This window comes from Nicotiana tabacum, chromosome 1 (assembly GCF_000715075.1).
Source record: "Nicotiana tabacum cultivar K326 chromosome 1, ASM71507v2, whole genome shotgun sequence".
Lineage (NCBI taxonomy): Eukaryota > Viridiplantae > Streptophyta > Magnoliopsida > Solanales > Solanaceae > Nicotiana > Nicotiana tabacum.
This window is the reverse complement of record NC_134080.1, coordinates 135,054,855-135,126,943: the sequence shown is the minus strand read 5'-3', so window position 1 is coordinate 135,126,943 and position 72,089 is coordinate 135,054,855. Positions and strand designations below refer to the sequence as shown.

At 36.8% G+C, this 72,089-nt stretch overlaps 2 protein-coding genes and 1 long non-coding RNA gene across 4 annotated transcripts; 1 reads left to right on the top strand and 2 right to left on the bottom strand.

The window, feature by feature from the left end:
• Positions 1 to 19,781: 19,781 nt before the first annotated feature.
• LOC107764464 (AIG2-like protein D) lies at positions 19,782 to 23,846 on the top strand. The gene is made up of 5 exons (XM_016583032.2): positions 19,782 to 20,229; positions 21,501 to 21,573; positions 22,265 to 22,357; positions 23,257 to 23,340; positions 23,439 to 23,846. Exons 1-5 carry the CDS (start codon positions 20,102 to 20,104, stop codon positions 23,529 to 23,531), a joined length of 471 nt encoding a protein of 156 aa, XP_016438518.1. The 5' UTR covers positions 19,782 to 20,101; the 3' UTR covers positions 23,532 to 23,846.
• Positions 23,847 to 24,406: 560 nt separating this feature from the next.
• LOC107764455 (L-arabinokinase) lies at positions 24,407 to 58,784 on the bottom strand. Of its 2 annotated transcripts, none has more exons than XM_016583021.2 (28): positions 58,471 to 58,784; positions 57,487 to 57,594; positions 57,342 to 57,410; positions 57,158 to 57,241; positions 56,621 to 56,697; positions 56,175 to 56,241; positions 55,904 to 55,961; positions 55,750 to 55,817; positions 55,594 to 55,656; positions 51,856 to 51,909; positions 51,674 to 51,776; positions 51,486 to 51,595; positions 51,200 to 51,376; positions 50,894 to 51,066; positions 50,630 to 50,798; positions 34,646 to 34,729; positions 33,778 to 33,903; positions 32,677 to 32,807; positions 32,517 to 32,598; positions 29,151 to 29,238; positions 28,041 to 28,084; positions 27,845 to 27,940; positions 27,688 to 27,764; positions 26,611 to 26,808; positions 25,960 to 26,125; positions 25,739 to 25,810; positions 24,991 to 25,194; positions 24,407 to 24,701 (listed from the first exon to the last, which is right to left on the bottom strand). In XM_016583021.2, exons 1-28 carry the CDS (start codon positions 58,558 to 58,560, stop codon positions 24,579 to 24,581), a joined length of 2,961 nt encoding a protein of 986 aa, XP_016438507.2. In that variant the 5' UTR covers positions 58,561 to 58,784; the 3' UTR covers positions 24,407 to 24,578. The 2 variants fall into 2 exon arrangements, with proteins under 2 accessions (XP_016438507.2, XP_075109625.1); XM_075253524.1 differs by having other exon boundaries at positions 57,342 to 57,400; positions 57,480 to 57,594; positions 58,471 to 58,763.
• Positions 58,785 to 66,219: 7,435 nt separating this feature from the next.
• LOC142182207 (uncharacterized) lies at positions 66,220 to 69,668 on the bottom strand. Its single transcript, XR_012711090.1, has 3 exons — positions 69,239 to 69,668; positions 67,640 to 67,708; positions 66,220 to 66,498 (listed from the first exon to the last, which is right to left on the bottom strand). It is a non-coding gene; the product is annotated as an uncharacterized LOC142182207 (long non-coding RNA).
• Between the last annotated feature and the right edge of the window lie 2,421 nt (positions 69,669 to 72,089).

Here is a 72,089-nt window from a genome sequence, read left to right as displayed (position 1 = left end):
TGGTCGGTGAGCGGGTATTGCTTCGAGTGTTGCCTATGAAGGGCGTGATGAGATTTGGGAAGAAGGGCAAGCTTAGCCCTAGGTTCATTGGCCCGTTTGAGATTATTGATCGAGTGGGAGAGATGGCTTACAGACTTGCGTTGTCGCCGAGCTTATCAGTCGTCCATCCAGTGTTTCATGTGTCCATGCTTTAGAAGTATCACGGCGATCCATCCACATGTTAGATTTCAGCACTGTCTAGTTGGACAAGGACTTATCTTATGAGGAGGAGCCGGTAGCTATTCTAGATCGGTAGGTTCGTTAGTTGAGATCGAAGAGGTTTCCCTCCGTTCATGTTTAGTGGAGAGGTCAGCCTGTTGAGGCATCGACCTAGGAGTCAAGTCCGATATACGGAGCCGTTATCTCCATCTTTTCCCCGACTCAGGTACTTCCTTCTTATGCTCGTTCGAGGACGAACAATTATTTTAGAGGTGGAGAATGTGATGACCCAAAAGGTCATCACTTGTTTTAAAAATAAATTATGCGTTCTGAGGCCTTAAAAACCTCATTTAGCATCACCTCGATTTGCGTGAATACGCTGGGCACGTAGCCGGAAAGCCATTATGTGAAAATATGTGAAAAATGATGAATTTTGACTTTAAAATGAATTTAAGTTGACTTCGGTCAACATTTTGGGTAAACGGACCCGGAGCCATGATTTGATGGTCCCGAAGGGTCCGTAGGAAAATATGGGACTTGGGCATATGCCCAGAATTGAATTCCGAGGTCCCAAGCCCGAGAAGTGAATTTTTAAAGAAAATTATTTTCTGAAATTATTTATGAGTTTTGAAAATGAAATGTGCTTTAAATTTGATGGTATCGGGCCCGTATTATGGTTTCGGAGCCCAGTACAGGTCTTATATGTTATTTAAGTCGAGTCTGTGAAATTTGGTAAGAATCGGACTTGTAATGACGTGAATCGGACCGTATTTGAGAAAAATGAAAAACTTAAAGTTCTTAAGTGATTTCATGAGTTTGATGCTAAATTCATAGTTGTTGATGTTATATTGGTGATTTGAATGCACGAGTAAGTCCGTAGGGTGTTTTTGAGGTAGTTTACATGTTTGGTTTGGAGCCCCAAGGGCTCGGGTGAGCTTCGGATAGGTCTCGGAAGGTTTTTGAACTTAGGAAAATTGCAGAAAACTGTTGTCTGCTGGTGTCCAGGTCCTTGTGCTATGCGATCGCATAGGAAGGTTCGCGATTGCATAGTGTAAATTTCAGGGGGTCCGTTTTATGCTATACGATCGCATAGGTCCTTCCGCGATCACGTAGAGTAAATTCTGGGAGGTCACCAATTGTTCTATACGATTGCATTGTTTCTTCCGCTATCGCACAAGCCTGGGAAGGGAATCATTTTCTTCTATGCGATCGCACTGCCATGTCTGTGATCGCAGTGACCAACCCCTCTTACCCTATGCGATCACATACCTTTTTCCGCAATCGCAGAGACCAATTTTGCCCAGTCATTTAAACAGAACAGAACACATACGGGATTAAACCAAAATTTCATAACTTCTTCTTCTAAACTCCAAATTGGGCGATTTTTGAAAAAGAATTTCACCACAAATTCATAGGTATGTAATCCTAGACTCATTTTCTTCAATTTCCATTAACACCCATTAGATTTCTAGGCTTAAATCATGTTCTTAAGGGTAGAAAATTAGGGATTTGGGTAGAGTTAAGGCTTTTTGTATAAATAGAATTTAGACCTCGTTTTGGGGTCGGATTTCGAAACTAATTACATATTCGGGCTCGTGGGTGAATGGGTGATCGGGTTTTGGTCCAAACCTCATATTTTGACCAAGCGGGCCCGAGGTCGACCTTTGACTTTTTGGAAAGAATGATAGGAAATCTATAAATAAGCATTTGGAATTGAATTGTTTAGCTTTTATTGATGCTATTAAGTCGATTAAGTCTAGATACAATTGATTTGGAGCCAAATTCAAAAGGAAAAGTGGTGTTTGAGGCTTGAGTTGGCTGTGCAAGTTCGAGGTAAGTGTTTGGTATAACCTTAGCTTGAGGGATTAGGAGTCGAGTCCTATTTGCCATGTGATATTTGTTGAGTACGACGTATAGGCATAGTGATGAGTATCTATACGTTGGTGTCGAGCATGCCTGTGAGTCTTATATTGCGATTATTATGACTTTGTTGTATTATTCACACCTTGATTGATAATTTCTATTGTTGGGCAAAGTTTGTGGAAGTAATTGTGACATTTGAACTTTGAGGAGCATTGACTCAAGTTGTATAATGAGGTGAAAGTATAAGTGATAATCGAATATTTTAGAGCATTGGCTCAAGTTGTGAAGTGAATGGTGAAGTAAAAGTGAAAAAGAGAAGAGAATCATTATTTTGCCTCCTTTGCCAGGATATTATTGCTTTTAACTGTTATCTCCCTTGTCGGGATGTTGATGTTCTTTCGATGTTGTTCTCTTGCCGGGATTTGATTGTTGAATTATTGTTCCCTTGCTGGGATTCTTATGGTAATTTCATTTGTCTCCTTGCCCTATTATTTGTGATTGTTGTTTGGGTGAGGAAGAGTGTTAAAGCACGAAGGGTGATGCCGTGTATTGTTTTGGTGAGAGAGTGTTAAAGCACAAAGTGTGATGCCGTGTATGATTTGTGAGGAAGAGTGTAAAGCACGAAGGGTGATACCGTACCGCACGATGTACAATTTCGTGCCAATTATATTGATTATATGGTGAGGACGAGAGTAAAAGCACGAAGGTTGATGTCGTGCACATTTTCATTACTTGATTGTTTTGGTGAGGACGAGAGTAAAAGCACGAAGGGTGATGCGTGCACTTGTTTGATTTCTGATTCTTGTTGTTAGTTGAGATTTGGCGTTCCTCTTATTTACCCACTGTTTTTCTATTCTTAATCGATGTTTCCCCGCAGCATGTTTCCCCTCCCATACTTGATAGTACATTACTGTTCATCTTCTCCGTTGTATATCGTTAAACTACTGGTAGTCTGTTCCTAGCCACATCACTACTTAGCCGAGGTTAGGCTAGGCACTTACCAGCATATGGGATCGGTTGTGCTGATACTACACTTTGCACTATGTGCAGATCCCGGAGCAGCAGCTTTTGGACCTTAGCTTGGGTGGCTGCCTTCAGTCCATTTGGAAATCCAAGGTAGTCATGCAGGCGTCCGCATGCCCTGGCGTCTCCCTCTATCCCTTTATCCCGTTTCCTTACTTATTTCAGAAACATTGCATCTTTTATCTTTCAGACTTTGTATGTAGTATTCATAGACCATCTGTGAAACTATGACACTAGTTCTGGGTAGTCGATGTTCAAACAGTTGTATTGGATTCATATTCAGATAGTTATTGCTTTTCTTCCGCTTATTGTAAATTCCGTTGTTTAAATGTTATGGCTTCATAATTGCTAAAGAATATAAAATGGGTAAAAAGGTAAATTGTTCAAATAGTCGGCTTGCCTAGCTCACATTAGTAGGTGTCATCACAACTCCCGAGGGTGGAAAAACCGGGTCTTGACACTAACCTTAAGACATGGTTAGACTTATGGACAACATTGTTTTCCTTTACTCATTTTTGTATTAGGATTAACTTGATAACATTGTAGGTCCTTACATTTGAAGATACTTTGTGAATCTGACCCTTTCACATGGTCAAACTCATGAGAATCTTGGCTCATTTAAAGCTGGAGCAGTAGCAGTTTAGGAAACTCCTCTTTTCATTTTGTTGTAATTTAGTTTAAGGCATTAATGTAGTTTATATTTTATACCCTATTTAATTTTGGGTTTTGTAATAAATTGGACTGGACTTTATAAATTTATAGACTAGTTAATGCAGCTCCAGTAGTTTATTTAGCTATGTTCTAAATGTAGATTAGTACGCTATGTTTAAAAAGGCAACATTTGGCTGCTGAGTTTTGTTCAGTTGTTTGTTATTGATTCCAGCAATTTTAAAGAGATTGTTCATCTATGTTTAAAAATGGTTTTGTTATTATTAAATACGTGATTAATAAGTTAAGACCTACCATGTTAGGCATCTTGTTTAAACCATATAAATGTTAGTGTAAAACATGTTGTGATTTCGGTATGCCTTTAGTATTTAAAACTCGATCTTTGAAGCATCTGGGCCTATTGATGGCCCAAATTGTAATTCTTAGTTAAAATCTAGACCTTTGTGAATTCAGATTCTCCTTTGGTCCTGCGCCTGGGTCCAATTTTGGAGCCCAATCGGTGGCATTGCTATTTCTCCTTATGCCGACTTAATAATATACTGGGCCTGTTAATTGGCCCAGTTCTTTGTCTAAAGTGATTATAGGCCTGTTCACATTTTCTTTGCCCATAATCATTGGTTTAAGTCCAAATTAGTTATAAATGAGAATATACTAGGGCTTATTTAAGTAATCCTTTAAATAGTTTGAGGCGTGCTATTTTCCATTAAATAATCTATGGCCCTCATATGAATATTAACCTAGTATTGAAATAATCCTAAATAATCAGAGTTTGCTTTAGGCCCGATTTAGATTAGTATTGCGATTATGTATACGTTCGCGTAACATAATTGCGAATTTAATTCTAAAAGTAACTCGAGGGATGCGTTCGTACAACTTCAACCAAACTTTTCTTAATAAAATAAACAAAGCGTTATTAATTGTGGACATGTTCGCGTGACATGATTTTGACGCGCCAAAAGAAAAGAGTATACGTACGCGTAACTCAATTCTTTAATTACGAATAAATCAAGCAATTAAAAGCGGTAAAAAGTTAAATGCACGTAGGTCCTAAAAATACGTAATTAAACAAATTTAAGCCAAGTATAAATTGCTAAGCGACCGTGCTAGAACCACGGAACCCGGGAATGCCTAACACCTTCTCCCGGGTTAACAAAATTCCTTATCTAGAATTCTGGTTCGCAGACCTTTAAAAAATAAAATTTTCCTCAATTTGGGATTTTAAAATAAATCGGTGACTTGGGACACCATTTAAAGTATTCTAAGTGGCGACTCTGATAAATAAATAAAATTCCATTTCGATTAATGTCACTTTAATTGGAAAAACTCCCTTATATCCCCTTCGGGTGGTGTAAAAATGAGGTGTAAAAAGTCGAATTTGGGCACTTTCATGGGTTGGTGGATCACCTTGCCCGTCAAGCGTTTCAAAGAATTGCATAACAGGCATAGTTTGTGAGAAAGAATGCGGTGTGCTTAAGATATAAAGCCTCAGATCTACTATCACGGCACGATGTGGTTTTCACACATAAACCAGCCATAACCCTGATCCTATGTGAGGATATGATCTTGTTTGGTTTGATTTCGAGGGCTTGCTTGTAAATTTTTCAAGTCTGCGTGCGATGTGGTAAGGTGAAGCTACCACGAATGGGTAATAGAGCAAAGACCGAGTTTAGATCTAAAGGAAACTAATACTTTGGCTAGAAAATTCCCACAGACGGCGCCAAATTTTTTGACCAAAATATCTTCAAATCTTTTGGTAAATTAATGTGAATAATAAAAAGAAGGATAATTTCTAGCAAAAAATAATTAACTCTAGATAAGAAAATGATAAGCCAAAAGAACCAAATGGCTGGACTCAAGGATTTATTATGAATATGTTTGACACCTTTGATATACAATGGAGTAAGATACTCAACGGCATCAATTCATAGTATAAAGTAAAGTAAAGGAAGAAAAGAAAGGAGTTTACCGACTTGTAAACTAAACTTATCTTCATTTATGGAACGATAATGGTTACAAACGAACGCATGGTTCTGAGCTCTCCCCCATTTACAAAGTAGGCTCTTAGGTTTCTCCATTTTATGAGTGATAATATTTGAGATCTTAGAGCCCCCTTTTCACCATTCTCTCATCTAGTATTTTAAGATATTTTCACTTACCCAACGCTTTTCAACCAGGGTACCTCAGTCTTTTGACCATACTTTAGATTAACCCTCTGAAGCACCATATTATTTACTTCGCCGTGTAGGCCTTCCGAGTGCACGTCCTCGGTCATGGCCGAGGTACGCTTAAATACTCCTTTTGCTTTCCTGATCCTTCTGTCGCCCCTTTTCGTGAGGAATTCCTCTTGATCAGATTTCGACCCATACATACTCGACCTCGCCTTCGTCCTTCGTTGAAACCAAATCGATAATGTGGTGGCCTCCAAAGACTTTCTTAATATCGATCATATAAGTATGGTAAGTTTTGGCCCATACAATCATCTGATCAACTGGAAAGATAAGAGGGAAAAACATAATTTATGGATAATGAATCAGCGACAATGACATGTCCAACCTCTAATGTTGGGCCTTTTCACTAGGACATCTTGCGAGCTACACTTTCCCAACTGAGGATACGCCGATGACCTTATGGTAGGCAATGCATTTTTTCATGAGATTTTGTTGTTTAACAATGGAGAGAATGACACAGTTACCGACAAAAACAAAATTATTTATCTTTGTCTAACCATTTATTTTTCTACCCATAAACTAATTACATTTTCTATCTATAGTAGTTTTTGTGGGGAATTTTTTCTTTATTCTCCATTTTTTTTTCTATGCTTCTTTTCTTTCTTTTTTTTTCCTTTTTTTCTTTTCTCCTTTTCGTTTTTCTCGTTTTCTTTTTTTTTCTTTTTTCATTTTCTAATTTCATTTAACTTCTTTTTTTATATTCTTTTTCTCTTCATAATCTAATTTCATTTGTTGTTTTCATTATTTTTTATTATTCTTATTTTTATACTATTATTAAAGAAAAATCAAATTATGTACCAATTAAATGTAGCTAATACAATCAAAATATATTAACTAACATATGATACCAGTATAGTATATAGTTATACCAATAGGGTTGTACGCAAAGAGTAAAAAAAAATTAATTCAATTATTAAACTGAAATAATATAAGTTGTCAATAAAAATTTCAAAAAATTCTTGAAAGGATCTAATTGTAAGAGTATACCGTTACATTATATGGAATAATATATTTTTATTTTATTTTTTTGCATTTTCAATTTACCCCTCACGCTGGGTAAAAGCTTAAAGCAAATTAAAAGGGAAAAGGCAAGTGAATTTACGGGTAATAAGTATCCTATGATGGTATATTATATACTATTACAGTATATAGTTACAGTATATTGCATATTATTACAGTATACTATAATAATATATTGTATACTATAATAGTATATTGTTGCAGTATAACTATATACTCCTATAGTATATTGTATACTATAGCGGTATATTGTTAGGTAACTGTGTTCTTCTTCGATTATTACAATATAATGTTGCAGTATATTGTAAACTATAATAGTATGCTGTTAAACATAACTATATACTCCTACAGTATATTCTATACCATAGCGGTATACTATTGGGTAGTTGTGTTCTTCTTTGATTTTCAGCTGAAAATTTCGATCTCAATCACCTCAAATCAGCTCCAAATGCTACCAAATTTTAGTATGAACTTCTAGAAGGTACTATAAGCAATATTTAATAGCACCCACTTTGAATCAAACAAGAAATCTTCAAAAATAAAATTAAGCTTCAAGCCCAACAATGGTGGATATTCAAATACACATAAAAATTTAGATCTGGGAAGCTTACTCGAAGATACTATAAACAATATTTTGTAGCATCCACATCGAATCAAACAATAAATCTTCAAAATATAATTTCAAATTCTGGAGCTTCAAGCTCAACAATGGTGGGTCTTCATACACACATAAAAATCATAAGAAGAGAAGGTAGAGCAATAGCTTGGATTGACCCTCTTAATGAAGATCGATCTGGCAGAGGAGAAGTAGATCCATTTAAGTCCACTACCAAGTTAGCTTGCAAAAATGAAGTCAGTTGTTTTAACATTCTCTACTTCAAATGCAAAGGTAAATAGGTGTGGGCCGGGTTAATAGTCTTGGTTGCATAGGTGGGAAAAGTAAATAGTTTAGGTTTGGATATTTAAGGGTAAATAGTTTGGCTTAATAGGTATAAAATGAGATTTTCTCTTAACAATGGGCAAAATATAAAATTGATCGAAACTACTTATTAACGTATTTGCATTATTAATCCCTGTGTTATAATTTGCTTAATTATTTCATATGTAATGCATCTTTTGGTACTATCTTGGTACATACACATATCTTTAAGGCCAAATACATAACCAACTCCCTAAACTTGACACCTAATTTCATTTAGACACTTTAACATACTCTTGTTCCTATTAGACACTCCAACACTCACAAAAGTGTATCTATTGAACACTTAGAGCATGTTTGGAAAGTCACTTAGGAAATGAATTTGGGTGTAATTGGGTGTAATTATACAATTTGGCATGTTTGTTTGGCCAAGTAATTACTTGATCACCATAGAATTGGGTGTAATTGCAGGGGTGTAATTACACTCTCCAATTCTCAAGGGGAAGTGAGAATTGGTGGTAATTATACTGTGTAATTACAAGGTTGCTTTTTAGTTTCTTTCCTTTTTGTTTTTATTTTATTTTATTTTTTATAACTTTTTATTCTATTATTTTTTTAATTTTTTTTACTTTTTAATTATTTTGAAATTTTAAAATATATTTTTCTTTGTACATTATTTATCTTTTATTTCTCTATCTTTACTTCTTGTGATTCCATGTGTAATTGTCTATATTTAATTTTTTATTTATTTTATTATTCTATTTTTTGAAACTACACCTCCTAATATTACAAATAATGAATCATTAACAAACCTGTCATATAATGAGTGATGCAATTAAAGTGAAATTTTCTTGTTGAATGTGGTTATAAAGTTATTATGTTTCTCAATCTTAAGTTGTAGTGGAACTTACTATTATTATGTTGGAATATGACATATGTTAAACTTCTTCTTCTTTTTTTGAATTTTGAGATTGTGTTATATTCATGGTTCCAATTTACTTGTTTTAGAAGTATTGACTAACGTTGCATGTTGTTCATTTTTTAGTTAGAATTGATAAATTAGTTTGGTCAAACATTTGAATAATGTTATGACATTATATTTATAAATATTAATTTATTTTATCAAACATGAATTCCATGATATTTTTATAAAACGTATATTTTTAGTTTTTGTAAGTATCTATATAAATTTGAGATATATATATATAATATTAGTTATAAATATATGATTACTAATTAACGCATATTCACGAAAACATATACATCTTAAATATCAAATATAATATTATTTATACATATAAAAAATTATAGGCATATGTTTGTTATATTAATTTTTAAGTTTTGATAATTGCTTCATTTAAAAAATAAATCTAACTGTGTAATTACACTTGTACTACCAAACAGTAAACTTGAAATTACACTGTAATTACACTAGGACAAACAAATAGATCGTCGTAATTACAAAGTTGTATAATTACTAGGCTATGTAATTACTACCCAAGTAATTACACCAATTCCAGTTACTTGGTGGCTTTCCAAACATACCATTAGTCACAATTTATCTTCAAAACGAAGCGCCTAGCCACCAAGCACGCTGACATGAACAACATGACCAATAAATAGGCAACACGTGTAAATAAAAAGAAATTAAAAGACCTTCAAAGACAAAAAAAATTATATTCTTAATGATCCCTTTCCCCTTTCGTTGTCTTCCTCATGTTCAGGTGAGAGAGGGTAGAATTGGTCAGCCACGACTTACCGGAAAGTTTCGGCAACCAAAGATATTTGCGTACTTTTTCCTTCTTGCTTTTATCTTCTTCTTTTTTTTGGAAGGGGATTTGGAAGACTATAAGAAAGAATCTAGCTAGAACCCATCTTGGTGTAATAAAATATAAAAAATAAAGAAACAGATTAGATTACTCTTCAGTTTTTGTTATATGTTCTCTGATGGAGTATACGATTTCAAATACATATCCAAATGTTCTTAACTTGCAGGGACCAATCTATATGTAATGTTTGAGAAGGCTGAGGTTTGAGTGTCGGAGAAGATGAAGAAAATGATTTGGGAAAGTAAGGAATTAGGGTAAATAGAGAAAGGCACGTGCACACTAGACAGACACATGTTAAGTGGATCGGACGGCCACCATTACAAGTTAGCTGATAGAAATGAAGGGCCCAGATTAATCCTTGTGTAACAGATTGGGCCTCAATCTGTTATAACCAATTGGGCTGGAATTAGGAGTTAGTTTTTTACCGGTATTTTCCTATTTCCCTCTCTTTCTCTCTCTACCTTCTCTCTTCTTCTACAGCCTAATCCTTTTCTAATTCGTGAATCTCCATTATAGGTTCAAGTGAAGATCTTCAATGGATTCACATTCTGCTTGTCATTGAGAGTTACTAATGTTGTAGTTGAGAATTATCATTGTATTCATTTAGCAATCAATAAAACTCCATTGTTGCCCATTTCTATTTCTCTTCTACCTTTCAATTGAGTACATTACAAATTGATATCAGAGTAATTCCTGGCCCCATTATTTAAAAAAATGACGATCGCTGAAACTAGAGCCAAGTCTATGGAGGAAAATGTTAAAAAACTAGAAATCCAGCTACAGAGTTACATGGAGAAGACAGAGCTGAAATCGGAAGCCACATATGCCAAAATAGATGAGTTGGCAAGGAAGCTTGATGTGCTAGTGGAGAAGTTAATTCCGAATCAAGCAGGTATTCTAGGAAGTGCTCCTTCTGGGAGCCATTTTCGCGAAACTTCTGAAGGCAAACATAAGAGTGAACACAGGGGAGAGCCACTTACTCCTGACCTTAGGGAGAGAAGCTATCATCACAACTCCAATTCAAGAGTGAAGTTTCCATATTTCGATGGAGCAGGAGCAGCAGATCCATGTTCATGGTTGAGGAGGTGTGAGCGATACTTCCATTACAATCACATCACTGATCAAGTGCAAAAACTGGAGGAGGCAGTTCTTCATCTTCAAGGTAGGGCTGAAGCTTGGTATTTTTCCTTTCAAATAAGCAGAGGAAAAGTTATATAGCGAGAGTTTTATGAGGAGTTATGCAAAAGATTTCAAGATGCTGAAAATAGTAAATTTAACCTCATAGGAGAATTTAAAAAAATTGAGCAGAAGGGTAGTGTTAATGACTACTTAGAGAGGTTTGAGGATTTGAAGGCTTGGGTGTTGATTAGGAGCCCCACAATCCCTGAAGATTTCTTTCTAGAATTTTTTGTAGAAGGTCTAAAGGAGGAAATAAGGCATACAGTCAAAATGCTCAATCCCTTTACTCTAAGTCAAGTAGTAGAAAAGGCTAGACACCAGGAAAAAGTCATAGATTCTTGGGCTAAGAAAGGGAAAATGATAGGGGGAAGGAGTTTGATGCCCACCAATATCAGTGGACCAAGTTCAGCTAATAATCATAGAAATGTAGGATTTCCAAATCAGGGTAACAAACTATTTGAAACCAGAAGAGCTCAAGGATAGTGTTATAAATGTGGGGAGAAATATCACCCTGGTCATCAATGTAAGAATAAACAGCTAAATGCAATGTCTGGGACTATGGAACCTTTTGAAGATGTGGTTCAACCAGAAATTAAAGTCATGGGAGAGGAGTTCTTAGAAGTACAGGAAGGGGAAACGATGGATGAAGCCATTAGCTTGAATGCTCTTTCAGGTACTGAAATGCCAAACACCATTAGGCCCAAGGGAGAGTCTAAGAAGAACACCATGACAATCCTACATGATTCGGGGAGCACTCATAGCTTCCTGGATTTAGAGACAGCAAGGAAAATGGGGTGTGTTATCAAAGAAACTGTCCCTATGAGAGTGACAGTAGCCAATGGGAACCATTTGTGCACTTTGTACACTTGTCCCAAATTCAAGTGGAAAATATAAGGAATAGAGTTTGAGGATTCACTAAGATTACTGAAACTTGGGGGTAATGACATGATTTTGGGGGGAGATTGGATGAAAGGACACAATCCTATCCTATTGGACTTCATAGAATACAAAGTCCAGGTTACACACAAGGGGAAAAGGGTGGAACTTAGGGGCATTTATCACCAATGGGAACTAAAGAGCATGACTGCTACTGGGGTGAAGCATTTACTCAAGAAGGGTCAGGCAATATGGGCTCACTTGTTCACTATATCAGCAGCAGAAGCACAGGTAGAGGAAAATATACCTGCAGTTATCCAACAAGTACTGAAGGAGTTTCCAGATGTCTTTTCTGAGCCCAAGACATTGCCACCAAGGAGGAACCATGACCACTTCATCCCTCTGAAAGCAGAAACAAATCTAGTTAGCATCAGACCTTACAGGTACAATTTCTTTCAGAAGAATGAAATAGAAAAACAAGTAAATGAAATGCTTCAGAATGGAATTATTCAACCTAGCCATTCACCATTTTCTTCACCTGTTTTACTAGTAAAAAAGAACGATGGTAGTTAGAGATTTTGTATTGATTATAGAGCCCTTAACCAAATGACTGTAAAAGACAAGTTCCCAATTCCCTGGTAGATGACTTAATGGATGAATTACATGGTTCATGCATATATTCTAAGATAGACCTTAGAGCTAGCTACCATCAAATTAGAATGGGGTACAATGACATATATAAAACTGCATTTAGAACACATTTGGGGCAATATGAGTTTAAGGTTATGCCCTTTGGGCTAACAAATGCACCAGCTACATTCCAGTCCCTCATGAATCATATGTTTCAAGCTCATTTAAGAAAGTTTGTTCTAGTCTTCTTTGATGACATTTTAGTCTACAGTGCATCAATGGAGGATCATGTGCTTCATCTTAGGAAGGTGTTGAGTATATTGAGGAAAGAACAGTTGTTTGCTAAGCGGTCCAAATGTTCCTTTGGTCAGCCTAAGGTAGAATACCTAGGGCACATTATATCTGGAGAAGGGGTCTCTACTGATCCCTCAAAAATTGAGGCTATGGCCAATTGGCCAACACCAAAATCTATTAAGGCTCTAAGGGGTTTTCTAGGATTGACAGGTTATTACAGAAGGTTTATTAAGTCTTATTGGGTTATCAGCAGACCATTGACCAACCTGTTAAAAAAGAATGGGTTCCATTGAGATGCTGATTTTGAAGCAGCTTTTCAAGCACTTAAGAAGGCAATGACTACTGCTCCTATGTTAGCCTTGGCTGATTTTAATAAACAATTTGTGGTGGAAACTAATGCATGTTCTAGTGGAATGGGGGCAGTACTAATGCAGCAAGGGAGGCCTATAGCTTTTTTCAGTAAAGCATTGGCACCTAGGCACATGGGGATGTCTACTTATGAGAAGGAGTATATGGTTGTTTTGTCAGCTGTAGATAAGTTGGGACATTACTTGTAGGGAGGCCATTTCATCATAAGAACTCACCATCAGAGTCTTAAATATCTACTTGAGCAAAGAGTTACTACTGCACTCCAACAGAAAGGGTTGGCCAAACTAATGGGGTTGGATTATGAGGTGCAATACAAGAAAGGTGCAGAGAACAAGGTAGCTGATGCCTTGTCAAGGAAAAAAGAAGAAGACCCTACTCTTAATGATATCACTGCAGCAGACCCTACTTGGATGAAGAGATTGAGTTAAGCTATGAACAGGATTCCCAAGCTCTACAATTGATTGCTGAACTTATCACTGCACCTAATAGCAGGCCTAATTTTTCACTATCTCAGGGCATCTTGAGGCATGATCACAGAATTTATGTGGGAAAAGGCTTTGATCTAAGGGTTAGGATTTTCGAGGCTTTACACTTATCTCCCTTTGGGGGGAACTCTGGCAAACAAGGTACTTATAAGAGAATAAGGATGACATTCTATTGGCCTAACCTGAAGATAGAGGTATTCAAATGGGTCTCAGAATGTGATATTTGTCAAAGGGTAAAAACTGAAAATACCTACCAAACTGGTCTATTGCAACCCTTGCCTATTCCTGACCTTTCTTGGCAAGACATTGCCATGGATTTTGTGGAGGGTCTACCAGCCTCAAATCACAAGAATACTGTCCTAGTTGTTGTGGACAGGTTAACAAAGTATGGTCATTTCCTAGCTCTAAGTCATCCTTATACAGCACATGATGTGGCAGATTTATTCCTGAAGGAAGTTTACAAGCTGCATGGTTTACCTAAAACCATTATCACTGACAGAGATGTTATTTTCACCAGCCAGTTTTGGCAAAGCCTGTTTAAATCATTGGGAACTAAACTACACATGTCTACTTCCTACCACCCACAAACTGATGGTCAGACTGAAAGACTGAACAAGTGTTTGGAGTCCTATTTGAGAGCCATGGTGTTCACTAATCAGAAGCAGTGGTTTAAGCGGCTTCCCCTGGTAGAGTGGTGGTATAACACCAACTATTATAATGCCCTGAAATCAACACCTCTTCAGGCCCTCTATGGGTTTCCACCTCTACAAGTTTCTCTAGGGTCTCTCCCTTACCCAACTACTCCCTTCATTCCAATTTATGTGAACCTGTTTGACTGGACACGAAGTTTAAGAAAAAATGAAGACTTTTGGAATTTGTGGTCCTAAACAAATCTAAATGGGGACCAGAGTATTTGTGTGGTTATAAAAGCTTCTCATTAAGGGTAGAATTGTAACTTTAAGCTAAATTGTTACCAAATTTAGAAAGGGTTCATTCTTTTTGGAACGGACCAAAAAGGAAATAGGTTCACATAAACTGGAACAGAGGGAGTAATACACAGGCTGGGGCATGTATTGCTCAGAGGCAGACCATATTGCAGCATCTAAAAGAGAATCTCACACAGGCACAGGCCCGGATGAAATTCTATGCAGATCATGCAAGAACAGACAGACATTTTGAAGTGAGGGACTATGTTTATCTCAAACTAGGGGTGTTCAAAAAAATCGAAAAACCGATCCAAACCGAAAATCAAACCAAACCGAGAAAAAAACCGATATTTTTTTGGTTTAACTTGGTTTGGTTTCTAATTTTAAAAAACCGACAAAGTTGGTTTGGATTTGGTTTTATACAAAAAAAAACGAAAAAAAAACGAACCAAACCGATCATATAGATACCTATTTTATATATATATATATATATATATATATATATATATATATATATATATATATATGTTATGTTATACATAAAGTGTAGCTAATATTTTACAGTCTTGGGTCTAACCTTTGAAATATTACTTTAACTACAATGGGCCCAAGTCAATTTGGCCTGTTAAGGTCTTTAATTTCTTTGGGTTTATTTGCTTTTCTTTCACCCCTTCATAACAGATACGCAGCGCAGCTTCAAGGCCAACTCTCCTCTCTCTCCCTCTAAAATTCTTGATATTGTACAGGAGAACAAGAGTAGACTGTAGACGCTAGAGGTTTCTCGATCTCGTTGCTCCAAATTATATGGAGTCCAACAGCAGTTCTGTTGAAAGGAAAGAGTCGTCTCAGGTTAGTTCAAGCAGCCCTCAAACTTACTTTCAAAGTTCTAGCAAAAAGAAGTCCAATATCTTAAAGTTAGGATCTGATAATTTTAGCTAGAACTTCTGTTAATTCCAATAGTAAAGTTTGCATTTTTACCTACAAATGAACCAAACCCAATAAAGAAAATCAAACATACAATAGAAAGTGATACCAAAATCCAACCAAAATAATCAAACAGATAAGTGGTTTTAATATCATAGTTTCATATTTTGAAGAGCAACATCATTTTGAAAATTCTTTTTTTTTCAAATTTCAACTAATTTATGTTCAAACGTTAGCTAAGTATTTTTGAATCATTTCTGTAGTTCTTTTTGTTCTTGACCACTATTTGCTTGTTTCGTCTCTCTTAGCAGATGGAAATACAACCTCCGGAAGTCGAGGTTCAGGAAATTCCTCATCTTGAAGGAAATAGTACTCCAGTTGTTCATACAAGTGTTCCTACTCCTCCTAAAAAGCATAAAAGGGCAGCACCTTCTGAAAATGATTCTGGCCTTGGGAGGGAAACATCAGACATTTGGAAATACTTTACCAAATTCATTGATAAAGATGGTAAGCATAAGTCAAAATGTAGTTTCTGTACTAAAATTTTTGCTTCCGATACTAAGAAAAATGGGACTACTACATTATGGAACCATTTGTATGTTGTTTGTAAGAAATCCCCTTTTAGATTCATAGACAGAACACAACTGACACTCAGGTCTTTCCCAATTAAAGGAAGCGGACAAGGAGGTAATGTTGGTACATGTAAACTAGAAAGAGTTATGTATAATGTCAATGAAGTAAAAAGGGCTATTGCTGAATTTGTGATCATTGATGAACAACCATTTAAAGTCGTCGAGGGGGAAGGTTTTAAAAGATTAATGTCAATTGTTGTGCCTAATTTTGAGTTACCCTCTCGTTTGACTGTTGCTAGGCAATGTTTAAAAATTTATCATGAGGAAAAAGAAAAGCTTAAAAAACAGATTCAAAATCAGCATGTATGCCTCACTAGTGATACATGGACATCTCTCCAAAACCTAACTTACATGGTTATAACCGTCCACTGGATTGATGATAATTGGAACTTGCAAAAAAAATTCTGAACTTTTTTCAAGTTCCAGATCATAAAGGTGAAACAATTGCAAAGGGTATTGAGGTTTGTTTGTTAGATTGGGGAATTGAAAATCTATTCACTATGACCCTAGATAATGCAACTGCTAATGATGCAGCAATTAGACACTTGAAAGGGAGGATTGAGGATTGGAAAGGAATTGTCTTGGAAAATGACTTTCTACATGTTAGATGCAATGCTCACATTTTGAATTTAATTGTAAAAGAAGGATTAAGTAATTATATTGAGTCTATTTCTCGAGTCAGAAATGTTGTGAAGTATGTCAAGTCCTCTTCTGCAAGATTAGCTTCCTTTAAATCAATTGTTGAAAAGGTAAAGATTGATAGCCATGGCCTTTTGAGTTTAGATGTTGAAACCAGGTGGAACTCAACTTATATGATGTTAAGTACAACTATAAAATTTGAGAAGGCCTTTTCAAGATTGTATATTGATGATCACAAGTACCAAAAATATTGTCTAGATATGATTGGAAAAATATCGCACTCAAGTGCGGATGATTGGAAGAAGGTAAAAATTTTTACAAAGTTTCTTGACATTTTCTACCAGATGACTTTGAAATTTTCAGGAACTTTATATGTTACTTCAAATTCTTTCTTCCATGAGCTTTTTAATCTTCTTAACTTTATTGCCAAAAATTCTCAAGGTGATGATCTAGTTCTGGTTGATATGGTTGTTAAGATGAAACTCAAGTTTGATAAATATTGGGGTGATTTTGGTAATATGAATATGTTATTATTTGTCGCTGTTGTGTTGGATCCTCGGTATAAGATGAGGTATGTGAAGTTTATATTTGCTAAATCTTATGGTTCTGTTGTGGGAAATTTGAGATCAGAGAAAGTCATGGATACTCTATCTCGCTTGTATAATTGCTATAAAGATTCTTATGCTGAAAATTCTGATGAGATTTTGGGAGGTCAAGTTAGTATGATGAGTGAAGGTGATACTGGAGAGATATGGCAATCACAATGGGAAAAATATTTGCAAGAGCAAGATAATGAAGGAAGTAAGACTGATCTTGAGAGGTATTTGGCAGATGATTTGGAGTTGGCCAAAGATTTTAATATCTTGTCTTGGTGGAAAGATGCAAGTAAAAGGTATCCAATTGTTTCTAGGATTGCAAGAGATGTTCTTGCAATTCCTATTTCTACTGTTGCATCTGAATCGGCTTTTAGTACTGGTGGGAGGATTCTTGATTCCTACCGAAGTTCTTTATCACCAAAGACAGTAGAAGCTCTAATTTGCACTCAACAATGGATCAGGTCAACTCCCAAAGAATTCAACATTGAAGATATTTAGAAGAAATCCATAAACTTGAACTAGTTGAAAAAGGTAATTTTATACATTTAACTCATTATGAATATATTTATATTTGTGAATTACTTAATGCTTAATATTTTCATTTTTTTATCTTTCAGAATATCCCGACAATGGTTTGAGCATTGATTAGATCTGATGATGCAACTGGCTTCAATCATATTCTTGTTACTATTTTACTTTATGAAAAACTATTTTTTGATGTAATGAAGTTTTATTTCATTTTCAGGAATGTGTTTGTTTTTAGTGACTGTGTGGTGGAAAAACTTAACTGTTTTTGGTTCATAAATTGGAGAAACGACTGGATTTCTTATCATGGGATAAAATTGAGTAGTGAGTGACAGAATTTTGGATTTTTTGGGAAGTTTTACTGTATTCTTTTCTATAGTTTGGGAGTTTATCTCTAAAATGAACATAAGTTGTCTTTACTCTCTCCTCTTTCTCCTAACAGAATAAGTGAAAAGTAACAATGGTAGACATGCTTGTCTATTTTTTCTATGTTTCAACATTAGATTCTCATGAAATTTTTTATACCTTAAAAAAACCGACAAAACGAAAAACCGATAAAAAATTGATAAAAACCGAAACCGAAAAATTTCTATTAATTTGATTTGGTTTGGTTTTACAATTTGAATAACCGACTTAATTGGTTTGGTTTTTTTTAGGTAACAACCGACCCAAACCGAACCATGAACACCCCTATCTCAAACTACAGCCTTACAGACAGTCATCAGTAGCTATCAGAAAAAACTTGAAATTGAGTGCTCGATTTTATGGACCCTATAAAGTTCTACAACGTATAGGAGCAGTAGCTTACCGGATTGAACACCCTCTAGGCTCACAGATTCACCCGGTGTTCCACATTTTTCAGTTGAAGAGAAGAATAGGCCCAGCAATCACCCCTCAGATGCAGCCTCCAACTTGTGACGTTGATGGACGAGTCAGGATCCAGCCGATTGCTATTCTTCAGAGGAAAATGGTGAAGGTCAATAATGGAGTTGGGGTTAAGGTTCTGGTTCAATGGGCTAATCTAAACCCTAATGAAGCCACATGGGAGGATTGGGGGTACATGCGAAGCCAATTTCCTGAGTGTTCGTAGCTCAGTATCGACCTTGAGGACAAAGTCTGTTTCATGGGAGGGGTATTGTAATGTTTGAGAAGGCTGAGGTTTGAGTGTCGGAGAAGATGAAGAAAATGATTTAGGAAAGTAAGGAATTAGGGTAAATAGAGAAAGGCACGTGCACACTAGACATGCACATGTTAAGTGGATCAGACGGCCACCATTACAAGTTAGCTGATAGAAATGAAGGGCCCAGATTAATCCTTGTGTAACAGATTGGGCCTCAATCTGTTACAACCAATTGGGCTGGAATTAGGAGTTAGTTTTTGACCGGTATTTTCCTATTTCCCTCTCTTTCTCTCTCTACTTTCTTTCTCTACCTTCTCTCTTCTTCTATAGCCTAATCCTTTTCTAATTCGTGAATCTCCATTACAGGTTCAAGTGAAGATCTTCAATGGAGTCACATTCTGCTTGTCATTGAGAGTTACTAATGTTGTAGTTGAGAATTATCATTGTATTCATTTAGCAATCAATAAAACTCCATTGTTGCCCATTTCTATTTCTATTCTACTTTTCAATTGAGTACATTACACTATATTTTCCAGTTTTTTTTGTAAAAGAGATTTAAGATACACTCATCGAATCAATGCATACAAATTTATGAAAAATCACTGAAAAATACAGTAAATCAGTAGAATGAAAATGGAGGATGGGGATGAGGACAGAAGCTCAGCCGTCTGAGAGGGAGTTCTGTGAAGAAGAAGAAGAAAGAGGAATAAGAAAGAAAAAAAAATTAACTTTCAAAACTTTTCACGCGCCCAACTCCAAAGTGAGAGTCACTTTTGTGCCACATGTGCATGAGGTGCTCAATAGATATAATTTTTTTTTGGAGTTGGAGTGTCTAATAGGAACAAGAGTATGCCTAAATGAAATTGGGCGTCAAGTTTAGGGGCTGGTTATGTATTTGGCCTATCTTTAATAGCACTACCAATCGCAATGTTAGAAGTAATAATCTTGAAACCAAAGAACCAGTCCAGCAACAATCACCCCACCCCGACCCTCTCAGAAAAAGAAAAAAAATCAAACTTCTATCTACGTTCTAGATTCAAACCAAAGTCAAACATTGTGGGAATCAGAAACCTCCCATTCGTAAGGAGAACATAGTTGTGCATAAAACAACAGTCCATTAAACAAATTTGATTCCCTGGAAAGGGGAGGAGCCGCTAATGGCGTCTGCCACTAATCCTCAATCAGTGTTCAATGTTTTCGTCTACGGCAGTCTTTTAGCTGACGACGTCGTTCGTGCCCTCCTCAAACGGGTCCCACCTTCTTGTCCTGCCATTCTCCACAACTTGTTAGTGTTCTACAATCATCAATAGATGTGGCATGTTGCCTTTTATTTTTATATACCCTTTTAGCTTATGATTGAAATATTGATGCTGAAATTGTTTTTTAGTGGATATTTGGGATTAGCTTTTCTTAAGAAATTAAAACCTAATAGAGTGAAAAACATAGGAGTATGGGATGAAGTTTATATGCTTCAGATATGGATAGTGCTAGTTTTGAGATGAATTAAATGGAAGATTGTGATTTTAAATTTTTAATGTTAATTTCATCTGTCTCAGAATCACAGTTTCATTCTGCTTCGTATTATGTGAACTGTGTCATACTTTAAGATAGCGCTGGCTACACGTGTATGTTCTTAGTTGCGATTCTTGAACATGTTGTGGATTTCAACGATTATTACGTACATCGTTTTTTGTTCTTTTATGGGAGTTCGTAAACACTTATAGCGTAGCTTTTCAAATGCTAGTTACTGGGATTTTGGATTTTTCAATTTTAATTTTTGTGTATGTATGTTAATGTCCTATTTGCCCGTTGCTTTCGTTGTTTCTTTAATTAATAGGGGTCGTTTGGTAGGGTGCATAAGAATAATGCTGAATATGGTGTATTAGTAATGCTGATATTAGTTATGTTTGCATTAGTTATGCTGGTATTAGTTATGCTGACATATTTCTTATTCATTGTTTGGTTTTGATGTATTAAAGCATTACACAATTTCTTAAAGAATTGCTTGTTTACAAAAATACCATCAAAACCGGTCTATCACTCTAAAACTTTTTAAAAGAAACATATGTTAGAGAAATATTTTTATATGAAAAAGTTTTAAAAAATTATTTGATTTGTCTACCTATATTGTAATATAGAACTAAATATTTATTTATAAAAAAGGAAATATGCTAAGTATTTATTTATTTACTAGAGATATAATTTTATTTCTCACTATTTGAATTATTTAAACTTGCATTAATATAATAACTAGCATATTTTAATCCAGCATAAATTTTGAAGGACAATTTTGTCTTTAACTAAGCTAATGCATGCGTTAAAACTCATTGCATTGCTAATACCATGGTTTTCAATGCATTAGTTATGCATAGGATAATACCAAATAAGATGTATAACTAATGTTTGCATAACTAATGTATAAGTTCAAAATGTCTACCAAACAAGGTATTATTAATACACAAAGCTAATGCAAGCATTATTTTATCTAATGCATCCTACATAGAGTGAGAGATTTTTCTAATATCTTGTAGGACTGATTCTGTTGCTTTGCTTCAGCCATAGGTTTAGCATCAGAGGGTGTGTTTATCCTGCCATTCTACCTGTAGAAAACAAGAAAGTTAATGGCAAGGTTTGTTTGACATTCTCCACTTATTGTCCTACAGAATTAGCGATGTATATTGGTACATACTTTGTCATACGGGCAAGCTGTTCCAGATATGCTAAATCACTGAATTATCTTCTTAAAGTTACCTCCAAGCATCTTAGCTATTCAACTATCATGTTAACATAATCTGATGCATGACTTGCAAAAAAAATCTATTACAAAGGTTCCAGTCATAACCTGGGAAATCAATGGTTTGATAGTTGTAACAATTTCAACTGAGGTTAACGAAAGTGAATTGATTGATTGCTATTGGGGAAATTTAAGCTTAGCAAAAGCGAGTTCACTCTGGAAATGAACTATGGGACACAACTTTCTTCATAGTTCTCTTGTTAAAAGTGGAATCATCGTCAGCCTGTTGATTTAGCTCTCTTAATAACGTTGTGTATAAGCATTATTTGCATCAAGTGACTAGCTGCTTAAGGTCACTCAAGTATAGCTTATACATCCAAGTCCATTAAAATTGAAGATTTGACGAGTGACCGCCATTATAGAGGTCCAGGGACTCCAGACCAATGCATGTACTATGCAATTAAAAAGTAGAAGAAAGAATGACTGCTGCCTGCAATCCTTTGTTATTGAGACCTCAACGAAAAAATATGAAATCCGACCATCTTACTGATCTTCTGAATGATATGTTTGTTTTGACAAAATGTAGGTTCTTTCAGGCATCACTGTTCCTGAATTGGATATCTTGGATAAATTTGAGGACGTTGAGTACGAAAGGAGAACTGTTGATGTATCCCTGACGGTATTGATACACAAAGTTCCAGAGTTTCTGTAGTCCTTTATTTGCATTCTTGTTATTGCAGTAACACATCGCCAGAGCATTATGAGACTTTTGTAGAGCTTAAAATTTTCTTAAACTCTTTTCTCAAAATGATTTTTATGGAAAAAATAAATAAAACAATTACTCAAAAAGTTTTTCCCAAATGTTGTCCAAATGGCTCCTAAATTTTTGGGTTTAATGGAACAACCAAGCTATTCAATTGATGGGTGCTTTTTGGAGCTAAATGTAGATGCTTGAGGTCCTAACACCTAGAACAAATACCATGCTCTTTACTGTCCCTTGAAGTGCTCACCAGCACCCCATCAAGTAGTGTTTTTGCTACAGAGTTTTCATTGACAGTAGGCTGTCAATTTCTTTTGTTTTGGATATAAGTGTTAAAGATCATCGCATGCGTTTTTTATGAGTCACAATTGTATAATTTCCTATTCGAAATCTCAGAATGGTTGAGCGCCCTTTGAGTAGTTCTACCTCATCCATGTCATCTTTTTGTTTCTAAAATTTTCTTGGTTGACTAGGAGGCAGAAAACCTAATGTGCAGGTCTTCTATTTATTAACCATTGATGATACAACTTCATAGGTATGATGATCATCTAGTCATAGTGATATCTTTGCCATTGCTTTTTAGTTGTTATTAAGAACGCTATGGTTGGCAACTTGGCATAAATGTACTGAAGTGGGTTTGCTTCATCCAGCTTTCCCGCCTATGTCAGATGCTGTTGGCACTTCTGGATCTTTGCTCGTCAGTTTTAATTCCAATGTCTAGTTTCACTTTGGCACAACACTAGTGAGGCGCATGGATTTCAGTTTTCCAATTATAATGTACTTATCTGGTTCACTATAGATGTCTTTGCTTTTTGCAGGACAGCTCCGATACATTACTGGTGGAAGCATATATTTGGGCTGACCAGAGTGACCCGAATTTGTACGGTGAATGGAACTTTGAGGTAATCGGAAATCTTGTATCAGTAGCTTCTTTTCTTAACCAAGATTTTGTAAAAGCTAGCCCTTATACTTTTATGTTCTTATGGAAATGCTTCGAAAGGAATGGGAACAGTTGCACAAGAAAAGCTTCCTGAAAATGACAATGGAGTTTGTGGAAGAACTGGAGCAGCCTAATCAAAGTGGCAGCACATGAATCCTACTAAGTCCACGGTTTGATGTTTGTCATGAACCTGGAGTGCCCACGGACAACCCCCAAAAAAGAAAGAAACGTCTGGATAATTAAGCTTAGAAACAGGAAATCAATTTGGACAGGACAACTACTTTTAGTCTATTGCTTCTGTTGTACTACAAGTAGCGTTTTCCATTGCCCTTTCCTTTTGATTGTGGGGTAAGGGGTGATAGCCCTTTGTCATATGTATGTAGAAATTTCAAAAGTTATCCGTGCCTGTACACAATTCTATAGTAATAAACATGTGATTGATCGCATGTAGCATTTCTCCTGTTCTAATTATTGGCTTTTCTAACTTGTCATTTGCTTTCTTTTCTTTGGTTAATCTTAAATATATTACCCAGCCTTGATGTAATTTTGAATGAGATCAGTTTGAATCATTCTACATAATTGAGTTTCTTTCTCTCTTTTCCCCTCTCTAGTTTGAAGCAGTAGCAACAATCATCAACACTAACAAGGCAATACGAAAACCAAAGCGAAAGAAACAAGTAATAATAAAAACTCCAAGCATAAGAAAATACAACTTCTGCTTCTAGGAAGAATTTACAATGTATAGCTTGTTTCAAACAACAGAAAAACAAAACTGCTTCTGCAGTTGCTTTAGCTTTCATTTCATGGTGAAAACAGAAACCCCTCAAGTCTTATATTTAAAAAAAGAAGAGGTGGATTTTATTTTTTGAAAAAGAAGTGCTTTATCTTTCCGAAAGTTGGCCAATTAGGCTATAAGATTTAACTTTGAGGTAAAAGAGAAAAAAGCTACAGAAAAAGTTAGAAAAGTAAAGAATTCCAATTTGTTCAAGGTCAGATTATAAAAATTTACAATTACTTCTGAGGGATCATTTTATCACCATATTTGCATTTTATTGAAGATGATAGAAATTCATGTCATATATGTGAAAGTCCAGAATAGAAGTTTTAATATAGTCAAACTTTCACAGTGATTTTGCTACAAGCGACTTGTATTCTCTTATATGATTTTACTAATGGTGTTGAAATCTAATAATGCAGAATCTAATTCTGCTTTGGAGGGTTGCGACGGCGAATTCTTAGATAGCCAAACTTGCCAGCCCCAGGAGATGAGCCCTCAAAAAGAATGGGCAAATATCCTGTTGCCGCTTTGTATCTGCGCTGTATCTGCACATTCAAAAGAGTTGGAAACAGCCTCATTATTCTGCTAAATCCATGGGAAAAAAATGAAAATATATAGTACTTCTTTTCATAGAATACATTTTTGCGATCCAACTATCCTTTACCACAAGTGTTCTATACCTAAAAATGCCCATACTGGAACAAACATGAAAATTATATACTTCTTTTCAATTGGGGAAATAGTGCAGGTGTGATCCAAAATATGGATTAATTGTTAGTGCAATTTGGAACACAACATAGGAGAACGACAGCCTTTAAACGAGAGGGACATTACCTCGAGAATTTGTTCACTGCTCTTAAGTGAATTCCTACCAATTACACATACAGTTCCACCAGAACCCCCGCCGGTAATTTTAGCACCATACAATGTCCCTTCTCCAGATTTTGATGCCTTACTGTGCTGCATTTCTTGCACTAGTTGGACGAGCCTATTTGTTCCATCCGAACCTAGTCCACAATCACTGTAACTGTAGTGGCACTGCAAAATAAAGTGCAATAGTAAGAAATAAATTTACAATAGATACGTCTGATTAGTACAAAAAATCTGAGCTTTTGAGAACATCTTCGCCCCATTTTAAAATTGGGACTATTAATAAACAGGGAAGTCTTTCTATATCATAAATAAACCAAAAAAAAAGTTGTGTTCTGAACAAGCTTTTTGTATTAGATTCAATTTGTCGGCTTATTTGAGGATCTGGGGTTCTCGAGAGATTAAGGCTATAAGATTGTCGCCAAGAATAACTTCAAGCAATCCTTAAATGAGACTCTTATTAATCAGAGAGATTAATCTTTCTTACATTGAGAAACGTGATTCGTGAGATTTAGCCTTTGTTACATTGAGAAAATGTCTAGCTTTAATGGTATACTATGCTTCAACATTGTGCTGGTTACTAATTTTTCCTTCGAAATTGCTTCTTTTCGAAACTACAAGGCGAAAAGCAGTAGTAGAGAAAAGCTACTTCTTGCCATTCCCTGTTGAAACTGGAGTACTGAAACTCACAAAGGGAAATACATCGAGATACCTGATACAATAATTCTCCAAGAGCATTCAGTTGATCATCTGAAGTCGCAGATGTTAGCAGTGCTTTAAAGGCCTGTCATCAATTTTTCAAATCATCACTCAGATACCATCTAAAGACATTCAATTAGAAGAAATAAATAGTAAAACTGTAGATTAGGATATAACGGAGAAAATTAGTTTTAAATATGCGAACTAAAAATTGATCACTTCAAGAAAACAAACCTTCACACGGAAGTTCTCGTAAATAGGGTGTCTGGCAGCTGCTCTGACCCCATAATTACGCGCCTTGTCAATTGTCGTTACCGGGTCACGGTGGTCAGTGTACTTTTCAGCAAATGACTCACCAAGTATAGATTCAGGAAGCATCTTGGCGTACATAGCCTCGTATCTACAATAGCAATACCATTTATGAATTATTACAACCATAGATACGATTGTAACAGCCACAACCAAGCCAAGCAGGCTTGCCCCAATATGTGACGTTCTTATTGTTATTTGTGTCAATAATCTATCTTTTCTTTTTCACCATAGTTGAAGGCTGAACTAATTCATTGCTGAGGTCAGAGGAAAAAAGTTATTTGAAATTTATAGTTATGTTTGGACATAAATATAATTTTGGGTTGTTTTTGAAGTTTTGTGAGTAAAAATTTTGAAAAACAAACTTTCTGAAGTTTTTTAAATTTTCAAAAAATTTCAAAATACATTTTCAAGAACGAACAATCGCCGATTACAGAAAAAAGTGAAAAAAACCCAACAGCGCAGAGGAAAACAGGGAGAAGAGGAGAGATCACATGCATTGATAGAGAAAGAAGCAATAACAATCAGAATGAAAATGAAAAAATGCTCTACTTAATCTTCATGTCATGCTTTTACCTATGAGGTGAAAGGTTGCATAAGTAATCTAATGAAGCTTCAGCTTCAAGTAATTCGACACCATCTTCCTCTGATTCATCAGGGTGATTGCCGTTGGTAGACAAGGACTGTGACAATAGCTTTGATGCAATAGACTTTACAATTTCTCGGCCCATAAAGGCACCAATCCTCACTGATCCATAATCTGCACCTCCAACACTGCACAGCGGACGGAGAAGGAGAAGAGCGTATATTTATGTTTTGTACATCAACACAACATAAAGTGACTCAAATGAATAAAAATCAATGAAGCTTAAGATAGAGTTACTAACTAGTCATTACATTTAGTATCTATATGTTCTCTTGTAGCTATTCTTGAAGCAGAACAGATTTTCCTCAAAATTTTTACCATCAAAAGCAGCCATAGTGAAGATTTGTTTTTCTTTTCCTACTAATTTTATGTTATGCTTATGTGACTTGCATTTGGACTGATTCAGTATTCTGAAGGCACTCCTAAAGATGTAAAAGTTTTCTAGAGCTGTGGCAGCTTGATGATTCAATTTTCTCAAATATAAAAAAGAGATAATAATGTACTGTGAGATTGAGAGAGTTGGTATCCTCTGGAGGAATTGCTTATTTTATTTTTCTTTCCTTTCTACTATAATTCTCATATCAGTTCAAATCCAGTTGTTTCATCATCTTTTCCCTCTTATTGTTCACAGATGCAGCATTTTCCTAATGTTTTGACGACAAAGTTGGACTAACTGGTCTTCTATTCTCCAACTGATTTGGTTTTCTTTCTGAAACTTAATGACTATCACCCATCTCAATCATGATAATCATGAAGAGCTTTAACCAAAACAGATACACGGAACCAATTTTGGGGAGTTCAGAAATTTTGACAATAAAGTTGAATGGAGCATGCATCTTTCTTTAACGCAAGTGATCTGCATGAGCTCAAATTAAATCAGCTTCTGCAGAAAAGTTCAAAGCACGTAAGCTGGTCATCCATTAACTCAGATCCCTGAAGCTAGATAAACAGGGTTATTTTTCTTCTAAACAGGAAAAATAAGGTACAGAAAATATTAGAACTGATACCTGTGCCTTATTCCTGAATCAATCCCCCATACTCTTATATGACCCGGAATATCCACTAGACCTAGCACCTCGGCGGGCTGCAATAAATGGGAACAATCTTAGTCATTTTCGCTAAACATCAATGCAGTTAAATTTTGTCCAATTATTGGGACAGTACCTGACAAACCATTGCAAGAAGTTTGTTGGCTTCACCACATGCAGAAGTCATCTGATCCATTACACCACATGGCGCTCCAACTACATGATTTTCTACCTATTATTGAAAGACTGCCAAATCAAATGCTGAACTACTATTGAACGTCAAACATTTGGAAGATAAAAATCATCCATTGGAAGCCCTAGAGAAATAATACCTTTTGGCACAGTAAGGCAAGCTCCCTCGGGCTAATATTCAACCCTGAAAAGCAAGATTACGGTGCATTATCAAGAAAGCCTTCAAATTGCTGAGGATCAGTTAAACTGAGCTTATACATAGTTGGACCAAAGAAAACCTTATTCTTTTTTTGGACGAAACCTTAATTGAAAGGCATGCATAAAGCAAAGACTAATACAGTACTAGTCACACCTTTTCCTAATGATAGTTTTTTCCCTGGTTATTGTGCGTGCTGGTGGTGCGGTTAGAGATCCATTACCAAACTCATGATATTTTGTCATGAAACTCGGAAGGCAGTGGCACATAAATCTGAAGGGGCAAACTAGATTTAACTAATTTTCTTTTCCAGGTTGTTCAAATTTTGATGACTAAGTTCATGACTCTGTACGTTTCGCTTGAAATAATTGGTTGGACCATTCTTTAAAGCTTAAACTGCAACTCTAGTCCTTAGGACCATTATTTGATTTGTATTTACTTCAATTTTCTTCTCTCTTCATTTACTTTCATGTTAAATTTTATTGACAACTACACCCCTTGGTCGGTATAAAATTTTGAACTGATGAAGATTTAAGAGAGAGCCCATCATAAGTTCCAAGGAAAATCTAAAAGGCTATGTCTACAGAATAAATTTTAAGGCAAATGAAAGAAACAAGGAATTAGTTATTCAGAATCAAGCATAAGGAAAGAAATTTCGGAGCAAAATCATCAGCATAAACATGTCATTAGTGCTGTGAGAAATAAAAAAAACGGGAGAAAGAATTGAGATAAGGCATCTCCCTCTCTCTCTCGCTGCTTTCATTTTCCAACTTTCCTCCTACTTTCATTATAATTTTCTTATTTTGCTTTTAGAGCAAGGGGGAGGGGGTGAGTGCGATGGGGTTTCTGTTAAATGGATATACACCAGTTAGCTACACATAACAGTGAAGATTGCTCAGAGACCAGCCATGCGTGTGTGCGCGCGCTTACCTAGTACAAGTTAGTATTGCTATGGTCAAGTTTATATGTTTCATCTCGACAAAAAAGTACATATCTAATTATAACATTTGCATAGTTATACAAATTGAAGTGTACAGGTGGAAAGAGTAACTACCATGAGCAGCAGCAATGGCAGACATGCTAGCAACCTCCACAGATGCAGAGGATGACACACCTTTTCCTTCTGGCACCGCAGAAGAAACCTGCAAGTCATCATAGATTATTTCCACCTTGCTTGTTCAAGTTGGTGCAATTTGAAAACTTCAAATTTGATAATAGAAACTGATAATAGAAACACCAAATATTTTAACCATAATTCTATGGGATAATTTCAGAGACCTTTCCCCGGGTTTCATTTCATAACACTAACCTTCCTTGTGGTTTACGATATTACACTTACCTCCCTTATTTGATTTTTATGTAACAATTTTTATCTATTATCACTAATAAAAAAAAGTTATAATCTGATTAATGTGCCCTTCTGTAATATTGAGCTCTTCTACTTATTAATTTATTTTATGAATCTCTTCTTTAACAAATCTTTAAGAATAAGAAACCTAATTCCTTAGGTAATCTTATGAAGCCCAACACAGGAATTCAAAAGAGATCCAACTACACCCCCTAGATAGGCTCTTCTACAAATAAGTGACTGGACATTTCAGGTTGTCTTCTTACTCGGAAAACCTTTAAGGGTTGCTATGAATTACTTCAATCGCTGCCGGAAAGGTATGTGCAGTAGGGCAAGCAACTTCGGCAGTAATCAGCTTGATTCATACGTCCCTTAAGCACTTTCTAAATTTTTAATGGCATTCCCGCAGTGGGTACAAACTTCAAAAGGCAGTTTAAATACTGCGCAATTGGCCATAGATAGGAGACGAAGCCATACTATGAAAGTCTTGGAGAGGGTGGTGGAGCTGAGGTTGAGGAGGATGGTGGATATTTCTGAAAACCAGTTCGGATTTATGCCAGGACATTCGACTACGAAAGCTATTTATCCTGTTAGGAGGTTGATGGAGCAGTTTAGGGGGGGGGGGGGGTGGATTACACATGGTGTTCATCGACTGAGAGAAGCCTTACGATAAAGTGTCAAGGGAGGTTTTGTGGAGATGATTGGAGGCTAGTGGTGTTCCTGTTGCTTACATTAGGGCTATTAAGGACATGTATGATGGAGCTAAGACTCGAGAGAGGATTGTGGGAGGGGACTCGGAACACTTCCGAGTTATGATGGGGTTGCATCAGGGGTCATCCCTCAGTCCATTTCTATTTGCCTTGGCGATCGACGCGTTGACGCGCCACATACAAGGAGAGGTGTCATGGTGCATGTTATTTGCAGATGACATTGCTATGATTGACGAGACACGAGGCGATGTTAATGGGAGGTTAGAGATTTGGAAGCAGACCCTGGAGTCTAAAGGTTTCAAGTTGAGTAGGATCAAGACAGAATACTTGGAGTGCAAGTTCAGTGGGACGACTCAGGTTGTGGACGAAGAAGTGAGGCTTAATACTCAAGTCATCCCTAGGAGAGAGTTTTAAACACCTTGGGTCAGTTATATGAAGGAATGGAAAGATCGGCGAGGATGTTACACATCATATTGGGGCAGGATGGATGAAATGGAGGCTCGCTTCAGGTGTTTTGTGTGATAAGAATGTGCCACCTAAACTTAAAGGTAAGTTTTATAGAGCGGTGGTCAGACCGACTATGTTAGATGGGGTGGAGTGTTGCCAGTCAAAAACTCCCATGTCCAAAAGATGAAGGTGGTTGAAATGAGGATGTTGAGATGGATGTGCGGGCATACCAGGCTAGATAGAATTAGAAATGAAGTTATTCGGGACAAGGTGAGCGTGGTCCTGTGGAGGACAAGATGCGGGAGGCGAGACTTAGATGGTTCGAGCATGTGAAGAGGAAAGACACAGATGCACCGGTGAGGAGGTGTGAGGGGTTGACCTTGGAGAGCCTAAGGAGAGGTAGAGGTCGGCCGAAGAAGTATTAGGCAGAGGTGATTAGGAAAGATATGGCGTTTCGCCTCATTGAGGACATGACCATGGATAGGAAGCCGTGGAGGTTGAGAATAAGGGTAAAGGGTTAGGATAAGTCGCCTATTATATGAGTTAGCTTTATTTATATATTTTCGTATTCCTCGACTTCTGTGATTACTTGTCGTTGCTTTCGTTCCGGCCTTCTGATTACAATACTCAGTTTAGTTCAGTATCTTTGTATTTTTGCTTCGATTTTCAAATTGGTGTGCTTGCTGCTGCACTTCCTTTTATCTTTCCTACGCCGAGGGTCTTTCGGAAACAGCCTCTCTGCCTTCTTGAAGGTAGGGTAAGGTCTGCGTACATACTGCCCTCCCAGACCCCACTTTTGGGACTACATTAGGTCTGCTGCTGTTGTTGTATTGGCCATAGATAGGAGACGACATGACTACAAGTTACGGCTGCCGGAGAAGTCTAAGAATTCTTTTATGATTTTTCCCTTTAAATTTATAAAAAAGGCACTTGGCAGTCCTGAAAATTATTTAAAACGTGGAGCTAGATGTTTATTAAATTAAAACCCATTTCTTTTTCTTTGAATTCTTAAAATAATATGTTTACAAAATTAATTAAATAAAACATTATAATGGAAATGGAAAATTAGTCCGGATATAATATTTTTGTGTATCGTTCCAATTTTATTGGATGTCCCCGAAGGGACATCTGATATAATATTTTACATTAATTAATCAGGATAAAATCTTTTTACATTACTGATAAATAGGTTAAAGAATTGTTACAACAAAATTAAAATAAGGTGAACCACAAGGGAGGTTAGTGTTACGAAGCGGAACCTAAGGGTAGGTCTCCTATATTATCTCCAACTCTATTGTGCAACAAAATAATTACGTCTTGAGACAGAGAGTATATTATTTGCCTCAATTTATGTTATCCTGGACATAAAGGTGTAGGACTGTCAGCATTATCCACGTAAAAGGGAATGAAAAGGAACAAACTGCCTAAGTTAGTAACTAGGGTGGTCGACCAACCTATACATCGCCAAGGGCTATGACAACAGAAAGTTTGATAGGTCAGAAAAACATATTGTGTGAAATTGTGAGATTATTAACATGAGTGGATATTATGGAGTGGTATAATTTTTTAATTACCAGAAAGTTCAACTAGAAAAAAGTTTAATTTTAGAATGAATTAATATTCACATGAAATGGAGACAAGTACATAAGCGGCACATACTATTGTAACGAGGTGATAGGAAAAATCAAACAAACATTATACTACATTAAAAGGAATACAACGAGTAAACCGAGGTAAATAGATTGTATCACCATTGAATGGCAGTGCATAGAGGAGAAACATATAACTGTCACCTGTTATTTCAGTTAGTCAAGTAATAGATGGAAAACAAACAATGTCCTGCTAGTAAGCAAGAAAAACAAAACCAGATTAAACAAAAAGACAGCAAGGCAATGAGTAATGGAGTTGGACTGACCAGCAAACTAATACTATTCTCAAAGCGTATGCCAAGCTCCTTCATCAAAACTAGAACTGTGCCGGCAACATATGCTGCCCACCTAAAATTGGATTGAAGTTAGTACAACATTAAGATAGACATTCAAGTAGGAAAAACGCAGAATAGGAGAATGCAAAACCTTTGAGAAGGATCTCGGGCAAAATACTGCCTCGATTTCTCATAAGTTATGGGTTCATCCCCTTCCAAGAAATCTGATAAGTCCATATCAAACGTTGGACCACGATTGCTCAATTCTGACCCATATGACACCTGTTGCGGCAGAAATTGGTAAAGCTTCAAGAGAATGATAATGATTGCAGTCAAAACAGCTACACTCGTAAAGTTATAGAGTTAACAAAAGGGCTCTCAAAAGTGATCTGATATTCCTACTGAGAACTTGAAACAGCTTGTTTGCTACCCAATCCCACATAGAAACAGGCAAAAACTATCACTTCTACCAAATCTGTATCACATTTCCAAAAAAATAAAAATAAAGACATAATTTCTTCATGTGTGACGGTAAGCGGTGAGAAATTCTAGTACCACTTTAAAATTGCACATATGACTTGGTCCCTTCAATTGAAGTTAAAATAAACGAGAAAATCTAACTGCAACAAGTCTCCTCAAAACTAATCTATACTATATTAAAAGCACGAAGGCCCTTAGCAAAATGTCGTTCGTCTTTTTTACCCCTTTAAAATAAAGTTCACACTGGACAAAATAATCATTGTCATCTTATTATTTTCCTAATTTTTAGGACTTTTAAATTAACTAAAATTTTAACTATTAAAACTTTCTTTATTTGAATTATGTAAGAACTACTAATATTTAGGAGTATAAATCTTTCCATAACTACAATATCCTTAATATACTAACTACAATATCCTTAATATACTGCAGAAGAAGGAACCATAATGGACGTTCATGACTTCTTTGAACGTCCTTGTTTTCATAAAACAAAGATTATTTTTGAGAGAAATATAATTATTTCGAATTCTTTTTTTCTTATAATATCGAAAAATTAAAATTAGACAATCAAATTGGGATGAAAAAAGTAACAAATAGTATAATAAAGAAAGGTTAATAATATTGACCACCGAAATTAGCCACCAAGCATCTTTTTGTCAATATTGTATGTTTTTTAAAAAATTTACCCATTGAGATAGCGTACACGCACAACGCGCGTATCATAAGACTAGTCTATACTTAAAAGAAGTAACCAATAGTAAGAAATTTATACAATTTGAAGCACAGGGGTAGGGCCTTGTCCTTTGGCTTGCTGCCGAGCCAAAGCATGTTTCCACAGCCTCTGTTTGCTGGGGTGAATCTTTTGAACAGCAACATGGCAGGCTTCCCTAATTGGCATCTGCAGGACGTTTTGCAGCAATCCGAGAAGTGAGAGCAACAACAATAAGTGAACAACGAAAGTTTTACTCTTTAAAGTTCAGTGAACTACCCTTAACCATTAGCCTTTTCAGCAAGCATACATATCATGTATAAGTGCCTAGCAAAGCTTAAATAAGTACGTATATGGAAAAAGTAATGAGATAACATTAAATAGACAACAGCTAGGCAAACAAAGAAAATTGGAATGTCGGAGTTGTGGAGTAACAAGGTCGAAGAAATTAAGACACTGAGGATTAATAGGTACATTTAACATATTTGTATTAAGATAACAGACAGATGCATAGTACATAGACAGCAGTAGACCATTTTTGGCATGTGTTATGCAAAAAATTTGTTAAATATTGTATATGACACAAAAGAGAAAAGTAATAGTACTGAAGTAGAATGTCCTATTACTACAAATGGAAGCAACAATATAACTAACATTTAAAAGGCTGGTTTTGAATTATATTCGGAATGCAAAAAGGGCGTTAAGGGAGCAACTAAGTCGCCAATGAAATAGCAACCACACACAAATGCAAAGCTGAATTACACAACCTAAAAGAAAGCTTAGCTATTGGCTCATTTCTGAGACCATGAATAGAAGCTAAAAACTAGACCCTAGCCCTCAGACAAGTTTGGAATGTCTTGAGACCAGTTAGTCTAATAAAAATTAATAGGCATCATAATGCAAAGATTTAAAAGAAGTAATCGTAGGATACCTGTAACACAAGGCTTCCAGAATAGTCAGCAATTCCACCCATGACGTCTAGCCTTCCCGGTGCTCTTGCCACAAAAATGTCTTCCTATATATAGAAATTTTAGTCGAGTAAGCCAAGTATGACAGAAATCTTCAACAAGATTAGGAAAGTCGCCTTTAAAGATTGAAAAGAAATAAAAGGTAAAAATGAATGAGGTACTTCAAATTCTGAAGAGAACACCCTATATCATGAACGCTTGTATATCAGTGTTAACAAGACCCTCTCTCCCCATAAATATGTGTTGAAACAAACTTCGAGATTCTAGAGATGAAGCAACTTTAGTGAACCAAGGATGCATCAGTATTAAAAGGAATCTACTAGTGACACTACACCAAATTACATTAGCTTATTTATTCTCCAAATAACAAGAATGAAACATGATACTCTCAATAAAATCATTTTCAACTTCCTGATGTAGAGATTATACTGTCACTATCTTTCTGTTAAAAGTAAATTCTTTTCTACCAATAATAGACAATCTTATCTTTTACTTAGAGATGAGATTTATTAGTCCTATATTTTTAGTTAAGAGAAAAGGGTTCAACTAGTTTCAAGAGTTCTAAATTTGGAAGTCCCTATCCTACAACTAGGACTTTCATGTATTTTGTTTGAGGACTTGGATAAAATTTGGAGGAATTGATTTGGTATTGAAACTTTATCCTTCTTTGTATCCCTTCTGCCTACTCCCTTCTCCCATATTTCCCCATTCTCTGTCTCTTCAGTTAGTAGTCTGGACTCTGGAAAGGTTCCTTATTCAAGGGATGCAAATAAACCATTATATGATGCTGCGTGGATCAGCAATGATGAGATTCATATTAGTAATTTGGATCTTTCAAGAGTTACACTGCCAAATTGACTTCTTGGAGTACAGTTTCCCCAACTGAGGGAGAATGAAGTAGCTCGAAGGAGACAGAATTGTCACTATCTTGAATTTTTTAATCTTTTTACAAAAAAAGTCTTCTTTATTAGTTAAATAAAAAAGGGCAGCCCAGTGCACTAAGCTCCCGGTATGCGCGGGGTCCGGGAAAGGGGACCACAGGGTCTATTGCACGTAGCCTTACCCTACATTTCTGCAAGAGGCTATTTCCACGGCTCGAACCCGTGACCAGATGGCAGCAACTTTACCAGTTGGTTTTATCTTTTTGGTTATAGATAGAGATGTACTAGTTTTAAAAGTTCTAAAGTACTAGTTTTAAAAGTTCTAAGTTTAGAATTCCCCACCCTATAAACAAGACTCTCATGTATTTTGTTTAAGGACTTGAATAAGTTTGTATTTAGGGGTGTGCATTCGAATCGATTTATCGATATCGATTTCGATTTCGAAATTTTCCTTATCGAGTTATCGATTTCAATTTTGTCCTCTTCGGTTATCGGTTTATCGATAAACCGATAAGATATACTAAAAAGACAAATATACCCTTGTTAGAGATAGCTATATAATTGTCCCACATTGGAATTGTCATGGGCTGCTTTCCAGACATGCCCCATGACCCCTTGGCCGCGCCCCATGGCGGCCTAGCAAGCCTCACAATGCCTAGCGCCATGGTCGGCCCCGTGGTCTTGGCTGCGCCAAGTGACAAGCGCGCATGTGCCTCTGTCGCCCCACCGATGCCTCTCGCCAGCGCCCAAGGGCTGGCCAATGACAACAGCGCCGCGCGCCCTGACAATGCCGCGCGCGCAGATCCTGATGCCTCGCCAGCGCCCAGCTGCAGGCCCATTCCAGCAGCGCCTCGCGCACAGACCCTGATGCCAAGCACCAGTGCCCAGCCTCAGGCCAGCACATCAAGTGTCGCGCGCGCCCACAGCAACGCGCGCGCAGACCCGCAAGACAAAGATGCTGCCATCGGACTTAGTTTTTCCTTGTAATAATCTAAGTCCTTTTCATTGTAATCATAGACTAGTTTTCATCATTTTCATTTCAGTGTGCTTCTACAGCTTTATTAGGACTAGTCTTGTCATGTTGGTTTATTTTTTTAAGCATTATTAAGGGGGACCAAACAATCAAACATTTCAATCAGCATTTTCTGGTGTCTCTCCCCCTCGACACCACATCATTGTAATCATCATTTTCATTCAGCGATAAAATCATCATCATCATTCAAAACCCAATTCTCTCTCAGCTTCCGCAATTTGCTTACGACATTGGTTTTCCCGCACGGCACTGACAATCTAGTCTAGCGTGCGGCGAGGACCTCATTGGCGGACAGCAACCGCACTGACATCGGTTGCTTAGCCTTACGTTGCCCTTCCAAAGATCATCAGGAAGGCGTTGCGTAACAGTTGGTATCAGAGCCTAGGCTCGACATCGGACGAGGGAAAACATTTGCCATCATCACCATTTCTGACCATGGTGAATCATGGGGAGCGTCTAGCATCCCTAGAAGAGACGGTTGACCGATTACGACCCATCGTAGAAACGGTGCCTGATCAAAGCAACAACCTAGTGCAAAGGTTGGACGACCTGGACCGCCGAATGCGGCAGGCCGAAAATGACATTGCAAACATCAGTCGTGACTCCGACGAGGACCGACAAACGGCAGCCATTGAAACTGCCAATATTCATGGCAAATTTGAGGACCTCCAACAGGAGCGTGCCGACGATTTAGCCCATCAGCAACATGAGGCAGACAGACTAACTGCCATGCAGCAAACCATAAACGACTTGACTGACAAGCTCAACGTTGTCAATGCTGCCTTACAGAGCCTACTTCGAGAAGGCGATCATCACATCAAGGGTGCAGCAAACCTCGCCCCCATTCCACAAAAGCTTAAGATACCGGAGCCAAAGCCATACGACGGATCCCGGGATGCTAAAGAAGTGGAAAACTTCATCTTCGACATCGAACAATACTTCGATGCCGTGGGCCATTTGGAGGAATCCAAAAAGGTAGCGACTGCTGCCATGTATCTTCAGGGCGATGCCAAACTTTGGTGGCAGGTCAAACACGAAGCCATCAAGGCCGGTGAAGATACTCTTCAGACATGGGACGAATTGAAGGTAGCCATACGCCTGCAGTTCTTTCCCGAAAATGTGGAATACAACGCAAGGAGAAAGCTACGGGACCTCCGCCACACCAGATCAGTGAGGGAGTACGTGCGCGAATTCTCCGCACTCATGCTAAACATACGCGACATGGGGGACAAAGACAAACTCTTCGCATTCATAGAAGGTTTGAAACCTCATGCCCGTATGGAACTACAGCGACAACGGGTAGACACCCTGCCCAAGGCCATTCAAGCTGCAGAATGCCTTGGCGACTATCATTTGGGAACTCAGAACGACAGGCCCCAGCCGTCTGTCCGAGGGGGATTCAACGGGCACCATCCCAGCAATGGTGGCCCAAGCAAAAGTGGGGGAGATCGGAGTGCATCCAAAACTAAGACTCCTCCCTCCAACAGCAACAGTGCTGCATCCATCAACAACAATCAGGGGAGAAAGCCTCCCTCAGAATGCCGTCATTGCGGCGGGGCACATTGGAACAATGAATGCCCAAACATCAAGGTCAATGCTCATCAGACGGTCGAGGGTGAGTTAGACACATCAGACTCATCAGACGACGACCAGGTAGGCGCCTTCAATGCAATTGTTGGCTCTATCCCTCATGCCTTAGCGGGGACCAGTGCATCTCCTCCTAAGAAAACATCAGTCCCGATCACCAGGAAAGGGAAAGAAAAGATGGACGAAGGACCTCCTAAACAAGCGAGGACCCTAATGTTCGTCGAATTGAAAGTGAACGGCAAGCCCCTTCACGCCTTGATAGACACGGGTGCCACCCACAACTACTTGTCATCAACACAAGTAGAGCGCCTAGGTCTTGTTGTACAAAAGAGCAAAGGCCGCGTCAAGGCTATCAACTCACCACCTCAGACATTGGGTGGAACAGCTACAAATGTCCCAGTGAAACTTGGCCCATACAAAGGAAGCATCGACCTGCGCATCGCAATCATAGATGACTTCGACATCATAGTGGGTTTGGATTTCATGAGGCAAACCAACACCATTCCAGTACCATTTGCCAACATGCTCCTGATGATGGGAGAAAACGGGGCCAAGCCCTGCACCATACCATGCTTTCCCATAAAGATGGCCGCTGAAAACATCTCGGCCATGCAGTTGGAGAAGGTAGTCAACAGACATGAACCCCAAGTTCAGGCTACCCTTCGCAGCAACAATCAGCCATCATGTCATCGGCCTCAAAAGACTGGTGACGCTCATCATCGTGTGAAGACTTGTTCAGCCATGCCACAAGGACAAGTCGGATCACTCATCACAGCCGGGACCCTCGCAGCCATTACATGTCCCTCAGAGACCATGGGAAAGTGTTTCCCTCAGATTCATCACGGGATTGCCCCAAGTTGGCAATCTTGCATCCATCATGGTTGTCATAGATCAGTTCTCAGACTATGCAACTTTCATAGCAGCCCCGCAAAACATCTCAGCAGAAGATACAGCTCGACTCTTCTTCTCGCACATTGTCAAACATTGGGGCCTGCCCAAAAACATTGTTAGTAGGCGCGACTCACGCTTTACTAGCAACTTCTGGACCCATCTCTTCAGGTGCTTTGGGTCAACATTGAGTCACAACACAGACATCCATCCACCATCGGATGGCCAGACAGACCGGTTCGATGATATGCTGGAGGAATATCTCCGCAACTTTGCAACCGGATCCCAGAAGCATTGGGTGAAGCTCCTGGATGCTGCTCAACTGTGTTTCAATTCTCAAAAGAGCCATCATACAAACAAGAGCCCTTTTGAAATTGTTACCGGACAGCAACCGCTTCTCCCGCAGACGGTGAATGCCTCAACCATGCCGAAATCTCCTCGAGCTGCCAACTTCTCGAGCGAATGGGAGCGCAACATGGAGATAGTGCGGAGCTATCTCATCAGGGCCCAAGAGCGGGCAAAATGGTTCACCGAACAACAGCGTTGCTTTTCCCAACATCAACCAGGGGATAAAGTAATGCTACGCGTCCCAAAGCAGTACTTGTTTGCAGAAAGGACCCATGACCCTCGCCTGCAACAAAAATACATCGGGCCCTTGTCCATTGAAAAACGCATTGGGGAGTCCACATACCAGGTGAAAACTCCATCCTGGTGGAAGATCCATCCAGTCTTCCATGTCAGCCGCATGAAATCATTGCTTCGCTACAACAGCAAGCTCACAGAACAGAGGGGCGCAGACCTCCCATCCAACAACCATCAGAATCATCATCATCATCATCATCATAAGGCTCCGAGGACGGCGCCAACTCAGGTGGGGGAGAATGTCATGGGCTGCTTTCCAGACATGCCCCATGACCCCTTGGCCGCGCCCCATGGCGGCCTAGCAAGCCTCACAATGCCTAGCGCCATGGTCGGCCCCGTGGTCTTGGCTGCGCCAAGTGACAAGCGCGCATGTGCCTCTGTCGCCCCACCGATGCCTCTCGCCAGCGCCCAAGGGCTGGCCAATGACAACAGCGCCGCGCGCCCTGACAATGCCGCGCGCGCAGATCCTGATGCCTCGCCAGCGCCCAGCTGCAGGCCCATTCCAGCAGCGCCTCGCGCACAGACCCTGATGCCAAGCACCAGTGCCCAGCCTCAGGCCAGCACATCAAGTGTCGCGCGCGCCCACAGCAACGCGCGCGCAGACCCGCAAGACAAAGATGCTGCCATCGGACTTAGTTTTTCCTTGTAATAATCTAAGTCCTTTTCATTGTAATCATAGACTAGTTTTCATCATTTTCATTTCAGTGTGCTTCTACAGCTTTATTAGGACTAGTCTTGTCATGTTGGTTTATTTTTTTTAAGCATTATTAAGGGGGACCAAACAATCAAACATTTCAATCAGCATTTTCTGGTGTCTCTCCCCCTCGACACCACATCATTGTAATCATCATTTTCATTCAGCAATAAAATCATCATCATCATTCAAAACCCAATTCTCTCTCAGCTTCCGCAATTTGCTTACGACATTGGTTTTCCCGCACGGCACTGACAATCTAGTCTAGCGTGCGGCGAGGACCTCATTGGCGGACAGCAACCGCACTGACATCGGTTGCTTAGCCTTACGTTGCCCTTCCAAAGATCATCAGGAAGGCGTTGCGTAACAGAATATGAGTAGTATCCCCTTTGTATAGAGTAACTATAAATAGCACCTCTTGTATTGCATCACATACAATATCAATATATCATATTTTCTCCCGTGCCTTCTCACATGGTATCAGAGCTATCGTGAGAGATTTATCGCTGTGCATAAATTCCAGCGATTCCGGGAAGTAAAATCAGTCACCGGAACCCTTTTTTTCCGGCAACTTTCAAAGTTGTTTTGCGTCTGCTTTGTCTCGGTCAGTGTTGTGCACAAAATCCAACACTACCACAAGAGTAGTCATTGTCCGGCGACCAAATCCCAGTGAAAATCTCCGGCGGTACTGTAGCTGTCCAAAGAAAATTTTCCGGCGAAGTTCCAACGTTGCGTAGGCCACCTTCCGGCCATTTTTTGGCGACGACTCTTCAGGACAGATTGTTTCCCTTGCAATTCCGAGCTTACCCATCCAGGTTACACCAAATTCCGACCACTTTTTTATTTTTCCGACGTGAATAGTGATTTCAAAAAGTTGACTTCCGGCCATTTTTTGAAAAAGTTCCTTCAGAACAGTTGGGTCTTCTGGTAATTCCGATCCTACCCCTACTGTTTTTATTTCATTCCGACCACTTTGAATATTTTCCGGCTGCAACAGTAACTTTCCAACTGCTACAGTAGTTTACTATTCTGGTTCAGTGTTCCTTACTCTATTTTCAGTGGATTACAGTTGATTATTTCTCTTATTTGGTAATAATTTACAAGATGTCTTTGGGAATTGATGTTTTTGGGTCTAAAAGCATGAGTTCTGGAAACTCTAATGTTATGATTACCTCGGAACCTTTAATGGGAGGTTCAAACTACTTAGCTTGGGCTTCATCTGTCGAGTTGTGGTGTAAAGGTCAAGGTGTGCAAGATCATCTAATTAAACAGTCTAGCGAAGGAGATGAAAAGGCGATAGCGCTTTGGGCAAAAATTGATGCTCAATTATGTAGCATCTTGTGGCGTTCTATTGATTCTAAGTTGATGCCTTTGTTTCGGCCATTCCAGACATGTTATTTGGTTTGGGCAAAGGCTCGTACATTATACACTAATGATATATCTCGCTTCTATGATGTGATATCACGGATGACAAACTTAAAGAAGCAAGAATTAGATATGTCTACTTACTTGGGTCAGGTACAGGCAGTCATGGAGGAATTTGAGACATTGATGTCAGTTTCTGCTAGTGTGTCAAAACAACAAGAGCAGCGACAGAAAATGTTTCTAGTTCTTACACTCGCTGGACTTCCTCATGATCTTGATTCAGCACGAGACCAGATTTTGGCGAGTCCGACTGTCCCTACAGTTGATGAATTATTCTCTCGATTACTTCGCCTTGCTGCAGCACCAAGTCACCCAGTGATTTCATCACAGATACTTGATTCCTCTATTATTGCATCCCAGACAGTGGATGTTCGGGCATCTCAAGCTATGGAGAATAGACGAGGAGGCGGTCGTTTTGGGAGATCTAGACCCAAGTGTTCTTATTGTCACAAACTTGGACACACTCGCGAAATGTGTTATTCCTTAAATGGTCGTCCACCCAAAAATGCCTACGTTGCTCAGAGCGAGACTACAGGTAACCAGGGCTTTTCTGTATCTAAAGAAGAATATAATGAGCTCCTTCAGTATCGAGCAAGTAAGCAAACATCTCCACAAGTAGCCTCAGTTGCCCAGACTGACACTCCTATTGCTGGTAATTCTTTTGCTTGTGTTTCCCAGTCTAGTACTCTTGGACCATGAGTCATGGACTCAGGCGCTTCTGATCATATCTCTGGTAATAAATCACTTTTGTCGAATATTGTATATTCACAGTCTCTTCCTACTGTTACTTTAGCCAATGGATGTCAAACCAAGGCACAAGGAGTTGGACAAGCCAACCCATTGTCTTCTATCACCCTAGATTCCGTTCTTTATGTTCCTGGTTGTCCTTTTAGTCTTGCATCTGTTAGTCGCTTGACTCGTGCCCTCAATTGTGGTATATATTTTATTGATGATTCTTTTATTATGCAGGACCGTAGTACGGGACAGACAATTGGTACAGGTCGTGAATCAGAAGGTCTTTACTACCTTAACTCGCTCAGTCCTTCCACAACATGTCTAGTTACAGATCCTCCAGATCTAATCCACAGACGTTTAGGACATTCGAGTTTATCCAAACTTCAAAAGTTGGTGCCTAGTTTATCCAGTTTGTCTAGATTAGATTGTGAGTCGTGTCAGCTTGGGAAACGTACCCGAGCTTCCTTTACGCGTAGTGTTGAGAGTCATGCAAAGTCTGTTTTCTCCTTGGTTCATTCTGATATATGGGGTCCTAGTAGAGTCAGTTCAACCTTGGGATTTCGTTATTTTGTTAGCTTTATTGATGATTACTCAAGATGTACTTGGTTTTTCTTAATGAAAGATCGTTCTGAGTTATTCTCTATATTCCAGAGTTTTTGTGCTGAAATCAAAAACCAATTTGGTGTCTCTATCCGCATTTTTCGCAGTGATAATGCCTTAGAATATGTATCTTCTCAGTTTCAGCAGTTTATGTCTTCTCATGGAATTATTCATCAGACATCTTGTCCTTATACCCCTCAGCAAAATGGGGTTGCAGAAAGAAAGAATAGGCACCTTATTGAGACTGCTCGCACACTTCTAATTGAGTCTCGTGTTCCGCTGCGTTTTTGGGGCGATGCAGTTCTCACAGCTTGTTATTTGATTAATAGGATGCCTTCATCTCCCATCAAGGGTCAGATTCCACATTCAATATTGTTTCCCCAGTCAGCCTTATACCCTCTTCCACCTCGGGTTTTTGGGAGCACATGTTTTGTTCATAACTTAGCCCCGGGGAAAGATAAGTTAGCTCCTCGTGCTCTCAAGTGTGTCTTCCTTGGTTATTCTCGTGTTCAGAAGGGATATCGTTGTTATTCACCTGATCTTCATAGGTACCTTATGTCAGCTGACGTCACATTTTTCGAGTCTAAACCTTTCTTCACAACTGATGTCACTTCTGCTGACCACCATGACATATCTGAGGTCTTACCTATACCGACTTTTGAGGAGTTTAGTAATCCTCCTCCACCTTCAACCACAAAGGTTTCACCCATACCAACTTTTGAGGAGTCCAGTGTTATCCCTCCTAGTTCCCAGCCACAGGAACACCACTCTTGACTTATCATCGTCGTTCGCGCCCTACATCAGGCCCATCTGGTTCTCGTCCTGCACCTGACACGGCTCCTACTGCGGATCCTGCTCCTAGTACACCGATTGCACTTCGAAAAGGTATACGGACCACACTAAACCCTAATCCTCATTATGTTGGTTTGAGTTATCATCGTCTATCATCTCCCCATTATGCTTTTATATCTTCATTGTCCTCGGTTTCCATCCCTAAGTCTACAAGTGAAGCATTGTCTCATCCAGGATGGCGACAGGCTATGAGTGACGAGATGTCTGCTTTACATACAAGTGGTACATGGGAGCTTGTTCCTCTTCCTTCAGGTAAATCTACCGTTGGTTGTCGTTGGGTTTATGCAGTCAAAGTTGGTCCCGATGGCCAGATTGATCGACTTAAGGCACGTCTTGTTGCCAAAGGATACACTCAAATATTTGGGCTAGATTACAGTGATACCTTCTCTCCAGTGGCTAAAGTGGCATCAGTTCGCCTTTTTCTATCCATGGTTGCAGTTCGTCATTGGCCCCTCTATCAGTTGGACATTAAGAATGTCTTTCTTCATGGTGATCTTGAGGATGAGGTTTATATGGAGCAACCACCTAGTTTTATTGCTCAGGGGAGTCTCGTGGCCTTGTATGTCGCTTGCGTCGGTCACTTTATGGTCTAAAGCAGTCTCCTCGAGCCTGGTTTGGTAAGTTCAGCACGGTTATCCAGGAGTTTGGCATGACTCGTAGTGAAGCTGATCACTCTGTGTTTTATTGCCACTCTGCTTCAAGTCTATGTATTTATCTGGTAGTCTATGTTGATGATATTGTTATTACGGGCAATGATCAGGATGGTATTACTAATCTAAAGCAGCATCTCTTCCAGCACTTTCAAACTAAGGATCTAGGCAGATTGAAGTACTTTCTAGGTATTGAGGTTGCTCAATCTAGCTCAGGTATTGTTATTTCTCAAAGGAAATATGTGTTAGACATTCTTGAGGAAACAGGGATGACAGGTTGCAGACCTGTTGACACGCCGATGGATCCGAATTCTAAACTTCTGCCTGGACAGGGGAGCCGCTTAGCGATCCTGCAAGCTATAGGCGGCTGGTTGGTAAATTAAATTATCTCACAGTGACTAGGCCCGACATTTCTTATCCTGTGAGTGTTGTAAGTCAGTTTATGAATTCTCCCTGTGATAGTCATTGGGATGCAGTTGTCCGCATTATCCGGTATATAAAATCGGCTCCATGTAAAGGATTACTGTTTGAGGATCGAGGTCATGAGCAGATCGTTGGGTACTCGGATGCTGATTGGGCAGGATCACCTTCTGATAGACGTTCTACGTCTGGATATTGTGTATTAGTAGGAGGAAATTTGGTGTCCTGGAAAAGTAAGAAACAAAATGTAGTTGCTCGGTCTAGTGCAGAAGCAGAATACTGAGCAATGGCTATGGCAACATGTGAACTAGTCTGGACCAAACAATTGCTCAAGGAGTTGAAATTTGGTGAAATCAGTCGGATGGAACTTGTGTGCGATAATCAAGCTGCACTTCATATTGCATCAAATCCGGTGTTTCATGAGAGAACTAAACACATTGAGATTGATTGTCACTTCGTCAGAGAAAAGATACTCTCAGGAGATATTACTACGAAGTTTGTGAGATCGAATGATCAACTTGCAGATATTTTCACCAAGTCCCTCACTAGTCCTCGCATTAATTATATATGTAACAAGCTCGGTACATATGATTTATATGCTCCAGTTTGAGGGGGAGTGTTAGAGATAGCTATGTAATTATCCCACATTGGAATAGGAGTAGTATCCCCTTTGTATAGAGTAGCTATAAATAGCACCTCTTGTATTGCATCACATACAATATCAATATATCATATTTTCTCCCGTGCCTTCTCACAACCCTTATTCTATAATACTACCCTTTCCTTCACTTAAGTCCCTAACGGGCTAACCCTATTATTTCCTCCCTTCTTCAGCGCCGCTTTCTCTTCAGTCTTCAGCGTTTTCTTTCAAAGTACAAACCTAGCTGTGTTCTATCGCCACTCGCCACTGTCAAACCGAGATCTGTTCTGTCGGAAAGTTAGTCGCCGTTGATTATCGTCGTTTCCGGTACTCCTAATTTCTTTCTTCAACTTTTTCTTTTCTCTTCTATTTGAAGGAATGCTTTTTGTGTAAATCTTTCTGTTTCGTTATTATTGGTAGTAAAGAGTCTAATCTGTTTCGTTATCTTTCGTTATCTGTTTCGTTCGTTATTATCTTTCATTATCTGTTTCGTTAACTTTCTGTGTAAATCTTTGCATTGTGAATGCCATTTACCAACTTAATATAAACGTATCAATCACAAGGCAGTTAGTGTCTAGCTGTCTAGGCATTAGTCAGTAATTAGTTAGACACATCTACTTATTGTAAATATATATAATTTTAGGATTTTCCAACTGTGTATAGCTCGAGCAAAACAACACAAGCTACAAGGCTACAACCGAGCTACATCAGTTCCTATCCTCAAAAAAATTCATTGCGACATTTAGTCGAGCAATATCAGGTAATACAGGGTAGTATTATCAGTTATATTAAAACAACAAATAGATGATACCATTCATTCCCCATAATAACCACATGATTCAAGTCCTACCCCGAAAAAAAAGATTAACACCAAATGCCAAAAATCGACGCAAAGCTCTGCTTTCTTGGTTTTACACACACCAAAAAAAATGAATCATACAATGTGAGTTTAAAAGGGACCATGTCTTGGCCAGGTTAATGAATCTGATAAAGATTCCAGCGTAGGGTGAGACAACTGTTAAAAGTAGTATGTATTTTTAAGCTGCCCTGAATCTTTAGTTTGGAATGTATTCATGTATGTTGACCGCAAGTATGTGTAAATGAACTGAAGCTATTTTTTCCTAGTAATTTGATAAGGAACTTATTTAAATTGATTTCTTTCCAGCCATAATTTTTAGGTTAAGAGCGAGGAGTGCTTACTTCGTCTTGCTTTGCACTTTTGCTTCATTCAACTCGTTTAAGACTGTAAGTTACATTCTTCATTCACTTCATATGGCTGAAAATGATAAATTTGATCAAGTGGTTGATGAAAGTAGAGGTTCTGAGCCTACTGCTGCAACTACTCACTCGACAGTTACAAAACAAAGGAAAAAACGATCTCGAGCATGGGATTTTTTTGAAGAAAAAGTTGATGCTAAAGGAAATAATAAATATGCACGTAGATTTTGTGGACAAGAATATTTTGAGACAAAAGGCAAAAGTACGACACACATGAATAGTCATATCAGTAAATGTCCAAGGAATCCTTATAAAGTTGAAAAAGGTCAAAAACTATTACCATATCAAACAGTACCGGGGGTAATAAAGGTGATCTTATTCCATCGAAATCTGATCAAGAAGAGTGTAGGATGGCTTTGTGTCGTATGTTGATTGTTGATGAACTTCCATTTAGTTTTGTTGAGAAGGAAGGCTTTAGAAACTTTATGAAAGTGGCCCAACCTTGTTTTCATATTCCTTCCCGTACTACTGTTACACGGGATTGTTTTGCTCTTTTTAATGTGGAAAAAAATAAATTAATGGAGTTTCTTGAAGGAACAAGTCAAAGAGTAAGTCTTACCACTGATACATGGACTTCTATTCAAAAAATTAACTATATGTGCATCACAGCCCATTGGATTGATAGTAAATGGATTATGTATAAAAGAATTATTAACTTTTCTCCAATTACTAGTCATAAAGGTGAAGATATGGCAAGGTGTATTATTGATTATTTGTGTGAGTGGGGTTTGCAAAAGATTCACTGTCACAGTTGACAATGCTAGTTCAAATGATGTGACCGTGGAGAAGTTGTCCGACAAATTAGATGATTGGGGAACCAATTCCATGAATGGTCAACACCTTCACATGAGATGCATGGCTCATATTGCAAATCTTATTGTGAAAGATGGTTTAAAAGAGTCAGATACATTAGACAGTCTCCTGCTAGGTTGAGGAAGTTTCAGGAATGTTGTGAAAGTGAAAATATTGTCAAGTCGTCTTTATGCTTAGATGTTCCTACAAGGTGGAATTCCACCTACTTGATGTTGAGCAGGGCTATTGAATATGAGCGTGCAATTAAAGAATATTTTGATCGTGATACCGGCTTTGTCACGTTATCTTATGTTTGATGCTATTTCAGATGGAAAGCTTGTAGGTATGCTTACAAGAACTGATTGGGATGACGTAAAGAGAATTGCACAATTTCTTGAAATATTTTATAATCTCACTTTGAAGGTGTCCGGATCACTTTATGTAACATCAAATGCCCATTTTCTTGAAATTGATCAAGTTGTTGTTTACTTAAATCGATTAATAACAATTGAAGATGAACTTTTGAGTGAGATGGCATCAAGTATGTGGAAAAAAATTGAAAAGTATCGGGGTGAACCAACAAAAATGAACAAAATGATTTTCATTGCTTGTGTTTTGGATCCTCGCTACAAGTTTACTACTGTTAGTTTTGTACTTAAGAAGATGTTTGGAGATGAAGGGACAATTATTGAAAAGAGGTTCATACTTATATGAGTTCATTGTTTAATGAGTATGTCTCTAAGTCGGTTTCAAAAGATACTGGTGGTAAAGTTTCTACCTCTTTGCCAAGCTCTTCATTCAGCACAATGGAAACTTCAACTCCTAGTTTAGGTGAACTTTTAGATGAAATAAGGAAACATAAAGCTGCAAGTGGAGGTGTAGATTCTAAAACAGAATTGGAAAAGTATCTTGCAGAAGATCCTGAAAATGAAAGACCAGACTTTGATATCTTGGCTCAGTGGAAGATGAACTCACCTAGATTTCCTATTCTTGCTAAGATGGCTCGAGATGTGCTTGTTATTCCTATTTCAAGTGTGGCATCCGAAAGTGCATTTAGTACTAGAGGGCGTATTCTTGACCAATTTAGGAGTTCATTAACTCCTAAATTGGTTGAAACTCTAGTGTGCCTTCAAGATTAGCTTCGGAGTGAATCGCTTCCTGTAAATGTTGAGGAGGATTTAAATTTTCTCGAGACACTCGAGGAAGGTATGTATATTTTAATTAATTTTATTGTATTGCTTAAGATAGTTAAATAATATATTAATTGCTTGACTTGTTAATATATATTCTTATTAGATTTTACTAATCTTGGCAAAGAAGCTTCCACCGACGATGTTTGCTAGAGTTTGTTAGCTGCTATGTAAGTTCTCCATTTTAAATAATATACTTGTAAAAGAATGTGATGTATTACAAAGTTCTTAATATTTTTCTCTTTAACAACTTGAGGGTTGATTATTGATTTGCTGCCCATTTGCAGATGGACTCAATGGCTCTTCTTCAGCTGCTTCCATGTGTTCGAGTATAGTCTTATTAAAGACAAGGCCTGATGACAATGCTTCCCAGATTATGAATTCAGTTTATGACATAAACTAACTTTCTCAAGGATTGCCACATGTGTCTTTGTCATTGCTGTCCTTTTTGTGTATTTGTGGATGCAGTTATCTTATTCCTTGGACAATATTGTCCTCAACATTGTCCTCTGTGGCTTAATTGAAACAATACACAATACTTGGTTCATTTCTGTCACTTTCTTTGGGTTTTTAAGGAACTAATTAATGTTTCTACTACTTTTATTTTATACTATTGGAAGTTGCATTCATCACGCAGCCTTGGAAGTTGCTTGTGTCCATGTATTATTCAAGTGATGCACATTATTTCTTCTCCATTGCCTTCTTGTCAAGGCAGTTTTCTACTCATCCTTGTAGGTCTACTTACCATATAAACTTTGGCCTAATTATACATTTTAGTCAGGTACCTTTTTTTCTTTGATGTAGAAACGGGTATTTTTCTTTATTTGCGTATTCTTCTGTAGTCATCATAACGATATACTTTCCGTTGAATCCCGCAAATTGTCTTATTGGTGTAATCGATAACCGAATCGATAAGCCCCAAAAATCGATAAATCGAAATCGAAACCTTATTGAAACGATAACGATAAGCATATATACAAATCGATAATCGATAAGTAATTATCGATAAGGGTCAAAATCGAATCGATAAATCGAATGCACACCCCTAATTGTATTAATTGATTTGGTATTGCAATTTCCAATCCCTCTTTAACAGCCTGCTTCCTCCACCCCTCTCCCATATTTCTCTCTTCGTCTTTCTCCTATTCTTCTCTCTCACTCATTCTCTCTTCTTCCTCTTCCCTTCTCTCTCTCTCATTCTCTTCCTTTTTCTATTTCTTTGTCTCTCTTTTTCTCTTTTCTCTCTCTTAAACTTCTATTATCTCTCCCTCATCTCTCTATTTTTATTTGTTTATTTATCCCCTTTCTCATTTCTTCTCCTTGACTTTCCCCCTTCTCCCTTTGGTGTTACACCACTTTCTGTTTGAGGTATGATAGATGCAGTAGATTTAAGGGAACGATGCATCATTTATATTTGTAATCAAAATATTAAATGACTCAATGTTGGATGTAAAAAGCAGTGTTATGAGTTCTGCTTCCCCTCTATATGGCAGTTTCAAGTTCCTCCTCTCTTGTCTGATTTTTGTTTTTTGTGTGTGTGTTTGGGGGGGGGGGGGGGGAAGGAATTACTAAAAGCGGGAAAGATTGCAGGTCAACCAAATATAATTACACAAGAAAGTTTGGCATGAAAGAAGAAAGACCTCCCAATTGAAGAGACCGGCGGCAGCTTTTCGCTCCCTAATGCTGTGCTTTCCCGTTTTAGTTGGGGAATCAATCAACGCATCCAATCCTGCCAAGCTCTTCAAGAAACTCAAGGTATCTGACAGACCAAGAATATCTCCATGGAGAATTTCAAAGTCCTGAGGATATCTAAAAGAGAAGAAAATCAACAACATCAACCCTTATTAACACTCAGCAATTATTCTGTTAAACGCCAAACAAATGGGATGTAGGAAGAGAATTACGAGTCTGTTAGAGAGTTATTTTCAGCTGTTACAGCAGTAGGTGATCCTGTACGAAGACCAAGCTCATTTTCGGCATTTGCATACCAATCTGGAATACAGAGATCTCTACCGGGAACTCTTTGCAACTGATATCCAAGAACTATGGCATCACGCAGTCTCCTCGGCCCACTCAGCTAAAAAGTCAGATAAAAGCAAAACTTAGTATATAACTACTGGGTACACATTTATTAGTTTAGCTAATGGATTATTCTTAATCAAAATAGACAAAAATGAGGAATTATTTGATTAGTAACAAAACAACTTTACCTTGTCTAATGTATAGTTTTTACCATAAGCTGTATCCTGTAAAATACGAGCTGCAACTTCACCACCATTAGTTCCTCCTTCGTAGCATGGATTGAGAGTCATTGCACGTTCAAGGTAAGGTCTCCAATGTCCAGTAAGTAAATCCCTTCTGATCATCTCAACACCACCTTGATAGTACTAAATTAAAATTACAGGCTTTATTTCCAGTATATCTTCACAAAACCTTGAGGTAATAAAGAAAAAGAACTAAAGAAAGAAACATCTGTAACATGCCAATATACTCTACCTCAAGCATATTTCTGAGAAATGGTTCTTCATTAAAGTAGTCTCTACGCACAAATACAAATGGTAACTTGTAAGCCAGGGCCTCGCTAACGGTACCATATCCAATTTTTCCTGGAATAGAAGACCATTCAGAAGGCTTTATTGGAACAACTTTAACTTTTTACCCAGCATTTCAGTGATGCAACTAACCTAGCATGCAGTCTGATGCTGCCATTATATCTGGAGTATATGCATTTTTTGCCAGCTTAATGAAATTTGGAGGTAGTTGCTGGCTCTCAGAGGCACCACAAACCTGAATTTAGATAAGGAAAAATTTAAATTAATCACGCGAGGAAATACTACAGGGCTTGAAAGTTCAAGAGATCATATACCAGGCATAACCATCCAGTTGGTAAGTACTCCTCCTTCAACTTCCAACCTGCAGGCTGCAAATGAAAATAGGAGTATTATTCTAGCACATATGTTAATTATCGGATATTCTATGAGTGAGAAGAAGATGTATAAGACAGTATTGAAACAACAAAATTGAATCTGTCCTGGATGTTGTTTCTTTCACTCTTTCAATTTTGAGATGCCCAAAATAAGATCTCTTTTACTCCAAAATTAACCCCCCCCCCCCTCCCCTCCTTTATTGTAAATGGAAAAGGGTCGAATATACTCCTTATACTCCTCTACTACCGAAAATTGTTTAAACTTACCATCCGTTTCACTATTTGGTCATTTTAAACCTCACTGTTATACTTTGGAACAAATTTGCCCTTATTTTTTACGTAGTGCCACGTGGTAGCCAGAGGCGAATCCAGGATTCCAAAGAGATAGATGCACAATTACAAGGAGGTGAATTTTTTTTTTTTTTTTTTTTTTTGTTTTTTTTTGGCAATCCGCTAGGCAAGCGCCTAGGGCTAGTTTTTATTAATAAAAGAAAAGAAAAATACATCAATTAGGAAATGTACAAATAAGAGGGACAATAGCATCGGTTTTGTTACCCATATGCCTTGGCTATATAATCACTCATCTGCGCCTCACATTGCCTTATGATGCCAGCCTCATGTAGAGGATTCATGGGGTAGCTGCCGGCAAAGTCTCACGAGGGCATATAATCTCATAGCCGTGTGGATAATTTCCAAAGGCATAGGACCAAGGTAACACAAACTGGGCTAAACCTTACCTTACTATTCCTATTGAGGCTTTAAATAGCCTCACCTACTAACATGCATGTAAAAAATAAGAACTGGAAAGTACCAAATATTCAATGATCATCACAGAGTTTATAACATACTCTGTGATCATCACACGAGGTGAATTTAGAATTTATATTTGACGGGTTTAACTTTTAAGTTTTTACCATGAATTCATTACCATTTAGAAATTATAGATTAAAATTAAATTTTTTTCTTATAATTTTAGTGATTTGTAACTTGTATATCTATATTCTGTATCAAAAATATTGGGATCATGGTACCATGCTACATCATCCACTGCTATTACTTTTAATTATATAAATTTTTGTGATGACAAAAAGGAAATAAAGGATTTCAATGTGTTAAATTTGAAAATTTTGAATGAATAAATCAAACAAAAAAAGAAGGAAAAAGAAGAAAAAAAAACTTAATTATAACACAAGGGACACTAGACATGCATACAAACTGAGAATTCAACATCTAACACAAGAAGGTGCACTGAATATTTATTGCATTATAGAACTCTTTGAGCTTGGGTGCACACATGTATATTTAAGCATATTTTAAAAAATATAAAATAAATATATATGATATGGAGAAAGAAGCATGGGTGCATGTGCCCATGCTCCAATACATACATACGCCTCTGGTGGTAGCTCCTTATTAAAAGACCCACCTTAATTTTATTTACCCGAAAACCTGCCCTTAATTACCCGACCCATTCCCCTTCAAACTCTTTTTATATAATGTTTCTTTTTTTTCTTTTCATCCTTCTCTTTCCTCTTCATCAAAACCAAAATCAACCATCAAAATAAACAACAGCAGCAAACCCAGTGATTTCCCACAAGTGGGGTCTGGGGAGGCTAAGATGTACGCAGCCTCACCCCTACCCTGGAAGGGCAGAGAAGTTGTTTCCGATAGACCCTCAACTGGAGAAAGGAAAAATCAACCATCAAAATAGAAACTCTATTAACAGCTACTTCCATCCTACGAAAGTCCTACGATATTTCCCTGAACTTCTGAGAAACCTCTCTTCATCTTCTTTAAATTTTTTCCTGCATTCCCTTTTTCGCTCATTTTTTCTCTTTCTTTTGCCATTGGCATATTAATCAGTTAAAACAATAAGGTTTTCAGTATAAACAATTCAAAAATTAAAACAAAAGAAAAAAGAACTTTTGATTTCACGTGAAATTTTCCAAATTTAAATGTACCCAGAATAATACCCATTTGATTTTCGAAAGAAACTAGTGGTGAAATTTGTAGTCCTCCGTTGTTGAACAACAATGAAACTTTAAAGGTGGGTTTGTTTGGTAATAAAAAAATTTGTGCTTAGAAGCGAGTGACTCAATTTGCTACTGAAAATGTCAGATCTAACATTAAAATTCATTTTTGAAATTGAATTAATGTTGAAACTCTTGTTTGAAGCTGAAACTGTGCTACAAATTGAAAAAATAGCTACGGATTTGGAATTTCCGGTCTCTTTATTTGTGAAATTTCTGAGCCTAATTAGTCAACTTGTCATATTGTTTGTTTGATTTTTTGGTTTTGGATGGAATTGAGGTGAAGGAGTTGAAAAGGAACCTCTTGATGGCTTTGTCCTTGGGGCAGCACTTGCCGCACTTAGAGCATTGGATGAACTTTGTATGTCCGCGTTCATGCTTGTTACGTCCCCCGTTCCTCCTCTTGAATGTCATTTTCCCTGGATTTGACAGCCTCCGAGCAAGCTGTGAATCGACTCGAAATAAATTCTAGCTTATTTTTCACTTCAACCGAGTACTGATTTAGTTAGCCACAAATCACAGCTGGAGCAAGAGTTTGGTTTGGATTAGAACTATGGTTAACCCGGTTAGGTGAGCAAAAGCCTCACACCTTATCCCAATAACCAGGTTAGGTGAGTTCTTTTTGGGATTATTTAAGTGGTTTTAAAAATTGGTAAGGTAGTGGGTCCGGTTTACGGGTTGGTGAGTTTGTGAGTCGGGTACATAACATTGGGGTGGGTTTTTTAATAAGGAGCTTCCACGTGGTACTCCGTTAATAATAAGGCAAATTCGCTCCAAAGTATAACGGTAAGGTCTAAATTGACCAAATAGTGAATTGGAGGGTAAGTTCAAACAATTCCGATAGTAGAGGGGTATATTTGACCCTTTTCCGTATTGTAAATGGTAATGAGTCTGGAAAGCTATGGCAAAGATAAACTTTCAAAATTTATACAACACAATTTCTGTTTTGGGACATCCGAAGTTAGCTGACACCATTGACTAATTATATCATTTTATACAACTTCCACAACAACTCAAGTACAATTAACTGATCAAATTAATGTTAATGTGATATTTCCTAGATCAAATTAACTTTTAAATGTTTGTTTTAATATTTTCTTCCAGCACCACTTCTATAATACCCGAGTCAAACTAATATCTAAAACTAGTCGAGAACTAAATGGGAGGAAGGGAGGGAGGGAGTATGTTTCATTCACATGTTACTATCATGTTTTCCGTCAACCTGAAAATGTTATAGCTTCATCTTGTTATTGACAAGTTTACTCTTCTTTTTTTTGGAACAGGTAAGTAATGGTAATAGTGAAAACTACTCTTTGTTTGCCTTATCAAACTATATTACTGAACTTTCTAATTCGCAAATCAATATCGCGTACTTTACAGCACCAAGATCATGGACTGAACCCCCTTTCTCAAAAAAAGATCATGGACTGAACCAAACATGGTTAAACCACTTGTCAATATCGAAATCGAAGTTAAACACAAGAGTCAAACGGATTAAGGAACAAGAACATGATGATAAGCGATCTTGGCAAATTTTCAAGGAAAAAGGGGAAGCAAAGGTAGCAACCAAATTCAGTTCCGCAGCCAAAGTTTCTTTGACAACCTTATACACTGTTGATATATTTACTAGATGGCCTAGTCAACTCACCTGTCCACCAAAGTTCAGAATAACAACCTTCACGTCCTCCCCAATTCCAAGTTCTTTCCGCACCTATGATAATGAGAATAAACTAACATCTTTAGCTACAAATTTTCACAATTATTCTAGCTCTTTCAAATAAAGAGTGAACATTCTGTTCCTGACCTCTTTGCGAGACCTGTGCAATCTCCTTACAACCAATGGCACGTCAATTATATCACGAAAAGCAGGCACTGCAGCAATTACGTAATGAGCTATAGTTGATGAAGAGCAGGAAAACCAATAAAACAACATTTTGGTATGTGGCACACCAACATACTTGGACAGTATCCTGGCAGCCGAATAAGAAATTCACAATGAGAATAGTCTTCAGCAATCTGCATTAGACATAACGCCACCAAAAAGAAGAGATATTAACATTTTGGAAGAATATGATTAAACTGAAATAAACTGTAGGTAAAACTTGGACAAGGTTCACATCTCATAATTAATCAGGAACCATGACAAAGTTAACAGTGGGAGAGTTATCATAAGATTATCAAGCTAAAGAATGAACATTAGCAGGAGATGGTTAAGCTCTCAGATCTCACCTGCCACACTATTGACCTATGATGATTTCCAGCTGCCATTACATACTCAGCATAGATGAAGTCCCAGCTACAAGAAATAATAATGGCAGATATATAAGATGTATTTATTGAACTTTGATCTTGTGGACGGACATAATGACAACCAACAAAAGGACATAGTCCACCAATTGAAAGGAATCCCACATCACATATAACAGCATCAACAGCTTATGAAGGTTAATAAAAATAGTTTTCATGACTTAAAAGTATGTGGGATGTAATATGGCTGTCCCGTTCTAAATCTCAAACTAAAGAAGCATGCTAGGCGTATCTCACCTGGAGTTTTATTACCTGAATAATTGTCGTATCGTTATTCACACTTCCTTTTCACCCAAAAAAAAAAAGAAGAAAAAGAAAAAGAAAAGGAAAAGGAAGATATGAAGTAAAAAGGGAATAGAAGTGAAAACCTGAAGTTGGTGATACAAACAGATGGAATTCCAGCATCAGCTGCTGCCCTGCAAGCAACTGGAACAACATCTGATACCTGTTTCCACAATACATAGTGTAAACATCATATAGTGCCCTCCAAATCCCTTAGAGAGACATAAACAAGAAAAGACAAAAATCGCTTTCTTGAAATAAGAGAAAATATTTCCCTTCTTTGTTGCCGGTATAACTATGAACAAGCAGCTTTATAGTGGAAACCCAGAGATCAGCGGACAAAAAAGTAGTGCTAAGACAAGGTCGTTTATCTCCTAAGCGAAGATTCCAAAAGACAGAAATGATACTTTCCTACATTCTTATTATACAAAACAAAGACCACTTCACAAAAAAATATGCTAAGACAAAGTCGTTTATTCTATTCACTTTTACATTCCCGTATCTATTTAACACCAGTAACTAGTAACAGCAGTCTAAAAGTCGGGCAACTTATTGAAGTAAAAGAAGGCCAGCAAAGTACTTTTAATTTGTTCTTGATGAAATAAGAGAAGCAATTCTTTTACCACAAAATCTGCCTTGATGGATTTCAGCCACTCCACTTCCGTTGCCAAAATGGATGCACGTGGTACAACAGCGGTCTCAGAATACTAAAGCAACAAAGTTAAACATTTCAACAATTAAGAGAGGCAAGCATAATATCTCATCTAACAATATAACAAAGAAAAACTATAATGGAAGCGGGTATACCTTCTCCAGTGAGGCAAGACGATCCACTGTCAAAGCATCAGCTTGAACTGCTCCACAATCTAACAATACCTGTAAATATAATATAATTTTAAAAATAGTAAAAAGAAGTAAATTAGGAATTCTTCAACAAGGGAGCACAACAGACCTTGCGAAGAAAAAGCAGAGGAGATTGTATCTCAGATGTAAAGACAAAGTCAGGTGCACCAGTGACGACATGAACATCATGCCCAGCTAGGATGAGATTTCTAGCCACCTAAGCAGCAAAAAGATCAAGACCATTGAGATAGAAATCAATTTCTTTAATGCAAGACAATGAATAAGGATTTAAGCCACAACCGACAAGCAGGGCAATTGCACTATCTTCTGATGCACCATCATCAGCAGAATTATACTATGAAATCATAACACTCGAGGGACCCTGACATTTATTGAAATAGCACAACCATGGGGACAGCAGTGCACTTACATTCATTTTGCTAAGAATGGACAAATATATTACTGCATTTTCACAGTGCCCTTATTGTTATGAAAAGTTGTTTTTGCTCTTAACTAAACAATTGCACCATTCCCCATTTCCCTTTGCCATACTCCATTTGTCCCATTTTATGTGGCACACTTTCCTTTTTAGTTTGTCACAAAAGGTATGACATGTTTCTATATTTAGAAACAATTTAACATTGAACTTTCCATCTTACGAGATAGATTTATAGACACACAAATGTCAAGTTTCACAATCTTTTCTTTCTTAAACTTCGTGGCTAGTTACATATAAATTGGGACAGAGGAAATACCTTGCAAACTTGTCTAATAAGCCAATTGAAATTATTAAAACCTAAAATATACATATGTTTTGGTTCTTGCTAACACTTCCAACAAAAAGTCAAATGAAAGTCACCAATCAAGAACAGTTCTTTTCTGGTTCACCTCCCTATCTCAGTAACTAAGTAGATAATCAAAGTAATGAAATCACATGCAACTCCAATTCTAGAAAAATCATTGATCAGATGAAGCAACAAGATCAAGAACAACCCAAGTGATCAAATATTAGAGAAAGAGTCACCCACCAAAACAAACAGAAAAATATTCTAAAGATAACATTTTTAGACTAAATAAAAAAAGATAAAGGGACCTCAACAACTCGAGTGGCATGGCCAAAACCATGACCAGTAACATAGTAAGCAAAGACAAGAGGGCGTTTCTTGGACTCCTCAGTGCCCATTTTCTTGATTTGTTTTCTCTCTGCAAATTTGTTTTCTGTTCAAATTCTTAAAGAAAACTATGAAAGTGAACGCGGAACTTCAGTAGTTGTATTTGAGTACAAGAAAGATTATGGGATTTGTTGGGGGGTGTAATTGACATCATCAGCTGAATGTGTCAGCCTTATCCGTGTTAGTTATCCATGACTAATAAATTGACTTCAATATTTATGGGATTTGTTTGTTTGTACTAAAAATGAGAAAGGGAAAAGTTCAGTACATTTGGGAGAGAATCATGGAATCATACTCCACGGATTCCGTTATTTTAAAATTAAAAAAAAAACGTTTTCTAGTCCACTCCATTCATATCAATTTATCTAATGTTAATCTTACCTTTTGCATGTCAATATAGCAAAATATTACTTCATTGTATAAATTTATGTGATGTTATTTGACGTGTATAAATTTTAAAAAATAAAGATTTATAAAACTTATAGTATAAAATAAATCATAAATACTTATATTTTATTAAAATTAAAATGAAAAGTTTTAAATTTAATTATTTTTAAATATAAAAATTTATTATTTTATAAACAAACTAAAAATAAAATAAAAAATATGAATATTTAATTGTTGGGGATTACCTTATTGAATGTTAGCTTGTGTTTGCGATATGTCTTCTTTGTTTACATTTTCCATGAAAAACGTGTCAATGTAATTAGGTGCGTTTGGTTCAATTTACTTTGATTTTTCCAGATTTGTAGCATTAAAATAGTTCTATTAATAGCCATAAGTATTTGACGTTAAGAAATTTTAGGTTTTACAATTCATTACCTTAATTGATTATCGAATGTTCAATTTGAAATTTGAATAGTCGGAATTAATTTCATGACAAACATTAGATATATATGCTATAAAAAGAAGGTACTCTCCCACCTAAAGAGTGAAAATTATTTACATCCCCAAACTTTACTTTGAAAATCAAATTCATCCTCTAACTTTAAATAATAGACATTCTCATCTTTTTATTCTAGTTTGAATTTTTGTTATTCCGCTTCGAATTTTCAAATTCATTTAGTGAGATTGAGCGTTATATTATGCAAGATTTTCATGACACGAAGGTTTTAAAATTTTGATTTAAAAAAAATAGAGATAACACCATTATATATATGTGTATAGAATTTTTATAATATTTGGGTGTAAATATTTAATCTTAAAATATAGGGGATATCTACATATGAGTTATATTATAGAATATTTAGTATTATAATTTACCCTCTTATTTTATAACACTTTAAGTGCTAATAACTAATTTAGTGAAAACTTGCTATTTGAGATCCATACATCCATGAGATGTGTAGCTTGAATTGTAATTTGCAATGAAAAATTTGTTATATAGTTTTTACGTTTTTGAAAATGAAAAAAATTGATCAAGCTCGGGAAAGAAAAAAAATAGATATTTTATAAAAGGGATTTTTTTCATTCCTATACACTATTTGAAACTTTATTATTCTTAATGTCCATGTTTAATTAATTATCCGGCATAAACAAGTTTTATTTACGAAATATATACAATCCACCTTAAAAGACTCCCAATCCATTATTTGTGCCTTCAATCAAGGGATTTAGTTACACTTTTTTTTCTTTTTTGCTCTCCTCTCTCCCCTCTTCTCTCAAGATTCTCTCTTTCTCCCCATAGCTTCGGCAGAAGTTATAGATCTTGCATAGAAGTGAATTTAATTATATCATTACTTCCAATTACAATACCAAAAATAGACTTTGATAGTTGCTTTTGTGCAGTATCAGCTCCTAATTGCAGTCACCAATCTTTGCTGAACAATGGAGAATAACTTTGTCAATAATTAGCAGAAATTGAGCACATTCAGAAAGGACCATACGCTCAAAACTACTAAATACACTAACGTAAGTTCGAGTATCACAAATTAGACAATTTGGGTTCCTACCAGCATATTCTTCATGCTGACACATTTATAAGATTTTACCTTACTAATCAAAAAAAATATCTACATAATTAGTCTTCTTAACTATCCAAAGTAGGTGCAAATTACCAACTTAGTGAGAGACAACATCAATAAGTATTATGTAAAGACAGACATAAAGTAAGAGTTCTCTCAAACCTCTTAGGCTATATTAGGGTGGATGATAACATTGAAAAATTCCTAAAAGCAGAAACTTTCCCAGCTTTTTCAGCAATATATAATGTTATTTTTACTTTTGCAACAAAAGCAAAACATTATCAAGAAAGAATACCCAAGGGAGTGGAACCCATGTACATTGTTGTGTGCCGAAATCCAAAAGAGTTGACCTCGAAAACTAGTCCAAAATGTAACCCGACCAACTATTTTGTTTGCCAACTGCTTTAACATGGTCAAATAACACAATTTTCCACTCTTGTTTCAGATATCCGAAATCATGATATATTCTGGGATACTACTCTCATACAAGTGTATCTAGATACAGAAACATAAAATAAAAGTCTCTGAGGTGTGGAGCAAACATCTCTGAACTTGGATTAACATTTGATTTCAACATATAAGAATTCATTTATTCAGTGAAAGGATATCAGAAATAGCATCAATCATAAAGTTTATATCATCAATGCTATAAATAGATTATGATTGAAATGACTCTAGAAAGATGTCTATTTGACCAAATACAAAACTGACAAAAGAGTATTGCACAACTGATGGTAGGAGCTTATCTACAACTTTTACATATTTACACATTTATAACATACAACTTAAATACAAATTTTATATAAAATTTATACAATATGTCTTTTGTATATTTTGTATCCGATTTATACATCGTAAAAATAAATTTCATATAACTAATTATATATTATACAACTTATCTACAACTTTCATACATTATTTCTACTCAGTTATATATAACTACAATATCATACAACTTAAATATAATTTTAATACAATGTTGTTCAACTTTCATACAATAGTTAAATAAATAAAAGAAAAATATATAAACAACATAATACAATTTTTCTACAATTTTACTACAATTTCGTTAATATAATGTATATCACATCTTCTTCTTCTTCTTGTTTCAATCTGAAATTCAGCCAAAATCAAGTCTAATCTTCACCAAAATCCCTCAAAATTGAGATATAAACTCCAAACTATATTCCCAATTGTTTGCAACAATAACCAATCCAAATAAATAATGATTTTTGAAAACCCAAATTCGAATTCAAAGCTTTAAAGCTTTTCAATGGTTGTTAATGGTAGAATTGATGGTCTCTTTTCCTTTGCTTTACATTACTGAAATTTGTAATATAGTTTTTACGTTTGCAATGAAAAATTTGTTATATAGTTTTTACGTTTTTGAAAATGAAAAAAATTGATCAAGCTCGGGAAAGAAAAAAAATAGATATTTTATAAAAGGGATTTTTTTCATTCCTATACACTATTTGAAACTTTATTATTCTTAATGTCCATGTTTAATTAATTATCCGGCATAAACAAGTTTTATTTACGAAATATATACAATCCACCTTAAAAGACTCCCAATCCATTATTTGTGCCTTCAATCAAGGGATTTAGTTACACTTTTTTTTCTTTTTTGCTCTCCTCTCTCCCCTCTTCTCTCAAGATTCTCTCTTTCTCCCCATAGCTTCGGCAGAAGTTATAGATCTTGCATAGAAGTGAATTTAATTATATCATTACTTCCAATTACAATACCAAAAATAGACTTTGATAGTTGCTTTTGTGCAGTATCAGCTCCTAATTGCAGTCACCAATCTTTGCTGAACAATGGAGAATAACTTTGTCAATAATTAGCAGAAATTGAGCACATTCAGAAAGGACCATACGCTCAAAACTACTAAATACACTAACGTAAGTTCGAGTATCACAAATTAGACAATTTGGGTTCCTACCAGCATATTCTTCATGCTGACACATTTATAAGATTTTACCTTACTAATCAAAAAAAATATCTACATAATTAGTCTTCTTAACTATCCAAAGTAGGTGCAAATTACCAACTTAGTGAGAGACAACATCAATAAGTATTATGTAAAGACAGACATAAAGTAAGAGTTCTCTCAAACCTCTTAGGCTATATTAGGGTGGATGATAACATTGAAAAATTCCTAAAAGCAGAAACTTTCCCAGCTTTTTCAGCAATATATAATGTTATTTTTACTTTTGCAACAAAAGCAAAACATTATCAAGAAAGAATACCCAAGGGAGTGGAACCCATGTACATTGTTGTGTGCCGAAATCCAAAAGAGTTGACCTCGAAAACTAGTCCAAAATGTAACCCGACCAACTATTTTGTTTGCCAACTGCTTTAACATGGTCAAATAACACAATTTTCCACTCTTGTTTCAGATATCCGAAATCATGATATATTCTGGGATACTACTCTCATACAAGTGTATCTAGATACAGAAACATAAAATAAAAGTCTCTGAGGTGTGGAGCAAACATCTCTGAACTTGGATTAACATTTGATTTCAACATATAAGAATTCATTTATTCAGTGAAAGGATATCAGAAATAGCATCAATCATAAAGTTTATATCATCAATGCTATAAATAGATTATGATTGAAATGACTCTAGAAAGATGTCTATTTGACCAAATACAAAACTGACAAAAGAGTATTGCACAACTGATGGTAGGAGCTTATCTACAACTTTTACATATTTACACATTTATAACATACAACTTAAATACAAATTTTATATAAAATTTATACAATATGTCTTTTGTATATTTTGTATCCGATTTATACATCGTAAAAATAAATTTCATATAACTAATTATATATTATACAACTTATCTACAACTTTCATACATTATTTCTACTCAGTTATATATAACTACAATATCATACAACTTAAATATAATTTTAATACAATGTTGTTCAACTTTCATACAATAGTTAAATAAATAAAAGAAAAATATATAAACAACATAATACAATTTTTCTACAATTTTACTACAATTTCGTTAATATAATGTATATCACATCTTCTTCTTCTTCTTGTTTCAATCTGAAATTCAGCCAAAATCAAGTCTAATCTTCACCAAAATCCCTCAAAATTGAGATATAAACTCCAAACTATATTCCCAATTGTTTGCAACAATAACCAATCCAAATAAATAATGATTTTTGAAAACCCAAATTCGAATTCAAAGCTTTAAAGCTTTTCAATGGTTGTTAATGGTAGAATTGATGGTCTCTTTTCCTTTGCTTTACATTACTGAAATTTGTTATATAGTTTTTACGTTTGCAATGAAAAATTTGTTATATAGTTTTTACGTTTTTGAAAATGAAAAAAATTGATCAAGCTCGGGAAAGAAAAAAAATAGATATTTTATAAAAGGGATTTTTTTCATTCCTATACACTATTTGAAACTTTATTATTCTTAATGTCCATGTTTAATTAATTATCCGGCATAAACAAGTTTTATTTACGAAATATATACAATCCACCTTAAAAGACTCCCAATCCATTATTTGTGCCTTCAATCAAGGGATTTAGTTACACTTTTTTTTCTTTTTTGCTCTCCTCTCTCCCCTCTTCTCTCAAGATTCTCTCTTTCTCCCCATAGCTTCGGCAGAAGTTATAGATCTTGCATAGAAGTGAATTTAATTATATCATTACTTCCAATTACAATACCAAAAATAGACTTTGATAGTTGCTTTTGTGCAGTATCAGCTCCTAATTGCAGTCACCAATCTTTGCTGAACAATGGAGAATAACTTTGTCAATAATTAGCAGAAATTGAGCACATTCAGAAAGGACCATACGCTCAAAACTACTAAATACACTAACGTAAGTTCGAGTATCACAAATTAGACAATTTGGGTTCCTACCAGCATATTCTTCATGCTGACACATTTATAAGATTTTACCTTACTAATCAAAAAAAATATCTACATAATTAGTCTTCTTAACTATCCAAAGTAGGTGCAAATTACCAACTTAGTGAGAGACAACATCAATAAGTATTATGTAAAGACAGACATAAAGTAAGAGTTCTCTCAAACCTCTTAGGCTATATTAGGGTGGATGATAACATTGAAAAATTCCTAAAAGCAGAAACTTTCCCAGCTTTTTCAGCAATATATAATGTTATTTTTACTTTTGCAACAAAAGCAAAACATTATCAAGAAAGAATACCCAAGGGAGTGGAACCCATGTACATTGTTGTGTGCCGAAATCCAAAAGAGTTGACCTCGAAAACTAGTCCAAAATGTAACCCGACCAACTATTTTGTTTGCCAACTGCTTTAACATGGTCAAATAACACAATTTTCCACTCTTGTTTCAGATATCCGAAATCATGATATATTCTGGGATACTACTCTCATACAAGTGTATCTAGATACAGAAACATAAAATAAAAGTCTCTGAGGTGTGGAGCAAACATCTCTGAACTTGGATTAACATTTGATTTCAACATATAAGAATTCATTTATTCAGTGAAAGGATATCAGAAATAGCATCAATCATAAAGTTTATATCATCAATGCTATAAATAGATTATGATTGAAATGACTCTAGAAAGATGTCTATTTGACCAAATACAAAACTGACAAAAGAGTATTGCACAACTGATGGTAGGAGCTTATCTACAACTTTTACATATTTACACATTTATAACATACAACTTAAATACAAATTTTATATAAAATTTATACAATATGTCTTTTGTATATTTTGTATCCGATTTATACATCGTAAAAATAAATTTCATATAACTAATTATATATTATACAACTTATCTACAACTTTCATACATTATTTCTACTCAGTTATATATAACTACAATATCATACAACTTAAATATAATTTTAATACAATGTTGTTCAACTTTCATACAATAGTTAAATAAATAAAAGAAAAATATATAAACAACATAATACAATTTTTCTACAATTTTACTACAATTTCGTTAATATAATGTATATCACATCTTCTTCTTCTTCTTGTTTCAATCTGAAATTCAGCCAAAATCAAGTCTAATCTTCACCAAAATCCCTCAAAATTGAGATATAAACTCCAAACTATATTCCCAATTGTTTGCAACAATAACCAATCCAAATAAATAATGATTTTTGAAAACCCAAATTCGAATTCAAAGCTTTAAAGCTTTTCAATGGTTGTTAATGGTAGAATTGATGGTCTCTTTTCCTTTGCTTTACATTACTGAAATTAGGGATTGAGAGATAGAGAGAGACGTAGAGAGAATTCTCAATTCTTTGCAACAACATCCAATTCAAACAAATAATATTTTTTTGAAAACCCAAATTCGAATTCAAAGTTTCAAAGCTTTTTAATGGTTGTCAATGGTGCAATCGTGGGTGGGTGCAAGATACGTGGGGGAGGGGGAGGGGATGTGGAGAGAGAAACGTGGGGGAGTGAAAGATATGTTAGAGTAATTTTAGGACACTAATTATTATCATTAATTCCTTTAAAATGTACATAAATGGTAATTGGGTATATAAAATATAATTATAGTAAAACTTGAGTAGGGAGGGTAATATAGTTTCATATAGTGTATAGAAATGTAAAAATCTCTTATAAAATTGTCACGACCCCAAACCGGACCCGGTCGTGATGGCGCCTTTCGTGAAGACAAGGCCAGCCGACACAATTCACAAATTCATTTTTAACAATTTAATAAGTCAATTAAGTCATTTATAAGAATAAATCCCCAACAAGTATAAATTTAGCAAAATAGAACAAATGCGGAAATAGATACAGCCCGACATCGGGGTGTCACAAGTCACGAGCATCTACTAAGGTCTGAATACAATGAAGAGTCTGAAATTAACTAAAAACAGTCTAAGGAAGACAAGAAGGAGAAGAGCAGGGCTGCGAACGTTGGGCAGCTACCTTGCTAACTCCGATGACTCTGCCACTGAGCAATCAACACCCACTACCGGGTTCAGAAATACCTGAATCTGCACATAAGGTGCAGGGAGTAATGTGAGTACGCCAACTCAGTAAGTAATAAAAATAAATAAAAGCTGAGCAGTAAGAAAACACATAATTTCACGTCATAGCACTACAACAAATACCGTATATTTCTCAAAAAATAGTACAGAAACCAAAACTTCGTAAATCAAGCTCAGTTTCAGTAAAACCTTTTAAAACAACTTTCAATAGTTTCAAAGGAGTGATAAAACAGTAAGTAAAAATGATAGAAATATAAACGGCCTCTCAGGCAAAACATGTACCATAAACTGCCCCTCGGGCATAATATCAACAGAACCAGCCCTTCGGGCTACCTCACAATCACTCGTAATCAGCCCCTCGGGCATAACATGAATAAAGAACTGCCCCTCAGGCAAAACATGTATCAAGAACAGCCCCTCAGACAACAATATGAAACAACAACAGCCCCTTGGGCTACATCATATCACTCACACTGGGCACCCGCGCTCACTGGGGGTGTACAGACTCCTGGAGGGCCCCCTTACGTCCCAAGCGCAATAACAAGCCATCTCGTGGCATAATCAAATAGGCTCTCGGCATCATATCAACAAGCCACCTCGTGGTGTAACAAATTAGGCCCTCGGCCTCAAAATCATGAATCAGTATAACACTATTGCGGCGCGCAGCCCGATCCCATAGTATCCTCACAACACAGGCCCTCGGCCTCACTGAGTCAGAAATCTCTCATGCCACTCGGGCAACAGTAAAACATGATGCTCAGCCCAAAATATTATTTAAAATATCAAAACAGAGTAAATATGGCTGAGTTATGAAAATAGTAGAATACAACATGGCTGGTACAAATATGAAGCCAAACAATGAGGAATAGTAGTAAAAATCCCCTAAGAGTCCAAAATAGTTGGCACGAGGCCCAAATATGGCATTCAGCCAAAAAAAACATGATAATACTTTCCAAAACACAATGATATCAAACAATTTTCAATCAAATACGTGGTTTAACAGTCATGCGGGACAGACTAAGTCACAATCCCCAACGGTGCATGACCCCACGCTCGTCATCTAGTGTGTGTGTCACCTCAAAGTAGCACAACGATGTGAAATCCGGGGTTTCATACCCTCAGGACAACATTTACAATCATTACTTACCTCGGACTAGCCCGAAAAGCTACTCTGCAACACGCTTGCCTCTCGACCCAACTTCTGAGTGCTCCAAATCTACCAAGTTCAGATTTTTATCATCAAATTATGCTAAATGAATGAATTCCAATTGAAAAATATCGACTTTTAAAAACAAAATCCGAAATCAGTCAAAACCCGACTCCCGGACCTGCATTCCGGAACTGGACAAACTTTATACCAAAATATTCTTCATCATCTCACGAGTCCGTGTCACACCTCCATTTTACCTACACCCCCGAAAGGGAGTATATAAGGGAGTTTTTTTTCAATTTAAAGTGACAAAATCGAAACGGGATCATTTTATTAAAAAACAATCAGAGTCACCACTTGGGATAATTATGGTGTCCAAAGTCACCGGTTCAGATCCCGAATCGAGGAAAAGATTGACTTTGTATTACAGTCCGCGAACGCAGAAATTCGGGTAAGGAATTTTGTTAACCCCAGAGAAGGTATTAGGCATTTCCGGATTCCGTGGTTTTAGCACGGTCGCTCAACTGTTATAATTGGACTATTATCTGATTTTAATACATGTTTTAACCTATGGTTCAATTTTAACTTTAAACCGCTTTTTAATTATTTTAAGGAAGATTTCAACGTCATCTAAAACACGTCTTTGGACCACGCCACATGAAATGCACCCGCAGTCCGAGACACATTTTATTTAACGTTGTTAAGATTTGGATTTGGGTCACATGAAATGCACACCCGAGTTTAGGAAGGTAATTTTTAAATAGCGCGCCTAAAGCAACTACGCACTTTCAACTTTGCGAGAGCCATGGAAAACTCAACTAAATGGTGCGTCTCGATTTCTAAGGATTCAAGTATTAATTAAGCAAGGGCCATGCATTTTGGGATTTTACTTGGCATGGCACACCTCAAATTGTTCTATCAAAGTATTTCTAACTTAGTTTTAGAGGGCCATAAATTATGACTCGTCTAACATGGCTCGCCTCAAATTACTAAAAAGACATTTCTAATCTGTTTCTTAAATCCAAATCTTGTAACCCAATATTGTTTGCTCTTTTGATCCAAACCCCACAACATTTCAAATAATAGGTTTTCTTTTTAATAAAACAAATTAAAGACCATTTCAACAAATTTCACTCCAGTAATGTCACCAAATAGTTGCTGTTGTACCTACATTTTAACACTTTTGAACCCATCTAATGACATTTCACTCTAGTAACGTCACCAAAGACCCAAACTACATTTCACTCGAGAACTAATTTCTTCAGCATACTTGAGCACCGTTTTTTTTATTAGCTAATAACAAACAAGAAGGATCCTTACTAATCCTTATTAACAAACGTAGGGCAACAACAGTTAAGAGAAGAAAAATTTACATAAAAATTGATCTTCTAATAATCAAGCCATCAAACGAAAGCATCCATCTTTACTTAATGACCCAAACATAAAACATAAGATTGCTCTTAATAGATACTTCTCCCAGAAAAACATGGAACCAAAATTGTTGAATTAACTTCAAATGAGTTCGATGAACAGCAGATGATCCCAAACAACATATAAGAACAACATCAAATAGAACTAAGAGAAGCATAAATCGACCTCTAGATCTACGAACATTTGGATGCGCTACATGGCCGGAAAACAGAACCTCGGACAGAAACTAACGACAACGGGAAACCCGAACACAGATTCGCCGACTCGAACCTCACCAGCGATCTCCGCGCAACCCGGTCACACCACAGTTTCGAACTCAAGTGAACTCCATTCACTTGAAACCAAAAGTCGAAAACAAAATCAAAGAGAAAGAAGCAGAAACTTTTCTGTAGAAGACGGATTTTAGGGGTAGGGGTCCGAAATTTTGTGTTCTTCGGCGGATAGCTTCAAGTTTTTTAGGCTTTCTTCATTTTGTTCAAGAAGAAGCAGAATGTTTAGGGCGAGGTGAGGAAGACAAGTTCAGAAGGGTGGGGTTCTTGGATTTTGAGAATTGCGGCGGATCTCTCATTAGAGTGTATCCGTCTGTCCCCTTTTAGGCGTTACCCATATCCCTTCTTTATTGTAGAGTCTAGGTCTAATATGTATTTTTTGTGTATTTTGCCAATTAGTCCCTAGGTCTTTTTTTGTTAAGTCCTTAGGGTCTTTTTATTTATTTTTTGTGCCAATGGGTATTGGATATTGAGCTTAAGGAATGAGCTAGGAACTTGGGCCTTTATGATTAGCTATGTTTAAAATTAGCTTAATTAACTAAAAGTATTATCAAAAATATTAATTAGCTCTACTTAAGTAAAAATAATTATTAAAATAAGACTGACCATTAAAACAAAACTTTTTTTTTGGTATTTTTTCAAGATTAAAAATGATTACAAAACATTTAATGAACCTATTTTTTGTAATTTTTGTTTTCTTGTAATAAAATAAAAGTAAAAGAGTAAAAATGAGTTGAAATAGCTATATTAGGCCTAAATTAAATATTTACGTGCTAAAATATGAAAAATCTTGGGGAGGGTCAAAAATCACATGTCTACAGCTGCCCCTCTTTGATTGGAAAGACGAAGTATTTTCAGACAAAGAACGACTAGACAAGTTATTTGACCCGACCCTTATTTAGAGAGACTAAAACTACGAGGAAAAGGGAATGTGACTGAGCCCTAGTATCTGAGCTGCCTACATATCCTTGGCTATAAAGGAATCAGGCCACGTGTAGTTCAGAAGTGAATGAGATGATAGAGTATGCCGAGGTGGAGAGCCATTCGAGGTGCCGTTCCGCCGAGGTTCCGGTCCGCGGTCCTGTTAGTACATCAAAATCAGAATAAATTAAAAAGGCTAGCTAAGCCTGTCAACTACGAGTTACAAGATTCCTATCTATAAGTCTTCTGAAGCTTGATCCTGAGTCTTGAATGGTTCTTCATGCAGACTTTGGATTTGAACCTTGATGTACATATAAAGAACTCAAAAATCGGAGTTCGTTAGACCCCTCAAATCATCCCTAAATTCTAGGTCTTCCCCCAAAATTCCAAATTTATACTAATTTTCCATGTCTAAATCCATGTAAGATCACATATTTAACTCAAAAATAGGAAGAAATCACTTACCTAGTGTTGCTTGGTGAAAATCCCTCCTTGAGCTCTCCAAAATCATCCAAGCCAAATGAAAGAAATGGGCCAAAACTCGTGTTTAAAACAATCTGCCCAGGCTTCATCGAGTTGTACCTTGCGTTGTGCAGGTTGTACATCCTCTTACCATTTTCCCCTGTTGTACACCTTCTATTAAAATGCCCATAATTCCTTGTGTAAATATCCAAATGACAACAATTTAAAGATTTAGAAACTAGACTCGAAAATCATTCATTTGATAGGTTGTACACCATATAACTCTTTATATATTCCGAGATATGAGCTTTTAAATTGCATCATAAAATTCTGTCGAAACTGCTCCACCAGCCATCTTCGATCCATCATAACTTTCTAATAGAATATCCAAATCATGAATGGTTTAACTTTCTGGAAACTAGAATGCAAGGGATATAACTTTCATGTTTTGTAATTTTTCTGATTCTTTATAGATTGCAAGATATGAGCTTCCAAACTGGACTACTCGCACCAGAAATTTTCTGGTGCACAGCTGAAGCTCAAAAAAATCTGCAACTTTTCCAAAGATGAAATAGTCCGTTTAACCACCCGAAACTCACCCGAGGCCACTGGGACCTCAACCAAACATGCCAACATATCTCATAACATCATTCAAACTTGTTCCAACCTTCGGAACGCTCAAAACAACATCACAACACCAAATTCGCATCGGATTCAAGCCTAAGAATTTCAAAATCTTCTAAATTACTCTTTTGATCAAACACCCAACCAAACCACGTCCAAATGACATGAAATTTTGCACACACATCCCAAATGACACAACGGAACTAATACAACTCTTGGAATTCCACTCCAACCCCTATATCAAAATCTCACTTATCTACCAGAAAACGCCAAAAATATTAACTTCGCCAATTCAAGCCTAAATCTACTACGAACCTCCAAAACTCCTTCTGATCACGTTCCTAAGTCATAAATCACCTCCCGGAGCTGACCAAACCATCGTAACTCACATCCGATCCCTCTAACACATAAGTCAACATCCGGTTGACTTTTTCCAACTTAAACTTCCTTAAAAGAGACTAAGTGTCTCAAACCTTACCAAAATCATTACGGAATGACTTCAAATTTTGCACAAGTCATATTCAATATTAAAGACCTACTACAACTTCCGGAATCGGAATTCGACCCCGATATCAAAAAGTCAACTCTCAATCAAACTTCTCAAAAACCTTCAAATTTCAAACTTTCGCCAAAATGCGTCAAATTGTCCTACGGACTTCCAAATCCAAATTCGAACATGCTCCTAAGTTCAAAACACCATACGAAACTATTGGAATCATTAAAATTCCATTCCGAGGTCG

Bases quoted from the DNA above. Each gene is read 5' to 3' on its own strand.
- LOC107764464 (XM_016583032.2), top strand. From the start codon at position 20,102: ATGGCGTCTGCCACTAATCCTCAATCAGTGTTCAATGTTTTCGTCTAC. The intron at 20,230-21,500 runs GTTAGTGTTCTA...GCTTTGCTTCAG, and splicing joins CCTGCCATTCTCCACAACTT to CCATAGGTTTAGCATCAGAG. The intron at 21,574-22,264 runs GTTTGTTTGACA...GACAAAATGTAG, and splicing joins ACAAGAAAGTTAATGGCAAG to GTTCTTTCAGGCATCACTGT.
- LOC107764455 (XM_016583021.2), bottom strand. From the start codon at position 58,560: ATGGGCACTGAGGAGTCCAAGAAACGCCCTCTTGTCTTTGCTTACTAT. The intron at 56,698-57,157 runs GTAAAAGAATTG...TTGTGGAAACAG, and splicing joins CCATCAAGGCAGATTTTGTG to GTATCAGATGTTGTTCCAGT. The intron at 27,941-28,040 runs GTATTATTTCTC...TTTCAATAATAG, and splicing joins TTGCCTTACTGTGCCAAAAG to GTAGAAAATCATGTAGTTGG.